The 70,841-nt window shown below is 43.1% G+C and overlaps 5 protein-coding genes across 12 annotated transcripts in view; 2 read left to right on the forward strand and 3 right to left on the reverse strand.

Annotated features, from left to right (window-relative positions):
• LOC139368836 (monoacylglycerol lipase ABHD2-like) overlaps positions 1 to 4,301 on the forward strand; it is a 22,402-nt gene extending 18,101 nt beyond the window's left edge. For 5 of the 7 annotated variants that reach the window (XM_071108245.1, XM_071108253.1, XM_071108271.1 and 2 more), the window contains 3 exons: positions 1 to 24; positions 2,287 to 2,484; positions 2,736 to 4,301. The exon at positions 1 to 24 is cut by the window's left edge and continues 61 nt beyond it. In XM_071108245.1, the coding sequence (XP_070964346.1) occupies positions 1 to 24; positions 2,287 to 2,484; positions 2,736 to 2,752 (239 nt within the window). In that variant the 3' untranslated portion in view covers positions 2,753 to 4,301. The remainder of the gene's footprint in view (positions 25 to 2,286; positions 2,485 to 2,735) is intronic. The other 2 variants (XM_071108291.1, XM_071108301.1) reach the window with 1 other exon arrangement.
• Positions 4,302 to 5,553: 1,252 nt separating this feature from the next.
• LOC139368868 (retinaldehyde-binding protein 1-like) lies at positions 5,554 to 10,972 on the reverse strand. Of its 2 annotated transcripts, none has more exons than XM_071108313.1 (8): positions 10,940 to 10,972; positions 10,050 to 10,093; positions 9,237 to 9,365; positions 8,763 to 8,967; positions 8,217 to 8,395; positions 7,247 to 7,405; positions 6,870 to 6,980; positions 5,554 to 5,768 (listed from the first exon to the last, which is right to left on the reverse strand). In XM_071108313.1, exons 2-8 carry the CDS (start codon positions 10,059 to 10,061, stop codon positions 5,640 to 5,642), a joined length of 924 nt encoding a protein of 307 aa, XP_070964414.1. In that variant the 5' UTR covers positions 10,062 to 10,093; positions 10,940 to 10,972; the 3' UTR covers positions 5,554 to 5,639. The 2 variants fall into 2 exon arrangements, with proteins under 2 accessions (XP_070964414.1, XP_070964423.1); XM_071108322.1 differs by lacking the exon at positions 10,940 to 10,972 and adding an exon at positions 10,174 to 10,232.
• Positions 10,973 to 30,286: 19,314 nt separating this feature from the next.
• On the reverse strand, positions 30,287 to 36,046 carry LOC139368878 (apoptosis-enhancing nuclease-like). The gene is made up of 4 exons (XM_071108336.1): positions 35,975 to 36,046; positions 34,881 to 35,627; positions 34,406 to 34,606; positions 30,287 to 33,254 (listed from the first exon to the last, which is right to left on the reverse strand). Exons 2-4 carry the CDS (start codon positions 35,613 to 35,615, stop codon positions 33,054 to 33,056), a joined length of 1,137 nt encoding a protein of 378 aa, XP_070964437.1. The 5' UTR covers positions 35,616 to 35,627; positions 35,975 to 36,046; the 3' UTR covers positions 30,287 to 33,053.
• A 1,937-nt stretch (positions 36,047 to 37,983) lies between these two features.
• On the reverse strand, positions 37,984 to 47,773 carry LOC139368883 (protein disulfide-isomerase A3-like). Its single transcript, XM_071108350.1, has 13 exons — positions 47,437 to 47,773; positions 46,329 to 46,407; positions 46,020 to 46,137; positions 45,794 to 45,901; positions 45,528 to 45,657; positions 42,744 to 42,860; positions 42,306 to 42,431; positions 41,854 to 42,036; positions 39,329 to 39,437; positions 38,947 to 39,075; positions 38,777 to 38,856; positions 38,595 to 38,652; positions 37,984 to 38,450 (listed from the first exon to the last, which is right to left on the reverse strand). Exons 1-13 carry the CDS (start codon positions 47,568 to 47,570, stop codon positions 38,346 to 38,348), a joined length of 1,476 nt encoding a protein of 491 aa, XP_070964451.1. The 5' UTR covers positions 47,571 to 47,773; the 3' UTR covers positions 37,984 to 38,345.
• A 3,498-nt stretch (positions 47,774 to 51,271) lies between these two features.
• On the forward strand, positions 51,272 to 67,870 carry LOC139381341 (cation channel sperm-associated protein 2-like). Its single transcript, XM_071124799.1, has 12 exons — positions 51,272 to 51,470; positions 51,843 to 52,016; positions 52,356 to 52,424; positions 54,360 to 54,532; positions 57,827 to 57,988; positions 62,798 to 62,922; positions 63,235 to 63,413; positions 63,724 to 63,823; positions 64,073 to 64,099; positions 64,250 to 64,335; positions 66,210 to 66,368; positions 67,785 to 67,870. The coding sequence occupies exons 1-12, from the start codon at positions 51,272 to 51,274 to the stop codon at positions 67,814 to 67,816; spliced, it is 1,485 nt and encodes a 494-aa protein (XP_070980900.1). The 3' UTR covers positions 67,817 to 67,870.
• The last annotated feature ends 2,971 nt before the right edge of the window (positions 67,871 to 70,841 follow it).

Here is a 70,841-nt window from a genome sequence, read left to right on the forward strand (position 1 = left end):
TGACCATCCCACGCACACTCGCAGGTATTCGCTCTATTCAGTAAGCGTTGTAACTAATTGAGTACTCACCACATTTTGTTGATTAATTATTTATTCATAGTGAGTGATAGCAGTTTTAGTAGCCAGGACAGGATATCTTCCAAAACAAATCGATGGGCGTAAATGGGCCGCGCTCACCAAGTTCACAATTTATGGCCAAATCACCTCAAAGAAATGTGTACTGAGCATTCTTGTTTGATTACATTTAGCTTCATACAAAATCCTTTTAAACTGGTCAACTTCTTCCTTTCTCTGCTGGACACACTCTTTAAGTTTTGACCGCTAAGTGTTGATAAATCCTTCTCGCTATCTTTCTGCAGCGTCTCCCTGCCCAGACAGTCTTTTTGAATTTTTCATGGCCATGCGATCCCCTGTGCTGTGGTATTATTTACAGGGTGTGTTTGTTTTCCGCACGTGCGCCATGTGTCGCCCGCATTTAAGCATTTGTCTGCCTCAGTGGCCGGGAGTCACTGGCCCGACCCCCATTTTAGTGTGTAAATCAACAGCCACAAGGCTTGTAGGAGAAAGGTGCTGGCATCTACTTCCCCCTGAGACCAGGGTGCTCTAACCATGTGGCTGAAGGGCTACGGTCCTGTAGGTTTTCACTCCAACCCTAATCTAGCACACCTGATTCTAATAATTAAATAACCTGAATCAGGCTGTTTACAACTGGGGTTGAATTGAAAACCTACAGGAGGGCAGCACTCCAGGAACGGGGTTGGCGAGCCCTGCCTTAGACCCTGTAACTCACGCCTGGCCTGCATGTTCCATAGGGGACTGTGTTGTGGCAGTGTCCCATAAAGGGTATACAGGCTATTCTCATCACCAAAGGCTACTAGAGTGCAAACAAACCTATTGTATTGGACAACTGCATACACGCGGATATGGAAGTAGCCTCATGTACCATACGTAGTCGCACACAACCCGATTTTTAAGGGCGAGTCATGCTCTCTAATAAAGGTAGATGGGTTCAGTCAGTGTTACTCCAGTCCCATTAGCGCTGTCTGTCTGTATCTGGAGGTCAGTCAGGAAGCCAGCAAGCCACCCTCAGTCTGCCTGGGCCCTTTCAGCAGCCAGCACTGGGCTGCACGGCCGGCACCAGCTGTCTCTGCTGTGTGCCTCTCTGCTCCCTCTCAGGCGCTGATGAGCTGCCTTTTTAAAAAAAACTGGCCTGTGTGTTTTGTGTGCGTACGCTTCCTCCATATGGAGAGCTAATCGCAGGTCAGCTGCTACCACCTCACCACTAACCTTATGTACTTTACATGGAGACAGACACTGACCTTGGATCATTTCATAATGAAGTCATAATGAATAAGATGATATGGACGGGCCATAGATCAGCACTCCTACTCTGAGATGCTTTGTGAATACAGGCCCATGCCTGGTCAGGGCAGGCCTGTGGCAGTGTTATTTACTGACGGTTGTTATATTATTTACTCTGGTCACTAGTGTTTCTGTAACGATGTCACCTGGGCCAGAGTGAAAGACGGGTTGCGGCTTGACTAGAAAAGCAGTGTGCTGCCCGTTTTTATAATCTATACTTCTGTACCGTACACGTTTTTTGATTTGTATCTGAGCGCCTCTCGCGTTCAGTTTGCAGTGACTAAAAGTTACGAGAGGGAAATAAAGACGGAGCGAGTCAGGGCTGAGAGTGTTGGGTGGCAGAAATGGAAAGGAAATTTGGCCTAGGAGTCACATATCTGTGAGGAAACTCGAGGCTCTGCCAGAAAGGGCTACCTGTGAGCTTGCACAAAACTAAACCAATGAATCGTCAGTACATTGGCAATATCTAATTCATTACCTCATCGAGTTGCACTGTTACATCTACCATTTGAGATGTTTTGCATTGTGTTTACTGTGTTCGAGTAAGAGTGCAATGACCTAATCTATACTGAACACAACATGCAACAATTTCATTGTTCTTTTTACTGAGTTAGTTCATTTAAGGAAATCAGTCACTTGAAATTCATTAGGCCCTAATCTATGGATTTGACATGACAGGGCAGGGGCGCAGCCACGGGTGGTTCTAGGTTCACCCACTGGAGAGCCAGGCCCAGCCAATCAGAATGAGTTTTTCCCCACAAAGGGGCTTTATTACAGACAGAAATACTCCTCTGCACCCAATACCACTTTGGTGGCATCTTACCTAGTAATAGGGCAGTAGTATCAGCATCCACCATTGTTTACGCAACGACACCACCACATGCTAACTGTTAGCATCACCGTATCTTTCTCCACACCCGTCAGAAAAGAAGCCGAATGTGATCTTCGCCCTGACGCTCCACGGGGGTCACCTGGGCTTCTTCGAGGGGGCTGTGCTGTTTCCCCAGCCCCTCACCTGGATGGACAAGGTTATCGTGGGCTATGCCAACGCAATATGCCAGTGGGAAAGACACAGACCGCCCTGCCTGAGGACACGTCGTGGACTCTGTCCACAGGCCGACGGTAAAGCTTACCGCACACATGCTCATGTATTTTGTATGGACACACACTGCCAGGGATAAAACGGGGATGCCATGAGACGAAAGGAAAGGTTTCACACTCTACCTACATTTACAGGCGTACACACACACACACACGTTATTGTTATTATTAATATACGCACATCCAGTATTCCTCTGTCCTAGTCCCTTAACATCCTGTCAATCAAGAGTCACTATCTGCCACTCACACTTTTTTTAAATTTTTTTTTAAAGGGACTCCTAGTTTATAAGGACACAAATACGCCCACCGGAGAAGGCCGAAACCTGTATTCTTCTCTTCAAAAGGGGGACGGGGATGATCTATGGGCACAGTAGCTCGCCTGACTTTGTTCTGACTATAGCTTTGCTTAGAGAAACACAGCATTCAGCTGCGAATGACATTCATTGAAAGCCTTTACCTGTGGACTCCAGTCAGTCGAATGTATGGCACTTGCTCCTCTAAACGTGGATACACAGTGTATCCTGCACCTGCTGGTGAACAGCTACCAGACTCCACACTGGCTTATTTATTGCTCCGTTCTGTCCATGGAAAAGACTGGAGAAGAGATTTAGCTTCTGTGTGCAACGTCCCAGCCAGCACCCCTTGGTTCTCACTTGGGTTGCTACTTGGTCCCGACTCTCCTAGCTGTTTGTTCCGAGTGTGTGTACTGTTGTCGTGATGTTGTCAAATGGGAGCTCTGGGAGGTTGAAACTCTGAAGGCTTTTGTTAAGCAGAGAAATAGAATTCATAGAACAGACATTTTATTGTTATGTTAAGCTTCTTTAGCTCTTTTTAATAATTGGGGCCAGGGTCAAAATCTGGTCTGGCCTCTAGTTCTAGGCTATTAGGCAATACTTTCCTGGTCAGGTCATCCATCGTCTGAGGAAAAACTCCAATCTGGCCCTAGTGATAATATATTTTGTCTTCACATTGTGCCTCAAACATAAACATAGCAAATCAAAATATTTCAAACCAAGAAAGGATGGTAATGGTTTAAAGTACTTCATTACTATTTTCAATACGCAGACATAGTGTTCAAGGACCACACTCTGTAAATATCTGACATTCTGAGGAAGCACCCAATCCTACCCAGAACACATTAATAACAAGTTCCCATTGTCCTGTACTGTATTTTTAGTGGAACAGCCTCTGATATTCTCACTGGTTGGCTTGCACTACACAGCACTCCACTTCTGAGACTCAAATACATAGATTTTTTTATATATTGTAACTTGAGTTGTGAGTATAGGAATGTTTCTGACCTTTTCTAAGTAGTTGATTCTTACAAGCCGAGTGCACTGACTAAAGTCCTTAATCACAGCCACTGTGAGGCAAGGGTCCACTGTGCTATTTCAGTCATTCAGTTGGTTTGCCTGAGTAGCCAATGTTCAATGGTACAATGTATTCTGGCATGTACGTTTTGGAGATTTCACTGTAGGACCAATGGAATGGTCTAAAATGAGCAAACTCCACCCACCTGGGGCAACGGGCGACACAAAACAAGCGCACTCACCATTGAGCATTGGTTATTTGAGTTGATTGATTTAACCAAGTAGGGAACTGATTGTCAAGGTTTGCCATGAACATTGTGTGTCTACCTGAATCATTAAACTCACCCAACAGCAAAGATGAAAATTTAAGCCACGTTTAGGTTTGTTGCTGTTGTGAAATAATATATAGGTATGCGCTACAGATGTAGACCCCAGTTGTCCTCAATTGAAATACCAAAACACCATGTGACTTGGTTATACTTCCTTATATGGGCAAAGCCCCATGCTTTATTTAAAAAAAAAAATAAACACAGAAGGTTGAGGTTACCTTGTGTAAGTTTAGTCTGACAGCGTCTTTGTTCTCGTTTTCCCTTTTTCCATTTAATATTTTTGCTGTTCTTTTTAAGAGATATTTGTTGGAAACTGTTTAAAAAAATAATAAAAAATGGTGTGGTTCCTGAGATGTAGAGCACAGACTAAGTTGGCTTAAATACTCTGGTCGAGATTCAGTCCAAGGCGCATTGTAGACAAACGTACTTCCCTTTTTGAAGGTAATTTGCACTTGACCTGACTTCTGAATGTGATCTCTACACGTGTCAGGGAATTTTGGGGTTATGTTGATCAGTGCAGTGCGTTTGTCGACGATGCGCCTTTGATTGAATCCCGGGCTCTTGTCTTTTTATTTGCGCTTGTCTGTATTCTATTCCATGTGTAAAAAAATGGACCAAGTTACTGTGATATCATTGGGTAGATGAGAGAAGAGTTGCTGAACGAGGAGCCTTGCAGAGAGAACTAAGGTCATTTCATACCTTCCACTATTTATCCCTATGGAATTCATCCTTTGTTTGCCTTTTTTGTTTACAACCCCTATAGATGTACAATGCTGTTCAGTCATTATAATGTAGAATCACAACTTGGCGTGCTGTATAAAGTAATCGTGTGTATTTTGGTTCCGATAGATAAGGGTGTGCAAAACGCAATACATTTATGGGGGGGGACATTGAACTTGTATCCTTGAAATACACTATTTTGTTGTGGATTTCTCTGCATTTGGGTATTCCTTTCTGTCCTATGTTTTGTTTTCCAAAGATTCTACAAGCCAAGGTGAACAGATTGTCATCTTTCTTTTATATACAGTTTATTGTACACATAGTGGTGACGTGCTCATGCCTCTGCAGCAATTCAGAGGATTAAACCGCTCGTTCTTCTCCAAGCACAAACAAATGGAGACGGGGACTTGTTGGATTCCTGGCCTTCTATCACCGTGAGGCGGATAGCGCAAACTGGATCCTGCCAGGTTTAACTAGTACTAGCTGTCTGGGTCAGAGATGGGGTTAACACAAAGCACGTCCCCACAGCACAGCGAAAAACTCGATGGTTAGGGCTGTTAAGTAACCCAACATAAGGCCTGAGCCAAGGATGTATAGTCTCTGCTGTTGGGAGTGCTTTTGTAAGGTGTATTACTACTTAATAACCGCTGGAAAACAAAATCAGTGCAATACCACACTCCTTTTTTCACACAGTTTTCTGAAGCCACACTTGTGTTTTTATTTCATTTTTTTTCTCCAAAGTCTGTTTGGCTGTGTGTGTGTGTGTGTGTGTGTGTCTAGATGGAGATGTTGCGGATGGGGAAGGGGGGGGGGGGGTTCAGTCGAACAGCTTGGCTGCTATGGCTTTGCCATCATACTTGGAGTTCTTGCCGTCGAACTCGGAGGGCAGGATGTCCGCGTCAAACTCCTTGTAGTAGTTGTCCAGCTCGTCTCCGTGGACAAACACCTGATTTGGTAGACAGACCAACCTATTAACTAAAATATTCTCACCATATACACTCAGTGGCTAGCTTATTAGGTACTCCCATCTAGTACCGGGTCAGACCCCCCCCCCCCCCCCTTTCCTCCAGAACAACTCGAATTCTTAGTGGCACGGAAACGTTGTTCAACACACACAATTGGTATCATGGGACCGAACTTGTGCCAGGAAAACATTCCCCACACCATTACACCACCGCCACCAACCTGTACCATTTGACACCAGGCAGGATGGGTCCATGGACTCATGCTGCCTACGCCAAATCCGGACTCTGCCTGACTCAACAGGAAGCAGGATTAGTCTGACCAGGAAATGTTTTCCCACTCCCCAATTGTCCAGTGTTGGTGATTGGATGCCCCCTGGAACCGCTTCTTGTTTGTAGCTGATAGGGGTGGAGCCCGGCGTGGTCTTCTGCTGCAATAGCCCATCCATGACGAGGACCAACGTTCCGTGACGCCGGTCTGCACCACTGTTGTACTGCGCTGTTATTTGACCTGTTTGTGGTCCACCTGTTAGTTTCTACGATTCTTGCCATTCTCCTTCGACCTTTCATCAACGAGCTGTTTTCGCCCCCGGGACTGCCGCTGGCTGGATGTTTTTTGTTTGTCGCACCATTCTCAGTCAACCCTAGACACTGTCTTGCGTTAAACGCCCACGAGGCCGCCCGTTTCTGAGATACTGGAACCGGCGCACCTGCCACTGATTATCGTATGCTCAAAGTCGCGTAGGTCGCTCGTTTTGCCCAACATTCAATCGAACGGTAACTGAATGACTGCTTTATATAGCGAACTACGTCCACGTGACTCAGTCTGGAGGAGCTAACAATTTTTGTGAACTGGGTGGTGTACCTAATAAACTGGCCACTGAGTTTTTCATTATTGTATTTACTGTTACCAGTATATTACATGTTGATTTAAGAACCCATTCACCTTCCTTACTTGTTGATTTTTATCATGTTACTTCAGATATTGTCCCCATTACTTTCCCACCAACCTCTCACTATAAAAAGGCTCCATTTTTCTTTTAATTCATTCTTTCATGTTCTAACACAGGGCCTGTTTCACTCACTCTCTCCAGCAGCTTGCCCTTCATGAGGGGCTTGACCACGTTGTAGGTGGTGGTGAAGTACCAGGGTTGGTGGATGAAGTGGACAGCCTTGAAACGGGCAGGGAAGGAGTCCTGATACTCACACACACACACACACACAAGAGGAACAGAGGTTCAATTCGTTACAGATCTCACCACCATTATGACCATAAATAATCATCCTCGTTGTACGAGTAACGGAAAGGGAAACTATAATTGTTGCGCAACAACAAAGTTCAGCGCATTAGATTAGAGCCGGGACGATAATCCGAAAATATATATATTTTTTTTTATCCATTATTTTGTATCATAAGGTAATGTGCTGTTTACTATTCCTTTGGAATGTGTGTGAAAGTGACCTGCAACATGTCCACCATCTTCTTGAGCTCAGTGGGTTTGATGCCAGAGGCCTGCTGCATGGTGAAGCCCTTGAAGTTCTCAATGATGCAGAAACCGTTGATCTGAGTCTCCTCGTTCTCCAGCAGGCTCTCCAGGATTACACAGTAGGCACGCAGGATCTGATGAGCGCACATATACACGCATAGTTACATGTGCACAGACACACACACACGTTTGAAGCACACACCCGTTGACACTTCTGTTAACATGACAAGAGGAATGGAAAAAAGGGCCAGCACTCCCTTGATTATGATTTGCAATAGTAGGAGCTTTGTTTTTAATTCACTTTCATAGCAACATGACTCCATAGACCATACGTTACGGCCAGTGTGTGAACTATTAGGTAATATTGCTATGAAAGAGAATTAAAACTAAGCCTCTATTATTGCAAATCGTAATCAAGTGAGTGTTGGCCCTTTTTTGGGGTATTTTTACGTGATTTATTTTTGGTTCCAAGCAACCTTTTTACCTGTCTACACAGATTTGTAGTGTATTTATTTTTTCATATTTTGAGCACGTTCTCTTCCAATGTTGAGTGTGACAGAAGCCCTTGATGACCACAGATCTCATGAGCCAATTCAAATGATTATCATGGGATGATTTCAATGATCAATAACTCCCATTTGACAACCATTACTGTATATCTATGAAAATGTTGGTCCTGTCATGTTTTTAGTGCCGTGCGGGGACCACCAATGTTTATATATATTTTTTTTAACTAGGCAAGTCAGTTAAGAACAAATTCTTATTTACAATGACGGCCTACCGGCGAACAGTGGGCAGAACGATGGATTTTTACCTTGTCAGCTCGGGGATTCGATCCAGCAACCTTTCGGATACTGGCCCAACGCTCTAACCACTAGGCTCCCTGCCGCCCCCAATGTATCTCAAATGTGTGCATTGTTGGGGATCCAGGTCCCTGGTAGTCACCTCATCGAAGGTGATCTCTTCGTAATCCCAGTTCTCGATGTTGAAGAGCAGAACGATGCGGCCGTACTTGTCTCTGCTGGACAGGATGCCTGGGTAGCCGGCCTCGATGGTGCTGCGGACAGCCTCCGGGGTCAGGTTCTCAAACAACTCCGGGTAATCCCTCCTGAAGCGCACGTAACCTGAACGCAGACACAGGATCATCAAGATCAGATATAGTCTGGCCAAGTTAGGAGTTAAGCATAAAGGAACTTCGTTGTTTGGTTAGGTTTAACCAAACTACATTTCGTTCTAATGCCTCTGTTCAGAATGATCATGTGCACAATAGCATGGCTTCCTTAGCCTGGTCCCAAATGTATTTGTGCTCTCTTGCCAACTCCAACAGTACTTGGCTATACAGCAACATATTTGGGACCAGGCTATATCTGCCTGTCATTTTAAGATATAGCATTTATAACACATGACATCAGCTTCAAAGAAATAGACAGAAAACATGCTCACTAAGCTTCACTGACATAGTTAGTAGTTTGGTAGTTTGTGGGGACCCACCCTTCATTAGGTCGAAGGCTCTTGGCACGTCGTATTTCCTGGCGCGGATGAAGCGGACCAGCATGCCGTCGGGCTTCTCGCCAAAGGTTTCCAGCACCCCTTTGGCGAGGTCGTCCTCAGCCTCTGCCTTCTCCTTGATGATTCCCCTCAGCTCCTTGACTGCCAACGCCCGCTTTTCGTCGGTCTCGTTCAGCTCGTCCTTGGCCTGTAGGGATCCATCAAAGCGTCAGTCAGTCAACCTCAGATGAGGTCTACAACCTCAGAACTGAAGAGCAGCTATATATATTTTTGTTTTTCAGATTGTGCTATATGTGGCATTGATACGTCATGCTTGTTCTTGAAATTAGCCTTTGCAAAGAAATAGCTATTTTGGGGGAAATTTTAAGATACAATTAAGTGCACTTGAGTTTGTGGCAGGGCTTATGATGGGAAATGACTTGACAGTGTAAGGTTTGTGAGCGAGTGACCCCAGACCTTCTGCACGGTGTGGTCAGGCAGCTGGGCGCAGGGACCGAACACGGGACCATGGTCCTTGACCGTGAGGCGCTCCAGCTTGGCCCTGAGAGCCTGCTCTTCTTCCGACACCATACGGAACGTTCCACTCTGGGGGGAGAGAGAGAGGGGTGGAAGATCTCACAAGCATGACTTGCCAACAAGCACCATTCGCTCGCAAGACTACCAAATACCTACCTTACGAATGAGGTTTAAAACCAGGGCGTACGCCAATATACAATCCAAAAGGAGGCCTCTATCAATGGGCTTAAGTATTAGCATTGGTTAATCTCCCTCGCATGAGCACAGTAACGCCTGGTTAACCTGGGCTGAGATCTGCTTAGGGGTTAATGCTAGCAATTGACAGCATCCAGCGCTAATGTGCCTGAGAAATGTTGAGCTGCCATTGTCCATGGCACAGGACGTTTGAGTCAACGTTCCCTGATGGGTGGACTGTCTGGCAACCAAATTGAGTGCCATTCTATTTCTGCTGTTTGAGTAACCCTACTGTGGGAAGTGACGGAAGAACACGATGACACAATAAGCGTATCTATTGTGGATTGCATCCTCCGAAGGAACATGAGGATGCACTCTTGTTTTCTGCTCGTCACTGTATGAAAAACAACATTCCTCAGAACGTGACTCTCAGGATCAATGTCTCTACATTCGTCATTCCACAGACCTTGTTAAGTTTGACCATTGATCTGCGATACAAACACCACTGAATGGTTTGAATAATTCCAGTGCGGCATCTAAGCCTGTTGCATACAAAGAGAGGAGCTTAGAGGTACTTACGACAACAGCCATTTCTTCAGTTGTTTAGAGCAGCTTTGTACCCACTGGAAAATAAGAGGGATTTAATTATTCACAATTGGAGAATAGATTGGATTCCAGGAAAACATCAAAATAAACAATTCACCTATTGTGCTCCAGGTTTAAACTCCCCCATCTTAACCCGCCAGCATTTGTAACACTTCAGATTTGTGAGCCTTATTTGTCCGTTATCTGAATTACACAGAATCAGACATTTTGTTATTTTATATAGCAGGATGATTCAAGTAAAAACACCAGACTCAATCACGATATCAGACACAATAGCACAGTTGTATGGACAGGGTCAGGCGTGGGTCAGCCACTCAATTCGGAGAAACTGTGCAACGGATCCCATAGTGCATTCAGATCATCGGCGCGACCATCAAAGCTTTCCCTCAAATTTCTGTCGGAGTCAGCTAGAGAGCTCTGCGGAAGCACTGGACTCCATTGATGGCCAGAGCTACAGGCAGTGAGTTCCCAAGTCCTCTGCTAGGCACAAGAAGGAAGCTGAAACATTCCGCGCCTGTCCACATCTGAGATATGGTCTATAAACCACAAAGTATTCAAATCTCTCGTGTTTAGCAAATTTAACACCCCAGCGTTCAACAACCAAACCAGCATACAAGGCAATGCTCTGCCTTGTAAAACATGGGGAGTAATATGTCATGAAATACCAATCATTTTTCACTCCTTCCTCCTGAGCAAAGAAACTTCCTCATTTGGGCTCCAATCCAGCAACACTCCACTGGGTCCATCAGAACTGCCAAACCCCCAGCAGGATTTGGAATGCACCACCCCCTGGGTGTGACGGAGATGGGTCCCAGTGGGTTCCCCATATCGGAGGCTTCCGGATCGAGGAGATTGAGCCTTACCTGGGGAGGGAGGAAGCTGGGCGCTGTCGAGAGTCTGTGTGGAGCAGGACGGCCAGGCCCTACCATTTGTAGCGTCAGGATTGGTGTCGTCACACTGGATTACGCCCATCAGATTTCTCTGATAATCAGCATAAAGTGGAATAGGGGGGGGGGAAGAAAAGAGGGAAGGACAGAAGAGGGCAATGATGAGGTGGAGGTGGTTTAAGGGGGTGGGGGGTGAAAAGGGGGGGAAATTTAGTAGGGAAGAGTTGATTGCATTCCAATGTTTCTTGGAGCAAGTGAAAAGTAGTGGTTCGTGCTCTCTCTGTGGCCTGGAACATGAACAGAGCTCTGGAGAGGGGGAGGTTCAGACCCGGTATTGAAGGCACTCTAACCCTTCACGTGATTGACCATGCATATGAGTGGGAGCTCTGTCTTTGCTGTATAGGACCAGGTCCCCCCCCCCCCCCCCCCTGCCACCAATTGTGCAGCCAGGTAAAGTGTATAAAGCAAGAGGTTTTATAATATTGTATCACTGGCAATGAAGTGCAATGAGAGGACATGTCAATGGGGCTAGCCCAGATTGTCAAAACCTTTTTTTTATATATATATATATATATCATGACACCTTCTTCTCCACCACCCAATGACTACTGGACCCCACCCCCATGCATTAGAATGTGGAGTAAGGTCTATTCTTATCCGTAAACGCAGAGCCCAAATGAGCCACGAGTTCTATTATCCAGGTGTTCTCTCGGGTTCGCTTTCGAAATACATATGTTCTTGTGTACTATAGAATGGGGGTTAGAAAAAGTGAAAGAGTGATTGAACTAAGGAGTAAGGTGAATTGAGTGATTCAGCTATGCAGAGGGAGAAATATGCAAGTACTAGGTGTTAGGTGTGGTCTTTAGTTCGTGGCACGGGGAAAACATTTTGAGGAACAATGAAATGAGTAAGTGTGGGAAGTAGGTGAGGAATATAACCAGCGATGGTGAAATAATGAGTGACGTAGGAAGTAACCAAGAGTTACTTGTTGAGGTAGCCATGGGTGTTACAGTATAAAGCAGATGAAGGATATTTTGCAGTGAGCCCCTTTTCCCCCAAAAAAATGTCACTGATGCACGTTTCGCACTGATGCAATGGTGGAGCAGGAGTAATCTCTTAAACCAGGTCTGATCCGCTCAATGGGGGGGTCCGTGTGATTCGGGACAAGTGTCCCGAATGGCAGCACAATGCCAGGCTCTGTGTTCCCATAGTCAGCCCTGAGCCCAAAGGCTAAGTTAAAGCTTTAGAGAGTGTGTGTGTGTGTGTGTGTTAGAGAAAGAGTGTGTGAGAGAGTGAGTGAACCAGCAGCAGCACAGATAGTGGGACCATCCATATACAGTGCCTTGCGAAAGTATTCGGCCCCCTTGAACTTTGTGACCTTTTGCCACATTTCAGGCTTCAAACATAAAGATATAAAACTGTATTTTTTTGTGAAGAATCAACAACAAGTGGGACACAATCATGAAGTGGAACGACATTTATTGGATATTTCAAACTGTTGACCGAAATGACTAATGATGATAAATACAATCCACCTGTGTGTAATCAAGTCTCCGTATAAATGCACCTGCACTGTGATAGTCTCAGAGGTCCGTTAAAAGCGCAGAGAGCATCATGAAGAACAAGGAACGCACCAGGCAGGTCCGAGATACTGTTGTGAAGAAGTTTAAAGCCGGATTTGGATACAAAAAGATTTCCCAAGCTTTAAACATCCCAAGGAGCACTGTGCAAGCGATAATATTGAAATGGAAGGAGTATCAGACCACTGCAAATCTACCAAGACCTGGCCCTCCCTCCTAAACTTTCAGCTCATACAAGGAGAAGACTGATCAGAGATGCAGCCAAGAGGCCCATGATCACTCTGGATGAACTGCAGAGATCTACAGCTGAGGTGGGAGACTCTGTCCATAGAACAACAATCAGTCGTATATTGCACAAATCTGGCCTTTATGGAAGAGTGGCAAGAAGAAAGCCATTTCTTAAAGATATCCATAAAAAGTGTCGTTTAAAGTTTGCCACAAGCCACCTGGGAGACACACCAAACATGTGGAAGAAGGTGCTCTGGTCAGATTAAACCAAAATTGAACTTTTTGGCAACAATACAAAACGTTATGTTTGGTGTAAAAGCAACACAGCTCATCACCCTGAACACACCATCCCCACTGTCAAACATGGTGGTGGCAGCATCATGGTTTGGGCCTGCTTTTATTCAGCAGGGACAGGGAAGATGGTTAAAATTGATGGGAAGATGGATGGAGCCAAATACAGGACCATTCTGGAAGAACCTGATGGAGTCTGCAAAAGACCTGAGACTGGGACGGAGATTTGTCTTCCAACAAGAAAATGATCCAAAACATAAAGCAAAATCTACAATGGAATGGTTCAAAAATAAACATATCCAGGTGTTAGAATGGCCAAGTCAAAGTCCAGACCTGAATCCAATCGAGAATCTGTGGAAAGAACTGAAAACTGCTGTTCACAAATGCTCTCCATCCAACCTTACTGAGCTCGAGCTGTTTTGCAAGGAGGAATGGGAAAAAATGTCAGTTTCTCGATGTGCAAAACTGATAGAGACATACCCCAAGCGACTTACAGCTGTAATCACAGCAAAAGGTGGCGCTACAAAGTATTAACTTAAGGGGGCTGAATAATTTTGCACGCCCAATTTTTCAGTTTTTGATTTGTTAAAAAAGTTTGAAATATCAAATAAATGTCGTTCCACTTCATGATTGTGTCCCACTTGTTGTTGATTCTTCACAACAAAATACAGTTTTATATCTTTATGTTTGAAGCCTGAAATGTGGCAAAAGGTCGCAAAGTTCAAGGGGGCCGAATACTTTCGCAAGGCACTGTAGGCTGCGTTTAGACAGGCAGCCCAATTCTGATATGTATATATTTTTTTTACCAATCACAGATCTTTTCACAGCAGCTCTTTTTCAGAGCTGATCTGCCTTTCCGAACAAGACAGGTTTTTTGTTTCTGTTCATGCAAGTGTTGATCTAAGTGGTCAAAGAGAAATCCTCAATCATCAGCATGACCAAACAAAAAAAGGTGGAAGGAACTTTGATGAACTGTTAAGCTTTGCAAAAGGAAGCTCTGATGTAATGGCAACCATTTAAAGGTACATTCCCTAAGGCCAGGATTCATTCAACGACTTGTTTCAGCACCGCACTACTGCCAATGTGCCTTTTTTTTAAATAGCAATCTGAAATGGCCGATTTCCCCAACGTAGGCGTGGATCGCATTTGTGGTAAACACTGTGGACGTCGGCTGAAGCGTAAATGTACTTTTCAAAGTTAAGTGCAATGCGCTTGTCAACAATGCGCCTTTCATTGAATCCCGGCCTTGGTTTGCCAGGGAACCGTGTCACCCCAAGGCTTTTTTGAGGACGTAGCCTTGCGAAGACCCTCTGGCTATCTTTTTTGTTTGTAAGTTTTAAACGTTACACGATTATGTCTGTTCTTCCAACCCTAATCGTTAAAGTGGCAATATGTAACGTCTTGGGTGACCTGACCACATAGAAATGTGAGTTACAGATCTGCAAGTCTAAGAAGCGGTAGACCTGTTCTGTGTGCCATATTTCTATGCTTTCTGTTAAGTTTCATTTTAGCATTTTTTTTACTTTCGGTTTTGTACACCAGCTTCTAACAGCTGAATATGTTTGGTTATGTTTGGTTAACCAATATGTTTGGTTATGGAAAGTATATTTCATAGTGGTTTAGATGGTACAATGATTCTCTACACTATACTAGCTTAGTTTGTCACTTAAACTGAAATTAGGCAAACTATTAGAATTTTAGCAACCAGGAAATGGTAGAGAAATTTCTGCATAGTGCAACCACAGATAGAACAATGAGACATATTTCACCGGATGTATAAATGTGAAGCATCCGTTTGGCGTTTCCACTCACTACCAAATATGGTAGTGAGAGGAATCCCAGTTGCTGGCAGTGAGAGGAGATGGAGTTTGGCTGACATTCTGCAAATGTTCTCATCAATGTGAACCATTTGATCTCAAGACGACAGGTTTCTGTTTCCAAAACTAGAATCTGTTATGAACAGAGTGGACTAAGTTTAGTAGACTTTACCATTCCCAAAGTTTAAAAAATATATTTGTTTATTAGGAGTGCAAAGGCGAATTGAGTTATTGCACACGCACATGTCACAGGGTAGGTGTTCCCTAACGGAAATATGCAGAAGAAGACTAGAACTGACCAATAGGATCTCGCTAGCTCATGCTTGGCTCTTCCCACCTGTTCTGCCCACTATGACTAATTTGTTCACATTGGAAATGACTGGCTATGGTCTCTTGGTTTAGTTATAAAATTATCTTTGGTGCAACTTTTTTTTTTATCTGTAAAATATGGAAGTAGATCGCTGTTTAGTTTTAACAGGCTCTTCCTAAATGCACAGACAAGCTGGTCTTTAGAATAGGCAGTTAATTTTCTTAAGTGTGTGTGTTACCACGTTTTTCTCCCCAATTTCGATCTTGTCTCATCGCTGCAACTCCCAACGGTCTCTGGAGAGGCGAAGGTCGAGTCATGCGTCCTCCAAAACATGACCAGCCAAACTGCACTTCTTAACACCAGCCCGCTTAACCCGAAAGCCAGCCGCACCAATGTGTCGGAGGAAACACTGTCTCAAGGAGTCGCTAGAGCGCAATGAGCCAAGTAAAACCCCGCCGGACAAACCCTCCCCTAACCCGGATGATGTTGGGCCAATTGCGTGCCACCCTATGGGACTCCCGGTCACAGCCGGTTGTGACACATATTGGGATTGAACCCGGGTCTGTAGTGACGCATTGCAGTGCCTTAGACCGCTGCGCATCTTGGGAAGCCCTATTTGTATGTTTTTACCTCATTTAAGAACCACAGCAGACAGAAGTAGACTTGCGTAGAACCTCTGTATAGCTTTAGTAAACCATTTGAAAGACTCAGTATTGACCAACCACTTCAAGTTAAGTAGTGGCATTGCATAACATGCATGGATACCTGTAGGCTACTTCAGAAATGTATGAGGGCATTTGTGGGGGCAAACTAAAGGAGGAAAATAAACACAAAATACTATATTTGTGTGCAGCATCATGAGCATAAAAAAGCTATAAGCTCACACCTGTAACTGCCAGAGCAGGCTTCTCTGAGCCTCTTTTGATATAGTATACAGTCATGACCAAAACGTATTGGCACCGTTGATAAAGGTTAGCAACAAAAAATAGTGTAAAATAAATACTCTGCTATATTGTATGCTCCAAAAATGGGAAAACTATATTGTTATACTAATGCAATTGCTCAGAGAAAGATATTTTGTTTAAACAAGTAACAGGTTTTCAGTGGTGTTCAAGTCCATAACATCGAAGATCCACCACCATATTACATACCGACTGTAAAACATGGCCTATTTTGCTTCCACTGGTCCTGGGGCCCTTCTTAAGGTCAACAGCATCATGAACTTTACCCAGTACTAAGACACTTTAGCCAACATGGTTGCCTCTGCCAGGAGGCTGAAACTTGGCCGCAAGTGGATGTTCCAGCAGGACAATTACCCCAAGCACACCAAACGTCACAAAGAAATGGTTAATTCGCCACAAAATCTAAATTTTGCAATGGCCATCTGTCTCTGGACATGAACCCCATTGAAAATCTGTGGTTTGAATTGAAGAGGGCAGTCTATAAGCGCAGACCAAGGATGTCAAGGATCTGGAAATATTTATGTATGGAGGAATGATCTAAGATCCCTCCCAGCGTGTTCTCCAATCTAATAAAACATTTTAGAAAAAGGCTCAGTGCTATTATCCTTGCAAGGGGAAGGTGCTGGAGTATTGAAAACAGGGGTCAAAATGATTGGCACACCTATCTTGATTACTTGTTAATCAAAACACAATTGCTCAGAGAAATGGATTAGTATTAAATCGTTTTCCAATTTTCTTTATCACACAATATAGCTCATTATTTTTTTTAAACAGTATTTTTGCTCATCTTCGTCAAGGGTGCCAATAATTTCGGTCATGACTGTAGGTCTGAAGAAGCACGCTGCAGCATACAGCCAGAATGGTTACACTGTAGAACCTGCCTGAGACCAGTCTGCTCGTCAGTTTAAAATTGGCAGACGTTTGATTTCCCAGTGGCTACAGCCGCAACATTTACACACACAAGTTTAAGGAGCTCTCTGGAGTGATTTTAAGGAGTTCTCTGGGGTGATGAATCATGCTTCCCCTACTTGCAGTCCGACAGACAAAATTTGAGTTTGGCAGATACCAGGAGAACGCTCCCTGCCCATATATATATATCTATTAGTGCCAACTGTAAAGTTTGGTGGAGGAGGAATAATTGTCTGAGGCTGTCTTTCATGGTTTGGGCGAGGCTTCTTATTTCCAGTGAAATCTTAAAGCTACAGCATAAAATTACATTCAGGGGATTCTGTGCTTCCAACTTTGTGGCAACAGTTTGGGGAAGGCCCTTTCCTGTTTCAGCATGACAATGCCCCCGTGCACAAAGAGAACGGTGTGGAAGAACTTGACTGGCCTGCAAAGAGCCCTGACCGCATCCCCCATCTGGGTGATACAATGGAAATGGTGGCTTTCCTGTCCCTCGCCTTAACCAGGGAAAAACACCCCAAAAATCTGATAATGACACAACATATGTTTATGTTGTAATTGAAGTGTTTAATTGTTAATAAACATGTAACACAAATAATATTGTAAGTTATATTTTTTTCACATTATCGTAGAACATGGTCAGCACCTTGAGCCAGGAGACATGGTTTAGTGACATATTTTGAGTCAGAATATTTAAATGTCATAATACAAAGTAAAGTATTATAGCTGTTTAGGGAATGACAAACATATCAACTAAATATTATAAATAATTTATAATACTTACTAATACTCAATTTCATGTCACTGATGTTACCCTTCATTTTTCTTTTAAACACCACTTTGAAGAAATTCAACATCCTGCCATCTTCTTCCTGGGTCAAAGGTTAATTGAAGGGCAAGGCTGTTTTGAAACGCGCTTGGTGAGTCTGCACTCTCTTCATATGTTAGTTAATTTGATGATTCATTTGGTAATTTAATGCAGAGCTTTTAAACCCGTCATTGGTGTTATACAGTTTATAATATGGGGAAAGGACATATGATTTAAATAATTGATCCAATCACATTATTAAGTGATTTATTTACTATTTAAAAAGTGTGGTTTGCGCTACTGTGGCCCCCATTTTAGATATGCCATCTTGTCAGCAGATTATTCACTGGTGTTATGTCACTTGTGTTACTGTTCCTGCTGATAACGCCCGTGACATTCCAGTAACACCAGTGACAATAACACTGCTAACTTTTTATATCAACGTAAGGTTTCACAACGTTTCAATAGTGTAATTTGTAACATAATATGGCTTTCCTTTTGATAGATATGGCTAACAAAAAAAGTAAGTACTGCTGAAAAGCTAAGACTCTACAGACAGTGCAGGGATGCTGACCCGGACCGCAGAGAAGCCGATCTTGAAAAAAATGACTTACTTATTTAAAGGATTTAGAGAGTCAAAAAAGAGAGTGAACGATCTCACATAAAGAAGAAAAAGACAGTAGCGAAAGCAATGTCGGTTCAGACAGGAAAAAAACAGACAAATGTTGAGAGCAGGAGAGACAGTATTGACCCCTTCTTCTGCAGAGCGAGACCCTTTTGGGCGGTGACACCGCAGGAGAGAGACTGAGAAACGTGCCAGTGTAACTCATGAGAACGTGCAGTTTATGGTGGATGAAATGCACATACTTGGTCTTTCACAGTCCAGCAAACCTCGAGAAGATTGCAGATGGCACAGTTTTTTTTTAGAACAATTCAAAGGCATGCACCTATGGCGAATGCCAAGAAGGTGAAGATGCCACTGCGCCACCGGCTAGACAGCAATCCAACGAAGAGGTGTTGCTCCCCCAGTGGTGTCTGGAGAAGATGGAGCAACTGAAGAACGAGAGAAAAGTAGCTTAATCACCGTGAAGAAGAATACAGCCATAACCGAAGAAGAACTGGTGATTCAGTTCCAGGATAGGCTCTTTAAATTTAGGAGACGTCTGTTCAACATCCGATGGCAGGTACCACAGCTACCGGACCTTGAGAGAGAACCTGACCAATGACTGCTTGATCCATATAGATTTTTTTGTGTGAAAACTTCACATGCAGGTATGCTTCAGAGGTCCAGTCAGTTCACTTCGAAGGTTCACACAAGAAGGTGACGGTCCACACTGGTGTCTTCTTTGTGGCAGAGGAGCACCCCCATCTCTTCCTGCACCATCTCACCCAGCAGAAGGCATGACCAAGCAGCCAAATGGGCTCACCTGGACCCGATCCTGGACATGATAAACACTTTCACTTCCTCTGTGATGGCCCTGTTTTCAGTCAGGGCAACTTCTATATGGTTGGCACTGAACCTTTCAAGAAGGGTTTCCAGGGGAGTACGTGGAACTTTTTTGAGGCCAGTCATGGAAAGGGTGCTCCGGATGGAGTGCAGGGGTTCACTAAAGAGGTAAGCTGACCTCTTGATCCACCACGGGAAAGACATAATGGATACGATGTCTTTCTATGAGGAGGTAACGGACTCTGACACTCAAATACAGTTGTATTATGTCAGTGATGAAGCAATGGAAAGTAAGGCACAGAAGACTTATGGGGTACCTCTAGCAACCATAAAAGGAACCCAATGCGAATGCGCCAGGTTCAGAGTATCACGCCTGGCATCGTAAAGCACAGAGCGTGTGGGATTTCAAATGTTATGGACTCCAAGAAATCCCTCTCCCACCAGTGCCGGCTAATGGCCATGATCTCTCACCTCCATTTCAAACAGATGTCATCGGCCCGGATAACTCAGCTCCACTTCGTCCAGATGTCATAGAGGCTCACCACACTGGACAGTAGCGGTTTGTTCCAACAGGTCCACAGATGACGCCATCACACTGCACATTACCCTATCCCATCTGGACAAAAGGAATACCTATGTAAGAATGCTGTTCATTGACTACAGCTCAGTATTCAACACCATAGTACCCTCCAAGCTCATCATCAAGCTGGAGGCCGTGGGTCCCAACCCCGCCCTGTGCAATTGTGTCCTGGACTTTCTGACGGGCCGCCCCCAGGTGGTGAAGGTAGGAAACAACATCTCCACTTCGCTGACCTACAACACTGGGGCCCCACAAGGGTGCGTGCTCAGCCCCCTCCTGTACTCCCTCTTTACCCACGCCTCCAACTCAATCATCAAGTTTGCAGACGACACAACAGTAGTGGAAATTATTACCAACGACGACGAGACAGCCTACAGGGAGGAGGGGAGGGCACTCTGAGTGTGGACGTCATTTCCGGTCACAACTTGCAGACTTGTTTTCGAGTTGCTGTGCGTTTTGTTGCCAACCTGTTTTGCTACCTGACAAATTTACGGTTTTACTTTTTAATTACCGTTTATATTTTTGTTTTTTTTCCCTCAACTTTTTCACTCCGGACGCTTTATCTGGACACGATTCGTCAGGAACTCCAACAGCCGAAGCTAAGTAGTAACATTAACATGATGCCTTCTAATTGCAGTCGCTGTACTCGCCTTACGGCGAGGATAGCTGTGCTACAAGCCCAGCTTCAGACGCAATCGTTAGGCAAGGGTAATTTCAGTGTAGGAAAGGATGAAACAGCGTCTGTGCCACCAGTAAGTACAGATAGTAGTATAAATCCCCTGGCACAGTCCCCGCAGCCGGACAACTTTCTCACAGTTTCTGGAAGGAAATGCTGTAGAAACGCTCAACCGGTGTCGCTCATTCAGCCGACAGAAACTTTCAACCGGTTTTCCCCATTAAGCAGCGGGTCGGAGTCAGAGGCCGAGTCTTCTCTGGTCTCTACTCCTCCCGTTACGGGGTCTGAGACACCGAAGCTTCCCACCATTAGCTCTGACAAATTGAAAACTCTAGTCATTGGCGACTCCATTACCCGCAGTATTAGACTTAAAACGAATCATCCAGCGATCATACACTGTTTACCGGGGGGCAGGGCTACCGACGTTAAAGGCTAATCTGAAGATGGTGATGGCTAAAGCTAAAACTGGCGAGTGTAAAGAGTATAGAGATATTGTTATCCACGTCGGCACCAACGATGTTAGGATGAAACAGTCAGAGATCACCAAGCGCAACATAGCTTCTGCGTGTAAATCAGCTAGAAAGATGTGTCGGCATCGAGTAATTGTCTCTGGCCCCCTCCCAGTTAGGGGGAGTGATGAGCTCTACAGCAGTCTCACAACTCAATCGCTGGTTAAAAACTGTTTTCTGCCCCTCCCAAAAGATAGAATTTGTAGATAATTGGCCCTCTTTCTGGGACTCACCCACAAACAGGACCAAGCCTGACCTGCTGAGGAGTGACGGACTCCATCCTAGCTGGAGGGGTGCTCTCATTTTATCTACCAACATAGACAGGGCTCTAACTCCTCTAGCTCCACAATGAAATAGGGTGCAGGCCAGGCAGCAGGCTGTTAGCCAGCCTGCCAGCATAGTGGAGTCTGCCACTAGCACAGTCAGTGTAGTCAGCTCAGCTATCACCATTGAGACCGTGTCTGTGCCTCGACCTAGGTTGGGCAAAACTAAACATGGCGGTGTTCGCCTTAGCAATCTCACTAGGATAAAGACCACCTCCATTCCTGTCATTATTGAAAGAGATCATGATACCTCACATCTCAAAATAGGGCTACTTAATGTTAGATCCCTTACTTCAAAGGCAATTATAGTCAATGAACTAATCACTGATCATAATCTTGATGTGATTGGCCTGACTGAAACATGGCTTAAGCCTGATGAATTTACTGTGTTAAATGAGGCCTCACCTCCTGGCTACACTAGTGACCATATCCCCCGTGCATCCCGCAAAGGCGGAGGTGTTGCTAACATTTACGATAGCAAATTTCAATTTACAAAAAAAAAAAGACGTTTTCGTCTTTTGAGCTTCTAGTCATGAAATCTATGCAGCCTACTCAATCACTTTTTATAGCTACTGTTTACAGGCCTCCTGGGCCATATACAGCGTTCCTCACTGAGTTCCCTGAATTCCTATCGGACCTTGTAGTCATAGCAGATAATATTCTAATCTTTGGTGACTTTAATATTCACATGGAAAAGTCCACAGACCCACTCCAAAAGGCTTTCGGAGCCATCATCGACTCCGTGGGTTTTGTCCAACATGTCTCTGGACCCACCCACTGTCACAGTCATACGCTGGACCTAGTTTTGTCCCATGGAATAAATGTTGTGGATCTTAATGTTTTTCCTCATAATCCTGGACTATCGGAACACCATTTTATTACGTTTGCAACCAAGGAACATCAAAAGTCGTGCTATAAATTCACAGACAACACAAAGATTCCTTGATGTCCTTCCAGATTCCCTCTGTCTACCCAAGGACGCCAGAGGACAAAAATCAGTTAACCACCTAACTGAGGAACTCAATTTAACCTTGTGCAATACCCTAGATGCAGTTGCACCCCTAAAAACGAAAAACATTTCTCATAAGAAACTAGCTCCCTGGTACACAGAAAATACCCGAGCTCTGAAGCAAGCTTCCAGAAAATTGGAACGGAAATGGCGCCACACCAAACTGGAAGTCTTCCAACTAGCTTGGAAAGACAGTACTGTGCAGTACCGAAGAGCCCTTACTGCTGCTCGATCATCCTATTTTTCTAACTTAATTGAGGAAAATAAGAACAATCCGAAATTCCTTTTTGATACTGTCGCAAAGCTAACTAAAAAGCAGCATTCCCCAAGAGAGGATGACTTTCACTTTAGCAGTGATAAATTCATGAACTTCTTTGAGGAAAAGATTATGATTATTAGAAAGCAAATTACGGACTCCTCTTTAAATCTGCGTATTCCTTCAAAGCTCAGTTGTCCTGAGTCTGCACAACTCTGCCAGGACCTAGGATCAAGAGAGACGCTCAAGTGTTTTAGTACTATATCTCTTGACACAATGATGAAAATAATCATGGCCTCTAAACCTTCAAGCTGCATACTGGACCCTATTCCAACTAAACTACTGAAAGAGCTGCTTCCTGTGCTTGGCCCTCCTATGTTGAACATAATAAACGGCTCTCTATCCACCGGATGTGTACCAAACTCACTAAAAGTGGCAGTAATAAAGCCTCTCTTGAAAAAGCCAAACCTTGACCCAGAAAATATAAAAAACTATCGGCCTATATCGAATCTTCCATTCCTCTCAAAATGTTTAGAAAAGGCTGTTGCGCAGCAACTCACTGCCTTCCTGAAGACAAACAATGTATACGAAATGCTTCAGTCTGGTTTTAGACCCCATCATAGCACTGAGACGGCACTTGTGAAGGTGGTAAATGACATTTTAATGGCATCGGACCGAGGCTCTGCATCTGTCCTCGTACTCCTAGACCTTAGTGCTGCTTTTGATACCATCGATCACCACATTCTTTTGGAGAGATTGGAAACCCAAATTGGTCTACACGGACAAGTTCTGGCCTGGTTTAGATCTTATCTGTCGGAAAGATATCAGTTTGTCTCTGTGAATGGTTTGTCCTCTGACAAATCAACTGTAAATTTCAGTGTTCCTCAAGGTTCCGTTTTAGGACCACTATTGTTTTCACTATATATTTTACCTCTTGGGGATGTTATTCGAAAACATAATGTTAACTTTCACTGCTATGCGGATGACACACAGCTGTACATTTCAATGAAACATGGTGAAGCCCCAAAATTGCCCTTGCTAGAAGCATGTGTTTCAGACATAAGGAAGTGGATGGCTGCAAACGTTCTACTTTTAAACTCGGACAAAACAGAGATGCTTGTTCTAGGTCCCAAGAAACAAAGAGATCTTCTGTTGGATCTGACAATTAATCTTAATGGTTGTACAGTCGTCTCAAATAAAACTGTGAAGGACCTCGGCATTACTCTGGACCCTGATCTCTCTTTTGAAGAACATATCAAGACCATTTCAAGGACAGCTTTTTTCCATCTACGTAACATTGCAAAAATCAGAAGCTTTCTGTCCAAAAATGATGCAGAAAAATTAATCCATGCTTTTGTCACTTCTAGGTTAGACTACTGCAATGCTCTACTTTCCGGCTACCCGGATAAAGCACTAAATAAACTTCAGTTAGTGCTAAATACGGCTGCTAGAATCCTGACTAGAACCAAAATATGTGATCATATTACTCCAGTGCTAGCCTCTCTACACTGGCTTCCTGTCAAAGCAAGGGCTGATTTCAAGGTTTTACTGCTAACCTACAAAGCATTACATGGGCTTGCTCCTACCTATCTCTCTGATTTGGTCCTGCCGTACATACCTACACGTACGCTACGGTCACAAGACTCAGGCCTCCTAATTGTCCCTAGAATATCTAAGCAAACAGCTGGAGGCAGGGCTTTCTCCTATAGAGCTCCATTTTTATGGAACGGTCTGCCTACCCATGTCAGAGACGCAAACTCGGTCTCAACCTTTAAGTCTTTACTGAAGACTCATCTCTTCAGTGGGTCATATGATTGAGTGTAGTCTGGCCCAGGAGTGGGAAGGTGAACGGAAAGGCTCTGGAGCAACGAACCGCCCTTGCTGTCTCTGCCTGGCCGGTTCCCCTCTTTCCACTGGGATTCTCTGCCTCTAACCCTATTACAGGGGCTGAGTCACTGGCTTACTGGGGCTCTCTCATGCCGTCCCTGGAGGGGGTGCGTCACCTGAGTGGGTTGATTCACTGATGTGGTCATCCTGTCTGAAGAGGACTGGCCACCCCACATAGCCTGGTTCCTCTCTAGGTTTCTTCCTAGGTTTTGGCCTTTCTAGGGAGTTTTTCCTAGCCACTGTGCTTCTACACCTGCATTGCTTGCTGTTTGGGGTTTTAGGCTGGGTTTCTGTACAGCACTTTGAGATATCAGCTGATGTACGAAGGGCTATATAAATACATTTGATTTTGATTTGGTGTCAGGAAAACAACCTCTTACCCAATGTCAATAAAACAAAGGAGATGATTGTGGACTTCAGGAAACAGCAGAGGGAGCACTCCCCTTTCCACATCGACGAGACAGTAGTGGAGAGGGTAGTAAGTTTTAAGTTCATCGGCGTACACATCACAGACAAACTGAAATGGTCCACCCACACAGACAGTGTGGTGAAGAAGGCGCAACAGCGCCTCTTCAACCTCAGGAGGCTGAAGAAATTTGTCTTGTCACCCAAAACCCTGACAAACTTTTACAGATGCACAATCAAGAGCATCCTGTCGGGCTGTATCACAGCCTGTAACGGCAACTGCACCGCCCTCAACCGCAAGGCTCTCCAGAGGGTGGTGCGGTCTGCACAACGCATTACCGGGGGCAAACTACCTGCCCTCAAGGACAACAACCACTCGAGCCACTGCCTGTTCACACCACTACCATCCAGAAGGCGAGGTCAGTACAGATGCATCAAAGCTGGGACCGAGACTGAAAAACAGCAATCACAAACTCAGAGAGGCTGCTACCTACATTGAGATCCAATCACTGGCCACTTTAATAAATGGATCACTAGTCACTTTAAACAATGCCACTCTAATAATGTTTACATATCTTATACTACTCATATCACATGTATATACTGTATTTTATGCCATCTATTGCACCTTGCCTATGCCGCTCGGCCATCGCTCATCCATATACTTATATATACATATTCTCATTCACCCCTTTAGATTTATGTATTAGGTAGTTGTTGCCGGGATTGTTAGATTACTTGTTAGATATTACTGCACTGTCGGAACTAGAAGCACACGCATTTCGCTACACTCGCATTAACATCTGCTAACCATGTGTATGTGACCAATAAGATTTGATTTGATTTAGTGCATTGTGAACTACGATGAACAACCATACTGGGGGTCGAAGAACAAAACGTCATAAGTTAAGTGCATCCACAGGAATGGAGTCAACAAGTTCTTCTGGCCAAGCCCAAGAGATATCAACTGGTATGGGGATGACCAGAGTGTGTGTGTGTGTGTGATGCCAAAGTCGCTGCCAAAAGATCAGCTCAGATTGACCACGGTATCTGGAAGTACTTGGAGGAATGTTTCGAAAGTGGCAGATGTGAACTGATTGCCAGAGAAGAAGCCATCAGTGGCTAGAAAGAAATGGAGAATGGCTCGGCGATGATAACAGATGGATGTGACACAATAACATGTCAAAGACAAACAATTCTCAAGTAAAAGTTAGAATGGGAAATAATTAGTACAGGAAAATGTAGAGGAAATAGGCCTATTCCATGAACATGTTTTACTGCATACAAAATGTTCCTCAGTGCGCTTGGGAAAACTTAGTCTTCGTTTACATTCATTGTTGTGTTTTCAATTGTTCTATACCTCTAATAGACATGTTATATGTTTGTATGACAATGTTGTGTTAGGAAAGACATTTTAGTCAATAGGCTTCATCTTTTGGTCTTAATCTTTGACCAATAACCTTCCTTTTAATGTTCATATGAAATCAACACATGGTATAAAATGATTTGTAATAAAAACTATTACTAAATTGATCAAAATTGGATGAAATAATCGTAAGTTATGTCATTGGTTTCACATTCCGTCACTGGTGTTACTGCATGGCATATTGGTGTTCTAGCATCAGCGTTGCCAATTTTCATATATGTTTATGTGTATCTAGCCAAATGTTGCTGCATTCATTAGTAAGCATTTTAAGAATATGATAATCCAATTTTGATGACTCAACCTCAATTATTTCTGTTACAACACAAAACACGTGGTAGAAATATTAAAATGTTGCACAATAGAACTTTACACATACCGGTTCAAAGTAAATTATTACTAATCAAAACAATGTCTTAATATTAGCATTAACCTTTTACATTCAGGAAAGCCTAGTTCACAATGCACCAAATCAAATTCCTCCGATGGCATTGAGGAGCAGACCACATCAGTCATTGGCTTCATCAATAAGTGCATCGATGATGTCGTCGCCACAGTGACCGTACGTACATACCCCAACCAGAAGCCATGGATTACAGGCAATATCCGCACTGAGCTAAAGGCTAGAGCTGCCACTTTCAAGGAGCGGGACTCTAACCCGGAAGCTTCTAAGAAATCCCGCTATGCCCTCCGACGAACCACCAAAGAGGCAAAGCGTCAATACAGGACTAAGATCGAATCGTGCAACACCGGCTCTGACGCTCGTCGGATGTGGCAGGGCTTGCAAACCATTACAGACTACAAAGGGAAGAACAGCCGAGAGCTGTCCAGTGACAAGAGCCTACCAGACGAGCTAAACTACTTCTATGCTCACTTCGAGGCAAATAACACTGAAACATGCATGAGAGCACCAGCTGTTCCGGAAGACTGATCACACTCTCTGCAGCTGATGTGAGTAAGACCTTTGAACAAGTTAACATTCACAAGGCCGCAGGGCAAGACGGATTACCAGGACGTGTACTGTGAGCATGCGCTGACCAACTGGCAAGTGTCTTCACTGACATTTTCAACCTCTCCCTGTCCGAGTCTGTAATACCAACATGTTTCAAGCAGACCACCATAGTGCCTGTGCCCAAGAACACTAAGGTAACCTGTCTAAATGACTGCCAACCAGTAGCACTCACGTCTGTATCCATGAAGTGCTTTGAAAGGCTGGTCATGGCTCACATCAACACCAATTTGCATACCGCCCCAACAGATCCACAGATGATGCAATCTCTATTGCACTCTACACTGCTCTTTCTCACCTGGACAAAAGGAACACCTATGTGAGAATGCTAATCATTGACTACAGCTCAGCGTTTAACACCATAGTGCCCTCAAAGCTCATCACTAAGCTAAGGACCCTGGGACTAAACACCTCCCTCTGCAACTGGATCCTGGACTTCCTGACGGGCCGCCCCCAGGTGGTAAGGGTAGGTAACAACACATCCGCCACGCTGATCCTCAACACAGGGGCCCCCCGGCGATGCGTGCTCAGTCCCCTCTAGTCCCCTCTTGTACTCCCTGTTCACTCATGACTGCACGGCCAGGCACGACTCCAACACCATCATTAAGTTTGCCGATGACACAACAGTGGTAGGCCTCTCCCTCAACATGATCAAGACAAAGGAGATGATTGTGGACTTCAGGAAAAAGAGGACTGAGCATGCCCCCATTCTCATCGACGGGGCTGCAGTGGTGCAGGTTGAGAGCTTCAAGTACCTTGGTGTCCACATCACCACCAGACTAAAATGGTCCAAGCACACCAGGACAGTCGTGAAGAGGGCATGCCAAAACCTATTCCCCCTCAGGAGACTGAAAAGATTTGGCATGGGTCCTCAGATCCTAAAAAGGTTCTAAAGCTGCACCATTGAGAGCATCCTGACTGGTTGCATCACTGCCTCGTATGGCAACTGCTCGGCCTCCGACCGCAAGGCACTACAGAGGGTAGTGCAAACGGGCCAGTACATCACTGGGGCCAAGTTTCCTGCCATCCAGGACCTCAATACCAAGCGGTGTCAGAGGAAGGCTCTAAAAATTGTCAAAGACTCCAGCCACCCTAGTCATTGACTGTTCTCTCTGCTACCGCACGGCAAGCGGTACCGGAGCGCCAAGTCTAGGTCCATGAGGCTTCTAAACAGCTTCTACCCCCAAGCCATGAGACTGCTGAACACCTAATCAAATGGCTACCCAGACTATTTGCATTGCCCCCCCCCCTCCCACACCGCTGCTACTCTCTATTGTTATCATCTATACATAGTCACTTTAATAACTCTACCTACATGTACATGTCAGCAAAAAAAATTAACTTTTTCAGGACCGTCTTTCAAAGATAATTCGTAAAAATCAAAATAACTTCACAGATCTTCATCATAAAGGGTTTAAACACTGTTTCCCATGCTTGTTCAATGAACCATAAACAAATAATGAACATGCACCTCTGGAACGGTCGTTAAGACACTAACAGCTTACAGACGGTAGGCAATTAAGGTCAGTTATGAAAACTTTCTGCTGACTCTGAAAAACACCAAAAGAAAGATGCCCAGGATCCCTGCTCATCTGTGTGAATGTGCCTTAGGCATGCTGCAAGGAGGCATGAGTACTGCAGATGTGGCCACGGCAATAAATTGCAATGTCTGTACTGTGAGACGCCGAAGACAGCACTACAGGGAGGCAGGATGGACAGCTGATCGTCCTCGCAGTGGCAGACCACATGTACCAACACCTACACAGAATCGGAACATCCGAACATCACACCAGCGGGACAGGCACAGGATGGAAACAACAACTGCCTGAGTTATACCAGGAAAGCACAATCCCTCCATCAGTGCTCAGACTGTCCGCAATAGGCTGAGAGAGGCTGGACTAAGGGCTTGTAGGCCTGTTGTAAGGCAGGTCCTCACCAGACATCACCGGCAACAACGTCGCCTATGGGCACAAACCCACTGTCGCTGGACCAGACAGGACTGGCAAAAAGTGCTCTTCTCTGACGAGTCGCGGTTTTGTCTCACCAAGGGTGATGGTCGGATTCACATTTATCGTCGAAGGAATGTGCATTACACCGAGGATGGTACTCTGGAGCGGGATCGATTTGGAGGTGGAGGGTCCGTCATGGTCTGGGGAGGTGTGTCACAGCATCATTGGCCTGAGCTTGTTGTCGTGGCAGACAATCTCAATGATGTGTGTTACAGGGAAGACATCCTCCTCCCTCGTGTGGTACCCTTCCTGCAGGCTCATCCTGACATGACCCTCCAGAATGACAATGCCACCAGTCATGCTGCTCGTTCTGTGCGTGATTTCCTGCAAGAGGAATGTCAGTGTTCTGCCCTGGCCAGCGAAGAGCTCAGATCTCAATCCCATTGAGCACGTCTGGGACCTGTTGGATCGGAGGGTGGGGGCCATTCCCCCCCAGAAATGTCCGGGAACTTGCAGGTGCCTTGGTGGAAGAGTGGGGTAACATCTCACAGCAAGAACTGTCAAATCTGGTGCAGCCCATGAGGAGGAGATGCACTGCAGTACTTAATGAAGCTGGTGGCCACACCAGATACTGACTGTTACTTTTGATTTTGACCCCCTTTTGTTCAGGGACAGATTATTCCATTTCTGTTAGTCACATGTCTGTGGAACTTGTTCAGTTTATGTCTCAGTTGTTGAATCTTATGTTCATACAAATATTTACACGTTAAGTTTGCTGAAAATAAACGCAGTTGACAGTGAGAGGACGTTTCCTTTTTTGATTTATGACCTCAACTAACCGGTGCCCCTGCACATTGACTGTGTACCGTTAACCCCCTGTATATAGTCTCGCTGTTGTTATTTTACTGCTGCTCTTTAATTATTTGTTACTTTAATTTCTTATCCATATTTTTTGAACTGCATTGTTGGTTAAGGGCTCACGTGTAAGCATTTAACTGTAAGGCTGTAATACCTGTTGTATTCGGCGCATGTGACTAATAAAATTAAATTTGTCATCCAAAATATAGTTAACACCAGTGACAAAAAGGTAGCACTTGTACTTTATGTAATTTATTAATCTTAAAATGAAGGTGGCACGTTGATTTATAATGGTTAAGGGTTAACTATTATCTGACTAAGTTTTGGGTAAAAAAAAATATTTGAATTGTTGGCTCTTCAGAATCCACCACTTCCGTAGAATCACCCATTTAACACATTTGGGATGAATTGGAACGCCGACTTGCGAGCCAGGCCTAATCGGCCAACATCAGTGCCCGGCCTCACTAATGCTCTGGCGGCTGAATGGAAGCAAGTCTCCGCAGCCATGTTCCAACATCTACTGGAATGCTTTCCCAGTAGAGTTGAGGCTGTTATAGCAGCAAAGAAGGGACCACATCCACATTAATGCCCATGATTTTGAAATGAGATGTTTGACTAGCCGGTGTCCACATACACTACATGACCCAAAGTATCTTGCAGTATAAATCATGTATAGAGGTTCCAGAGAAAAGCTGATTATATGGAAGACTAGAGGACTTGCTGTACATTTGACATCACAGACGACTCTGAAACGAGATCGAAAGCTAAACTTGAGTTTGTTCCAAGTTTGCACTCCCACCTAGTGGAGAAAACGAACAAGTTGCTCATATTCAAGGCAAAAAAAAAGATGGATTCAGATCATATTAACACAGCGTTTGATCTGAAACATTTAGAGAAAAAAAGTGAAATTCCATGTTCGTGCAATGCTTTGGCACATCTATTTTGAAGTCCAGTTAAGAGTGGAGGTCGACCGATTAATTAGGGCCAATTTCAAGTTTTCATAACAATCGGCATTTTTGGACACTGATTGTGGACCATTTTTTTTACACCTAGGCAAGTCAGTTAAGAACACATTCTTATTTTCAGTGACGGACTAGGAACGGTGGGTTAACTGCCTTGTTCATGGGCAGAACGACAGATTTTTACCTTGTCAGGTCGGGGATTCGATCTTGCAACCTTCCGGTTACTAGTCCAACGCTCTAACCCCGTTTTACATTGCACTCCACAAGGAGACTGTGTGGCAGGCTGACTACCTGTTACGCGAGTGCAGCAAGAAGCCAAGGTTAAGTGCTAGCTCGCATTAAACTTATCTTTAAAAAAACGTAACATAATCACTAGTGAACAACACATGGTTGATGATATTACTAGTTTATCTAGCGTGTCATGCGTTGCATATAATCGATGCGGTGCCTGTTATTTTCTCATCGAATCAAACCCTACTTCGCCAAACGGGTGATGATTTAACAAGCGCATTCGCGAAAAAAAGCACTGTCGTTGCACGAATGTACATAACCATCAATGCCTTTCTTTAAAATCAATACACAAGTATATATTTTCAAACCTGCATATTTAGTTAATATTGCCTGCTAACATTAATTTATTTTAACTAGGGAAATTGTGTCACTTCTCTTGCGGAACGTGCAAGCAGTCAGGGTATGTGCAGCAGTTTGGGCCGCCTGGCTCGTTGCAAACTGTGAAGACCATTTATTCCTAACAAAGATCTAAATTAATTTGCCAGATTTGTACATAATTATGACATAACATTGAAGGAACCACCAGCTTTCATATGTTCTCATGTTCTGAGCAAGGAATTTAAACGTTAGCTTTTTTACATGGCACATATTGCACTTTTACTTTCTTCTCCAACACTTTGTTTTTGCATTATTTAAACCAAATTGAACATGTTTCATTATTTGATGTATTATATTAAGTCAAAATAAGTGTTCATTGTTCATTCAGTATTGTTGTAATTGTCATTACAAATAAATAAAATCGGCTGATTAATCGGTATCGGCTTTTTTTGGCCCTCCAATAATCAGTATTAAAAAGTAAAAATAATCGGCCGACCTCTAGTTAAGACAGTAAACATTTTCGTAAATTATTTTATTCCAATATATTGGTATCCAATTAGGGCACAGGCACAGCAGGGTCTTCATAGAACAGCAGCATAAAACATCAAGTTGGCAGTATGGTTCACTATTAGGTGACTGAAGGGGCAAAGGACCACTCACCGGGAGATACTGGTGTAATTTCATGCAAGAAAGCTTTAAATGGTGAGTTAAAGGAATACTTCAGGATTTTGCCGCAGAGGCCCATTATCTACTTCCAGAGTTCGATGAACCCATGGATAATAAAATTGTGTGTCCAGTATGAAGGAAGTTAACATTGGTTTGCAAAACTACCTTTTAACTGGTGTTATAACAAGGGCTGCTAGCAGATACCCATAGACTTCCAGGCATTGTTGTAATTATCCAAGTAGTAAGTTAAGCATGTGTTTCGTATCCGATTACCACTTTATCTACATGTTAAGTCAAACATGCTCAACATACACAAAAGACATATGGATGCAATGCATTCAAATAAATCCCATGTCATTGCATTTGTTCCAAGATTGACATTGAGCGACTGGATGTGTTGCCATGACCTTATCCCCTGTGGAAACTGTGGCTCCCACCATGAATGTGTACAACATCAGCTAATCAGATTCATTTAATATCACCTCTTTATCCACAAACTTCAGTTAATAGCCAGTCAGAAGAGCAGCTTGATATTGACTAAACCATACTGCCATGCTTGCCAAACTTGGATCATTTGACTTAAAACCCCTACCCCATGAACCCTCCTATACAGGCTTCTCTCAATGGCCATCATCGGTCAAGTCCTCTGGCCAGTACTGGTCCTGCATGTAGTGGTTTAAGGTAGCGGGGTCTGGGAGAATGCCTGTGCCTCGGTCCGTCATTCTCTCTCGCATGTCCTGTTCCCACTCCCCCTCCACGAGTTTATACAGGTCCAAGGAAGCCAGAGCATCCTCCACTGAACTGTGGCCCCTCCTTCCAACCTGTCAGGGACAAGACAAAGACCACGTGACATCAGATTCAAAATGACAAACGTTAAACGCCAATGACCAACCCAACACAGTCAAGACTCTTAACTTATCTAGGGTAGAGGGCAGCTTTTGGAATTTTGGATGAAAAGCATGCCCAAATTAAACTGCCTTGTACTCGGGCCCAGAAGATATATGCATATAATTAGTCGATTTGGATAGAAAACACGAAAGTTTCCAAAACTGTTAAAATAATGTCTGTGAGTATAACAGAACTGATTTGGCAGGCGAAAACCTGAGAAAAATCCATTCCGGAAGTAGGAATTTTTGTGTGTGTAGTTTTCTATTCAATGCCATTACAGTATCCATTGACTTAGGACTCAAATTGCAGTTCCTATGCCTTCCACTAGAAGTCACGTCTTTAGAAATTGTTTCAGGCTTGTATTCTGAACAATGAGGGAATAAGAGCAGTCTGAATGAGTGGACCCTGCCGTGTCACAGAGAGAGTGCCTTTCTTGTATACCTTTTAAATATGGACGATGTTATTGTCCGGTTGAAATATTATAGATCATTTAGGCTAAAAACAACCTGAGGATTGAATATAAACATTGTTTGACATGTTTCTATGAACTTTACGGATACAATTTGGATTTGTCGTCTGCCTGTTGTGACTGTGTTTGAGCCTGTGGATTACTGAATAAAAACTGAGGTTTTCAGATACAAAGAGACTTTATCGAACAAAAGGAACATTTATTGAATAAATGAATGTCTTCTGAGTGCAAACATGAAGATCAAAGGTACGGGATTAATTTTATCTCTATTTCTGGCTTGTTTAACTCTTCTACTTGGCTGGTTACTGTTTGTAATGATTTGTCTGATGGGCTATGTTCTCAAATAATTGTACGGTATGCTTTCGCCATAAAGCATTTTTTAAATTTGACACCATGGTTGGATTCACGAGAAGTTAATCTTTAAACCTATATTTTCTGAATTTTTATAATGAGTATTTCTGTATTTGAATTTGGCGCTCTGCAATCTCACTGGATGTTGGCCAGGTGGGACCCACATACCCTAGAGAGGTTAAGATATCCATCGATCTTTTCAGATCCCTAACCTCAGACGCTTTTAAAAACATGGTCACCAAACACACCGAGAGGAACGCTCACCTGTATTTTCCTGTTTAGGAGGCTGTTGGCCAGGATCTTGAGTGAGACGCAGCGCTTTGTGGGGAAGCCAGCCAGTCGCCTGAGCAGACGCATACCACTTGTGTCCCTGATCATGTGACCCGGGTGGTTGAAATCCAAGGCCCGGAAGTCGTTGTACAGAGCATGGCCGATCACCACTTTCCCATCCAGTATTCCTAGTATCTGGACCACAAAAGCAGACATAGTATTGGTGGCCATTATCAACAGGAACACACATAGAAGACAAATAGGAATAATCAAAGTATTAAACTAACCATAAACGGCTTCAAATTGCACATCTACTTTCCTTTGAGACCCTGGCTAGGTCCAGTTGGGATTTTTAGCATATAGACTACTGTAATCTTTGGTCCAGAAGTCACAAAGGAAATAATACTATTAAAAAGGCCAAATAGAACCAGACAATCTTGTGATGATTAGGGGTTAGTTCTCTTCTTACCTCTGTCCTAGCCTTGGGGAAGGGCAGAGCGTTCTGTAAATGGTGCCTCTGGATGCCACTCCAACGGGTCCTGTAGTCGGTCACAGCCTGGCACGGACGGATGTACTTATCGTAGAGGACATTGCCATGGTAATCTACCAAGCTGCAGCGTGCCAATTCACTAGTGCGCCCAGCCAGCCCTGTACCAACCATCTCGCAGTCCATTGCCACCACCGTGGTCGGGCACATGGTGAGGTAGGGAGAAGTGCGTCCACTAGCAGGAGGGCTGGCCTCAGACGAGAATCCACTGTCCACCTCCCATAGTTCACTCAGAGCGGCCCCAACCAGCTTTTTGCCTTCTGAAGTCTGCTGGTTGGCTACACGGTTGTCCCCAGAAGCAGCTATCGGTAAACCCTCTACTGTGGGGGGCAATGGCAGTCCAAATTTAGCAACATGAGTCCATGAGTCTATGGTTTTTAGAGTGCTATCAACTTCTAGACACGTGTGTCTCGCAGGTAATTTTATATGTTTTACTCTTTGGATAGTGTCCGGCGTTTTATTGTTTTCCTCTATCCTTTTTCTCTTATTGGAGATGTTATTCTTCTTTTGATGCTTCTTCCGTGCTCTGGCGTTCTCCACTGCACTGAGGAACATGGCTTTCCGGGATAAATATCTGTAGTTGTTGATAAGTCCCCAAGATTTGCGATGGGTTTTACTTCCAGTTGAAGTGCATGCTTCAAACATCGCTCTTTCCATGTAGTATCACATCTGCAACACACCTTTTAATTTATTTCATTGGCAAAAAACGAACAAAATGACTAAATTAGACTATAAGTTTAAGTTATGGCACAATAGCCAGAACTACCTACCACAATTGAGAAAACTAACAAATTCATGACTAAAGAGTAGAAATGATGCCAAAGATAGTGTCTAAATGTCACATCAGTCCGTGCTCCGGACCGCGTGTTACCAACGTGGCAAAATCCAATGAATAATCAAAATGTCGAAAAATAACATAATAAGGTAATTGCTTAGCTGTATGACATTGACTAACCAAAACATTATGCTAACGAATTAATACATAAATGACCTAAAGCATGGATAGCATACAGTACCTCTGCTGACACGTCCACCCGTCCCGAACACTCGACTGAACAAGCCCAGGCAAGGTTTACTGACTTGGCACTGATTGGCTCGTAGGCAAGTAAGCCCCGCCTTTGGCCTTTGTTCTCAACTTTGATTGGACCATAGTTAAACCAATCCTACCAATCAGAGAAAAATACCAACTCGTGGCCTGATGTGAGTCATTTCACAGAATAACTTCCAGGTTAACAAAAATGTGCTGAAAAAGCCCAAAAGATGCTGCCCCCTACTGGAGAGGAAAATCAGTTAATTCCAGCGTTCAAGTCTGATTCACACAGATTGGAACTCGGAGACATAGCAGCAGGAAGTAGGGGTACTGCAGCACCCCCCCCCAAAAGAAAATAAATTAATACAAAATATATTTTAGGGCAAAAATATTGTTTCACAATAGTAGTGCACTGGGCCTTTACAAGTCCTGTATTTTTATTTTCCAGGCAAGTAATTTAAGAACAAATTCTCATCTACAAAATTGCTTCCAACACTCAGCAAACTGGATGCAGTTTATCACAGTGCCATCCGTTTTGTCACTAAAGCGCCTTATACCACCCACCACTGCGACCTGTATGCTCTAGTCGGCTGGCCCTCGCTACATATTCGTCGCTAGACCCACTGGCTCCAGGTCATCTACAAGTCCATGCTAGGTAAAGCTCCGCCTTATCTCAGTTCACTGGTCACGATGGCAACACCCACCCGTAGCACGCGCTCCAGCAGGTGTATCTCACTGATCATCCCTAAAGCCAACACCTCATTTGGCCGCCTTTCGTTCCAGTTCTCTGCTGCCTGTGACTGAAACGAATTGCAAAAATCGCTGAAGTTGGGAGACTTTTATCTCCCTCACCAACTTCAAACATCTGCTATCTGAGCAGCTAACCGATCGCTGCAGCTGTACATAGTCTATCGGTACATAGCCCACCCATTTTTACCTACCTCATCCCCATACTGCACACCAATATCTCTACCTGTACATGACCATCTGATCATTTATCACTCGTGTTAATCTGCAAAATTGTAATTATTCGCCTACCTCCTCATGCCTTTTGCACACAATGTATATACTCTCCTTTTTTTCTGTGTTATTGACTTGTTAATTGTTTACTCCATGTGTTGTCTGTTCACACTGCTATGCTTTATCTTGGCCAGGTCGCAGTTGCAAATGAGAACTTGTTCTCAACTAGCCTACCTGGTTAAATAAAGGTGAAATAAAAATAAATAAAAAACAATGACGGGCTAGTTTGAGCAAGTGGGTTAACTGCCTTGTTCAGGTACAGAACGACAGATTTTTACCTTGTCAGCTCGGGGATTCAATTTAGCAACCATTTGGTTACTGGCCCAACGCTCTAACCTCTAGGCCACCTGCCACCCCAAACTGTATTAGCAGTTCGATATAGCAGTCTGTAGGCAGACCTTTGCCACCTAGGAAATGTGACAAGACCTTCTCATATAGTACTCAAATATAGTATAGTACTCTTACCCCTGCTCTTAACCATTCAGGTGCTTAATCTATGAATCAGTGGTCACAGAAGAATTTCACACCTCTGCTCAAAGATCAATGACATTATACAGCAACATCTGCAAAGCACAAACTGTTTTCACAAGAGGAAAATAAACCATTACACTCGACTTTGTTACAAAAGATAGTGCACACTGGTGTCTTTGGAAATGGCCTCTCATAATCAAGGCCGGTTTCCTGGAAACAGAATAAGCCTATTCCTGGACTAAAACAGCCTTTCAATGGAGTATCTCCATGGAGCATGTTTTTAGGTCAAGGAGTAAGCTATAAAAACATTAAAAGTGCAACATTCTATAGAATGGTCCTCTGTGGTTTTGAAGAATATGTTTTAGATCCTAATTACCATAAAATTCCTCAAGGAATTATATATTTTTTCTATTCTACTACTAGGGTCATACACAGCTTAATAATGTTCTATACACCCGACTGAAAACAGATACATTTCTCCATAAATTCAAATAAAAACATGAATTTTGTTTTGTGGGCCTTTTATTCCCAATCCTTCCAAAATGTACAAAAACGTGGTTAAAAATAAAATTACCATAACCACCCCGCTTTCAGAAAAAACTAAACAATAGATGACTGGAAATTGGTCTCAAACCAAAGTGCATCAGAGGTACAGACCAGGGGAAATAATCTCAATTTCAAAACTGTCCCTCTTTCCATACATTTTAAAATCAGGCAGGCCCTGGCCACCACCACCACCTTCCAGTGTTCCCAGAGCAGCAGGACCCAAGGGAGGGTTCAGAGCATTCTGTAGTTCACTAAAAATTGGAATATAATTTAGTTCCATCAGTGTTTCCCGCCTCTGAATGTTGGCTCCAGTTGAGCTTCTATAGCTCGGTCTGCTTCTTCTTGGACTTCTCTTCTTGAGCCACCAGAGGGTTGGTGGCCTCCCTCTTCAGGTAGGAGATAAAATCACTGACCTCGCGAGCACCCTGAAAAAAACAACATCAAACCCAGGTAAGCTGCTGCATCAACGTGAGACAATGAGGTCTAAATGGGAATATCCTTTCAGTCTTACATGAGCCAGATACTTTAACCCAAGGCGTATGTATATGTTATGTATACTCGGGACGAACCTCATATTTCTTTGGGCTCATTTTCTGTCCAGCTGGAGCAAAGAAGATGGTGGGAAATCTGAAACAGTGTTGGGGGGGCATGAAGATCAAGGTGTAACACAGACAGGACTTGTTTGACATGTAGGTCCTGTGTGTGTCAAGCACTTTCCAAATAGTTCTGACTTGGAAGACTTATCACTCACCCTCTGACTTCGTATTGAGATGGGACGTCATTGGCTGTGGCGTCCATCTTTGCGATGACAATGTTGGGATCACTGGACAGCTGTGAGGTAGGGGAGGGAAAGGGTTAGTCTCACGTGCCAATGTAGAATGGCCATGACATAGTCAAGATTTAAAAATCAGTAGCCCTTACCTTCTCTCCCAGCTCTTTCCACTTGGGCTCCAGGCTCTTGCAGTGGCCGCACCACGGGGCGTAGAACTCAATCAGCACGTCCTTTTCCTCGTTGTTCACAATGGCGTCAAAGTTCTCAGCCACCACAGTCTGGAGAACGGAGAAAAAAAAATTAAGTTAGCCTTGGTGAGAATGGTTTACACAGACAAACCTTGAGAAAACACGTGCTTTATTAAAAATGGCGTAAACTAGGGGAATCTCTCAAACAGCACAACATAAACCTAGGCCCTCCCCCCCAACACACTGCTCTCATTGGAAATCATTGAGTTGCTGTGTTTCTCCCCCAGGTTTGGGAGCACCCACCCTTAACCACTTGCAATTTCAGTCTCAAGTGCTGACTCACCTTGACGGGGCCGTCATTGTTCTCAGGGCTGGGCTCAGACTTGAGGTAACGCTTCAGCTTGCCGTCAAAGTAGTCCTGCAGGAAACGCTCCAGGGCCTTGCCGTCACGTCTGTGGAAGACCAAGACATTGGACTGAATCAGTAGGGAATAGCATGTGGGGAAATAAAACCCAGACACAGGACGTTTCTACTTCCACCGAGGTCATCAAGACCCATTAGTGCTTCTATATTGGGTGGAAAGTGTACATGATATCCTTTGCCACAGAGTTTAAATGTCACAAATTTGGCTCCAAAAGCCCCAAGTGCTTTTTAGCATTCTTCAAGGGTCGCTTGAAATATTAATGGAATTCAATGGCAGGTTGTACTCACTGTTACGTGAAGGTGATGAGTGTGTGTGAATTCCCTAGGTAAATTACAGGTAGATCAATAAACTCATAACCACTAAATCATTAACCAGTCTGTCACCCTAGAGCTGGAACGATACAACGAAAAATTAGACATACACATTGTCTTCCTCTTGCCAAAGCATTTTGGCTTACATTGGTCATTTTGATCCACAACGTTCCTGTAGATTGTTCTAAAAACCATTATTTGGTCAACAGTAATAGCCTATGCATTATGTTGATTCCTGCTACGAAAGTATCTGTTAAGTTCATGTTTTAAGTATCCCTATATTTCTGTTATTACGGGGCTATCACTGTCAAGAGTGCGCCTGCACGGGAAGTTTGGTTGTTGATGACCTAGCCTTGAGTGGAATGGCTACCTTGTAGTGTGTTCATACGGTATAGTAAACTTTGTTAAACTGGAACCTTGTTGTGTCATTTCGAGTTAACAGTATCTACCTGTCCCTGTCGGCTGCTGACGCTCACTCCCTCGCCCCACTGTGCACAAAGACGAGGGAGCGATGCATTTTGAGAACCCCAAGCATACAGTGCCTTCAGAAGATATTCACAACCCTGGACTTTTTCCACATGTTGGTGTGTTACAAAGTGAGATTAAAAATGGATTTAGTCGTTTGTCAACGATCAACACAAAATACTCATGGGGGGAAAAAAATCAAATTGATGTTACATTTTTTTTTGATTACATAAATATTCAACCCCCTGAATCAATCATGTTAAAATCACCTTTGGCAGCATTAAGTCTTTCTGGGTAAGTCTCTAAGAGCTTTCCACACCTGGATTGTGCAACATTTGCCCATTATTCTTTTCAAAAATCTTCAAGCCCTGTCAAATTGGTTGTTGATCATTGCTAGACAACCATTTTTCAGGTTTTGCTATAGTTGACGAAAATCTAACTCAGCCACTCAGGAACATTCATGGTCCTCTTGGTAAGCAACTCCAGTGTAGATTTGGCCGTGTGTTTTATGTTATTATCCTACTGAAAGGTGAATTCATCTCCCAGTGTCTGGTGGAAAGCAGACTGAACCAGGTTTTCCTCTAGGATTTTGCCTGTGCTTAGCTCTATTTCGTTTATTTTTTTATCCTGAAAAACTCCCCCTTAACGATTACAGGCACACAAACACGATGCAGCCACCACTATGCCGGGAAATATGGAGAGGTACTCAGTAATGTGCTGTAGCAGATGTTCCCCAAACATAACACTGTATTCAGGACAAAATTCAGGCTGCAACAACAAAACGTGGAAAAAGTCAAGGTGGTGTGAATACTTTGAAGGCATTGTATGACCGTTGCTCAAAATGCTATTGCGGGAAAAAGACAGAAAAACGACTGTCGTTCTAGTTACAGAGGGGAGTGTAACAGCTTTCCTGAGAGTACATCATACATGCCTCACCTCATAATACTAATTTCATGGCGCCACTTTACAGCCGGAGTAGGCTGTAGTGTGGTATGGTGTTGATGTGCCGCGGAGCACATCGCTCACAGTGAATAGCCCTGCATCAAGTAGCCTAGCCCTGGACAATGTTTTTGTAGGACATTAGCCTACATTTACTGAGAGAGTCAGAAATTAAGCAGCAATACCATATTTTAGATTTAGCAATCTAGCTAAGTGTTTTGAGTTCCCACTTCCTCGGGTGGTCAATAATATGTCCCTTAGGCCAATGTGCACAAAGACGTCAGCAAATTCTCTGAGGAGTCGAAAAATACATAGATTATTCTGGATCAATTTTGACAGGTTGCACATAATATCAATGATGCATTTCCTAGATCAAAGAGTTTACTTTTTTTTTAATCATAGGCCACCATCTCAGTTGTCTTGTCACTGGGAAGAAAATGTAAAAAAAAAAAAAAAAATTAAATTAAAAAAATAATAATAAAACTCTAGAGCCCTGCTGCTTGTAATGTAAAGCAACTGTCAGTTAAATGTTATGGTATTTGTTGTTATCGAGCAAAAGTTACATTTATCGCGATATGGACAAAGTTAAGCTCTAGCACCCCCCCCCCCCCCCAAAAAACATTGGAATTTATCGCATTTGTGTCTATATCGCCCAGTTCTACGTCACCCTAACCTAAGAGATACCATGTCCGAAGTGCCATTTTGAGTTGCATGGTGAGTGACACTTACGAGAACTCCTCAGCCATGACGTATTTGTCTCCCTTGGCAGTGCGGATGCCGACCACGGGCAGCTCTCCGGAGCTGGCATCCAGGCCCATCTCAGAGATGTCGTGGCTGAAGCTGTTCTTGCTGGCCACGGCAAAGTTCAGCGTTTTCCCCTGGTCCAGGAAGCTCTTGGCCACCTTCATTACCCTATAGACAGCAAGAGAGAGGGAGCTGGGTTCATACAACAATGCTTTGGAACATTTTGTCATGGATCCCAAAGAGTCCACTTGTATGCAAATCTGTTGCAAATCTCCATTGAACATGCTTTTCCCCATCAGTGTCCAGGAAACCAGAATTCAGAGTAAACTTGTACCTCATTTTGTGTAGTCTTGGGAACTGACAGCTAGAGAAAATACACTAAGGCACACAAAGGAGGTTCCCTCCTGGGAGTAAGTGTTATTTATTAGGGACCCTACCGGTTCCTCCAGTAGTTGGAGCCTTTGGGGTTCTTCTCATAGTCCACATCATAGTAGGCCACCAGCAGGTCCTTGTCCTTCATTTGGTCCTTATTGTCATCAGTCATGTGGGGGCACATTCCAAAGCTGATGGAGAAAAAAAATAATTATATCAGTGTAAGAGGTAAAACTCGTTTCATTAATGTCAGCATCCAAAATGCAGTGTAAAAGATGTACAACTTGTTAAAAATATGTCACCATCTCAACCATCTCGACTGTGGGATTGAAAAAAAATAAAAAAAAATAAGGGCTGCTCTTCACAGAGAAATTGGACTTAACTGGCCCATGAATCTCAGAAGAATTCATTAAATACACCAACAACAAAAATCAATTCAAACTGCCTATGCTTTTTTACTGCTGGCAACACGAGGGAGAACGTTTTGAGGTGGTAAAACTCACATGTTGTCCTGGACAAACTTCTTGATCATGGCATTGGTGAACTTGTCCTCACTGAACTTGATACTGCTCTCTTCAAATTTGTTGCTGAGGCGTGCTGGACGGAACAGAATGATTCCCCTGCAATAAAACAGAACACAAGCAGTCAGATCGAGAGACAAGGACACTCAAACATAATCTATGAACTGATACACAAAAACACCGGATTCAACATGTTTGAGTTTTTCTATATAAAGTATACAAAATTCTCGCAACCAATGGAATTATATATATATATATATATATATATACAGTGCCTTGCGAAAGTATTCGGCCCCCTTGAACTTTGCGACCTTTTGCCACATTTCAGGCTTCAAACAGGCTTTTTTTGTGAAGAATCAACAACAAGTAGGACACAATCATGAAGTGGAACGACATTTATTGGATATTTCAAACTTTTTTAACAAATCAAAAACTGAAAAATTGGGCGTGCAAAATTATTCAGCCCCTTTACTTTCAGTGCAGCAAACTCTCTCCAGAAGTTCAGTGAGGATCTCTGAATGATCCAATGTTGACCTAAATGACTAATGATGATAAATACAATCCACCTGTGTGTAATCAAGTCTCCGTATAAATGCACCTGCACTGTGATAGTCTCAGAGGTCCGTTAAAAGCGCAGAGAGCATCATGAAGAACAAGGAACACACCAGGCAGGTCCGAGATACTGTTGTGAAGAAGTTTAAAGCCGGATTTGGATACAAAAAGATTTCCCAAGCTTTAAACATCCCAAGGAGCACTGTGCAAGTGATAATATTGAAATGGAAGGAGTATCAGACCACTGCAAATCTACCAAGACCTGGCCGTCCCTCTAAACTTTCAGCTCATACAAGGAGAAGACTGATCAGAGATGCAGCCAAGAGGCCCATGATCACTCTGGATGAACTGCAGAGATCTACAGATGAGGTGGGAGACTCTGTCCATAGGACAACAATCAGTCGTAAATTGCACAAATCTGGCCTTTATGGAAGAGTGGCAAGAAGAAAGCCATTTCTTAAAGATATCCATAAAAAGTGTCGTTTAAAGTTTGCCACAAGCCACCTGGGAGACACACCAAACATGTGGAAGAAGGTGCTCTGGTCAGATGAAACCAAAATTGAACTTTTTGGCAACAATGCAAAACGTTATGTTTGGCGTAAAAGCAACACAGCTGAACACACCATCCCCACTGTCAAACATGGTGGTGGCAGCATCATGGTTTGGGCCTGCTTTTCTTCAGCAGGGACAGGGAAGATGGTTAAAATTGATGGGAAGATGGATGGAGCCAAATACAGGACCATTCTGGAAGAAAACCTGATGGAGTCTGCAAAAGACCTGAGACTGGGACGGAGATTTGTCTTCCAACAAGGCAATGATCCAAAACATAAAGCAAAATCTACAATGAAATGGTTCAAAAATAAACATATCCAGGTGTTAGAATGGCCAAGTCAAAGTCCAGACCTGAATCCAATCGAGAATCTGTGGAAAGAACTGAAAACTGCTGTTCACAAATGCTCTCCATCCAACCTCACTGAGCTCGAGCTGTTTTGCAAGGAGGAATGGGAAAAAATTTCAGTCTCTCGATGTGCAAAACTGATAGAAACATACCCCAAGCGACTTACAGCTGCAATCGCAGCAAAAGGTGGCGCTACAAAGTATTAATTTAAGAGGGCTGAATAATTTTGCACGCCCAATTTTTCAGTTTTTGATTTGTTAAAAAAGTGTGAAATATCTAATAAATGTCGTTCCACTTCATGATTGTGTCCCACTTGTTGTTGATTCTTCACAAAAAAATACAGTTTTATATCTTTATGTTTGAAGCCTGAAATGTGGCAAAAGGTCGCAAAGTTCAAGGGGGCCGAATACTTTCGCAAGGCACTGTATGTATATATATATATATATGAATCATTAGATCATTTGTTTTGTCCATATGTAGCTTGTTTTTGGTCACAGGTTCAGGAATGGCTGAAGAATTGCAACAATTACCTGGAGCCAACTCTGTAAAGAGCACCGCTGGGTGATTTGAAAAGTCATAGTCACACATGCTCTGAGCAAAAATTGTTCCATTTCATTTACAATCTGTAGAAACTATGCGCCTAGAAAGGTTCAGAACTTTAGTGAATCACAGCTGATTAATATATAGCAAATAATCTGGATGGTATTCAGAGATAGGAGGGGTTGAGGGTAACTGAAGGATGAGACTGAAGGATGAAACAAAATAACTAATGTTGTCAGGGTCTGAGAATATGAAATATACTTATTCATGTCACTGAGGGAGAGAGGGTCACGTTAAGGGAGAAATAAAAAGTGAATGGCCCGTACCACTTAGTGTGCTGCCTAGCAGTAAAGACAATGTTTTTACAGATGTGTAAGTGGACACTCAGCCTAGGAGGAAGGGTTAAATATCAGTGCTTGTGTGAAAAGGTTTGTGTCTAATGCAGCTGTATCGATCCTCTGGGAAGAATAAACTTGGTTGAGCTTTCATAGCGTCCATTGAGTTTTTTACTCTGAGAATTAGAACCTAACAATGTAAAATATGGTGTTTGTAAAATGTATATAGTATGTATGAGCTGGAAGTAGAAGCCTAAGTGTTGTTGTGCATTAGTTTACTCCAACTAGGGGAGGGGTTAGGGAAATATAATAACACACAAATATATGGGGAATTGGAAATGATACAGACAATTATATTGGTAGAAGCCACAATCTGCAATATTAAAGCTGGTCTACCCTCGGGGTAAGTGGAGAAAACACAATGTTAAGAGCAGCACTCACTCTCCCTCCACGCCATGCTTCTGGAGAAGCTCCCCAGAGTTGGTGTGTGCAAAGCGGAAGGACTCTCGGAGGGCACTGGCCGACTTAAGGAACTCTGCTTGGGCTGGGCTTCCACCGTCAGCAAAGAAACCTGGACAGGACAAACACAGGAAATATGCCATACAGTCAAATATGATTGACAACAAAGGAAAAAGTTGAAAAACTTTACTCTGTCATTTAGTTTTGTTTATTTATTGAAGAGGTCAACTTCCAAAGGCTTAACCTACCCACAACACTTGCGTCACGGTCTCCGACATACTTCGTAAAATCTGCCTCGGTCTTGAGCTCTACGGAAGATGGGCCAGCCTGCTTCTTTAGATGGCTCACAATCCCATCTGACAGAGAGAGAGACCATTGAAATACCTGGTCAAAACATGCAATAGGTGACAGGCATGTATTATGCTTTTGTATCTAAGCGTATCAGACTTAACACGGCATGTTAAGTCCAAATACCTGCCGTTCTGGGCCCATCGTAGGCACCGGCATCCTCTCCGTCTTTGAAGATCTTCAGTGTTGGGTAACCGCTAACTCCGTACTTCTGGCACACATTGTTTTGGACCGTGCAGTCGACCTAAAGCACAATGACAGGTGGCCATTACTTAGTGAATGTGACAAAGAGCACAAACTAGGTGACTAACTCAGTTTATAAACCTTGTAGACATGGCTGTCTTTACAGGAGTATGGAGATTTCACACAACCGGTTGTAATCCAAAGGTAACATTTTAATGTACAAAAGGTAGGTGCATTAAGTGACTAAAGTACCTTGGCCAATGCGACAATGCCTTTCAGACGCGTTGCTGCCACCTCAAACTCCGGAGCTAGCCGTTTACAATGGCCACACCTAAGGGACACACAAGTGAGGTAAACTGAGATCAGTAAAACAAAAGCTTGACCCTTATGTTGCTGTTAATAATCCATTCAGAACTTAGTTTGAAATCTAGAGGATGGGTGGGCTTTAAAAGCAGGTGGAATTTGATACCACCGTGATGGATTAAATGGATGGGTGTAAATTAACGTTTTAATAAACGCAGCCGCAATGTTGAGGAAAAAAGAAATCCACATTATTGCTGGAAAATACAAATCTGTGAATGAAGTTATCAAATATTAACTATCTTGAAAAGGATAGATGGTTCTGATCACCCGATGAAGTCTTGTTCAAGTTTGACAGCATTGAACTACCTGCTAACTGTTCTGGGGACCAATCAGGAGTAGCCACCCAAACTTCACTGGCCAATCATAAGGTTACAAAAGTGGTATGCCAAGCTCCCACGTTAGGTGTTTTTAAACCCATTTTAGCTCGCTTATAGCCTCCAAGTTAAACTTGAGAGGTAGACAAGTTACATTTGAGGAAACTCATGCTCAACCTGAAACTCTACGAAATAAAATTATATTTTCTATTATATGAAACATTGTGGCTTGCCAGGCCACATCCAAAGTAGCCAACTTAGTTACATACTAACTGTGTCCATTCTGAGACACCCAGCTAGCTAGTATAACATATGATATTTGATAACGAGCAACGCTATGTAGCCAGCAAAGTGCATGTAAGAAATAATTTGACATTCACTTCCTAGCAAATGTTATGAGTTAACCATTAAGTAGGTAACGTTAACGTTAGAAAAGTGTTTGTTTCCTCAACCAGCTAACGTTAATACATATAGTTAGCTAGCAGCTAGCTAACAGTTAGTTGACACCCAGAGTCAACTATTTAATTCTATAGAGCGTTAACTATTCTTTTTTTGTGTGTATGTATTCCTCTTGCGCGAGTTACTGGACAATAGAGCTAGCTAACAGTGTATATTCACTGGAGACAAAATTGTAACAATTTAGCCTCAACATGTAGTTAACTATGCGTTTCTGTAGACCTTACCATGGCGCAAAGAATTCCACTAGAATCATCCCGTGATCTCCAATTTTACTGTCGAAATCATCATCAGAGAACTCTATCACATCACTCGCCCGGGCAGCCCCGGCGAGAACAATGAAAAAAAACAATTTCAACATTGCAAAACTTGCCAAAATAGGAGCAAATTCAAATTTAAACGCCGTTTTTTTTTTGGAAACCCTCCTAATGTGATAATGTGCTAGGCCCAATGTTGGAGGCACTTGTGGAAAGAGAAAGAGAAAGGGCTATTAGTGGAGATGGTAAGGATGTGAATGACTGCGCTGCTAAACAAAGTGTGGCATCTCACCATTGGATTTTGAACAGCGTCATACTGTCTGAATCAGCCAATAAGAGTCAGGCACATATGATTTCCTTGTTCACTACCAATCCCCATTCATCCCCTTTATTTAATTTAAATCGCAAAAATGATACTGATAATATTGATTACAGACTTCAATTAATCTAAATACAGTACAACGAACGTTATTTGTTGTGGGAAAAATATAAATCACAGATATTAAAATAGTATGCATTATAATGTTCATTGCTTATTCATTACTATTGATACATTGTGTCTTTCTTTCCAAACAAAAATGTTCTGTGTCAGATGATACAATACTTTTTACATGTATTAATCACTACAGTATTTTGAATTAAGAGCCTGACAGAGTTGATTGATTTATGGAGTTACAGACAACGTAATAACAGGTGAGAGATTACGTTGTAGAACGATTATACTGTTGTGACATCACACATAGTAAAATACCATTTCGATTTATGACACATTTGTGTCCTGTTGAAGAGAACATTTCAGTCATGTCAAACTGCTTTGGTGAAATCATGTCAAACTGCTTTGGTGAAATCATGTCAAACTTCTTTCGTTTTGCTTAGCTGAACGATATTCATATAGACAAATGGGGACACAGGTAAGTAATAATTTAACAATCCTTTTTTTTTTCACCTTTATTTAACCAGGTAGGCTAGTTGAGAACAAATTCTCATTTGCAACTGCGACCTGGCCAAGATAAAGCATAGCAGTGTGAACAGACAACACAGAGTTACACATGGAGTAAACAATTAACAAGTCAAAAACACAGTAGAAAAAAGAGAGTCTATATACATTGTGTGCAAAAGGCATGAGGAGGTAGGCGAATAATTACAATTTTGCAGATTAACACTGGAGTGATAAATTATCAGATGGTCATGTACAGGTAGAGATATTGGTGTGCAAAAGAGCAGAAAAGTAAATAAATATAAACAGTATGGGGATGAGGTAGGTAAAATTGGGTGGGCTATTTATCGATAGACTATGTACAGCTACAGCAATCGGTTAGCTGCTCAGATAGCAGATGTTTGAAGTTGGTGAGGGCGATTTTTCAGCGATTTTTGCAATTCGTTCCAGTCACAGGCAGCAGAGAACTGGAACGAAAGGCGACCAAATGAGGTGTTGGCTTTAGGAATGATCAGTGAGATACACCTGCTGGAGTGCGTGCTACGGGTGGGTGTTGCCATCGTGACCAGTGAACTGAGATAAGGCGGAGCTTTACCTAGCATGGACTTGTAGATGACTTGGAGCTAGTGGGTCTGGCGACGAATATGTAGCGAGGGCCAGCCGACTAGAGCATACAGGTCGCAGTGGTGGGTGGTATAAGGTGCTTTAGTAACAAAACGGATGGCACTGTGATAAACTGCATCCAGTTTGCTGAGTAGAGTATTGGAAGCTATTTTGTAGATGACATCGCCAAAGTCGAGGATCGGTAGGATAGTCAGTTTTACTAGGGTAAGTTTGGCGGAGTGAGTGAAGGAGGCTTTGTTGTGGAATAGAAAGCCGACTCTAGATTTGATTTTAGATTGGAGATGTTTGATATGAGTCTGGAAGGAGAGTTTACAGTCTAGCCAGACACCTAGGTACTTATAGATGTCCACATATTCTAGGTCAGAACCATCCAGGGTGGTGATGCTAGTCGGGCGTGCGGGTGCAGGCAGCAAACGGTTGAAAAGCATGCATTTGGTTTTACTAGCGTTTAAGAGCAGTTGGAGGCCACGGAAGGAGTGTTGCATGGCATTGAAGTTCATTTGGAGGTTAGATAGCACAGTGTCCAAGGACGGGCCGGAAGTATACAGAATGGTGTCGTCTGCGTAGAGGTGGATCAGGGAATTGCCCGCAGCAAGAGCAACATCATTGATATATACAGAGAAAAGAGTCGGCCCGAGAATTGAACCCTGTGGCACCCCCATAGAGACTGCCAGAGGACCGGACAGCATGCCCTCCGATTTGACACACTGAACACTGTCTGCACAGTAGTTGGTGAACCAGGCAAGGCAGTCATTAGAAAAACCGAGGCTACTGAGTCTGCCGATAAGAATATGGTGATTGACAGTCGAAAGCCTTGGCCAGGTCGATGAAGACGGCTGCACAGTACTGTCTTTTATCGATGGCGGTTATGATATCGTTTAGTACCTTGAGCGTGGCTGAGGTGCACCCGTGACCGGCTCGGAAACCAGATTGCACAGCGGAGAAGGTACGGTGGGATTCGAGATGGTCAGTGACCTGTTTGTTGACTTGGCTTTCGAAGACCTTAGATAGGCAGGGCAGGATGGATATAGGTCTGTAACAGTTTGGGTCCAGGGTGTCTCCCCCTTTGAAGAGGGGGATGACTGCGGCAGCTTTCCAATCCTTGGGGATCTCAGACGATATGAAAGAGAGGTTGAACAGGCTGGTAATAGGGGTTGCGACAATGGCGGTGGATAGTTTCAGAAATAGAGGGTCCAGATTGTCAAGCCCAGCTGATTTGTACGGGTCCAGGTTTTGCAGCTCTTTCAGAACATCTGCTATCTGGATTTGGTTAAAGGAGAACCTGGAGAGGCTTGAGCGAGTAGCTGCGGGGGGGGGGGGGGGGGGGGGGGAGCTGTTGGCCGAGGATGGAGTAGCCAGGAGGAAGGCATGGCCAGCCATTGAGAAATGCTTGTTGAAGTTTTCGATAATCATGGATTTATCGGTGGTGACCGTGTTACCTAGCCTCAGTGCAGTGGGCAGCTGGGAGGAGGTTCTCTTGTTCTCCATGGACTTTACAGTGTCCCAGAACTTTTTGGAGTTAGAGCTACAGGATGCAAATTTCTGCCTGAAGAAGCTGGCCTTTGCTTTCCTGACTGACTGCGTGTATTGGTTTCTGACTTCCCTGAACAGTTGCATATCGCGGGGACTATTCGATGCTATTGCAGTCCGCCACAGGATGTTTTTGTGCTGGTCGGGGGCAATCAGTTCTGGAGTGAACCAAGGGCTATATCTGTTCTTAGTTCTGCATTTTTTGAACGGAGCATGCTTATCTAAAATGGTGAGGAAGTTACTTTTAAAGAATGACCGGGCATCCTCAACTGACGGGATGAAGTCAATATCCTTCCAGGATACCCGGGCCAGGTTGATTAGAAAGGCCTGCTCACAGAAGTGTTTTAGGGAGCGTTTGACAGTGATGAGGGGTGGTCGTTTGACTGCGGATCCGTAGCGGAAACAGGCAATGAGGCACTGATCGCTGAGATCCTGGTTGAAGACAGCGGAGGTGTATTTGGAGGGCCAGTTGGTCAGGATGACGTCTATGAGGGTGCCCTTGTTTACAGATTTAGGGTTGTACCTGGTGGGTTCCTTGATGATTTGTGTGAGATTGAGGGCATCTAGCTTAGATTGTAGGACTGCCGGGGTGTGAAGCATATCTGTTTCATGTTGTAAATTTATGGCTATCCAAATTGTCATATGAATGGCATTCTTTAAAAACTTTAGTGTAAATTCAGGGTCTAATCACTGACAACAATTGCCGTAATTTGCATGGTCATTTTCCAGGAGCCCCCCTCCATGGATCTTCCCTCCTACAACAGCCACAATGAGATGGGCAAGTCAACCAATGAGAAGTTCCTTCCCAGAGCAGAGGTGGTCAGGTCCAAACTCATCCAGAGCTTCTACCTGCTGGACCAGTTACAGGAGGAGCAGAGAGGAAGCCCCAAATACTGCACCAATGATGTTTTAGGTAGCCCACAGTAATGACATAGCTTCCTATTTGGTCTGAATGAAACCGGCCTGAGTTGTTTTGAGAATAGAGGTGTTTGTCTGTGAAGAGATTTGTAGAAGTATGTTTACTTCAGATGATTACACACTTTGGTCCTGCTTGGCCTACACTTTACAATACAGGAATACTGTGATTCCATCGTGTGTATTTGTTTTTATGAAGGCATTGGTAAAAAACAAGGATGCTTATCTCGCCCGTCCGTCCGTCCGTCCGTCTGTCCGTCTGTCCGTCTGTCCGTCTGTCTGTCTGTCTGTCTGTCTGTTTGTCTGTCTGTCTGTCTGTCTGTCTGTCTGTCTGTCTGTCTGTCTGTGTGTGTGTGTGTGTGTTTGACAGACGAGGGGAACTACACCAGTCTGATGGGGAAGGACACACACCAGCTGGTGCGTTTCGAGATCTCCCCCCAGAGGGGCAGCACCATCACCATGGACCTCCGTCGCCAGGGACGACTGGAGAACCTCCATGCCAACTATCCGCCCTTGAACATGTTTGCCCACTGGATTCTAGAGAGTATCCTTGCACCCAGTCCTGAATGGAAAACCAAAGCCTTGGGTTTTAGTTGTACCTGTAACTGCAATGACGTAAAGTGCGTAACCATATAGATGCAAGCCATTTCAAAACAAACCCTAAACAAACTACCTATATATATATTTTTTTTTTGGGGGGGGGGTGTTCTACTACAGTGATGTACAGACTCATGTATGTCTTTTTAGTTGTTTGGGCTCAAGAGTTTTTCAATGTTTTTCATGATTATTCATAGGAACATTACAAGTGTACAAGTGTTGTCTCAGGAAATAGCTTTGTACATATTCCTTTCAAGTGTACTGTTTACTTGACAGAATTCTCCAGGTAAAATATTTATGAATATCATTGTCATCCTCATCATTCTGAACACCATTGTCTTGGAGATACAAGCAGGTAAAAAATATCAAAGTCTCTCATCATATCAAGTCAATGTCAAATAAATCATTAACACTTGTAATGCATTTCATCCCCACATTTCCACAGCCGGGGTCTATGAGCATTGACAGGAATTGTCAATATGACATAAGATGTTTCACTACATAGATTGAATGCCTACTATATTGTGAAGTGCACGGTCCGGTTCTGTTAGTGCTCCAGTCCCCCCTGTCATAGTTAGCAACAGAGGACATGGAAAGCATGTTATTTCCCGTAGTAATGTCAGTAACCTAATTTATGTTCCTCTAACTCCCCTGTCTAACCACTGTCATTCCAGCGATAACTCTGTCTGCAGAGAGCCGTTAGCTCGACCAGTGCTATTAGTTCCTATGTGAATTCAACAAATGGATACTCCCCTCGGTTTTCAAATCAATTAGAGGGCTTGGGCTGTTGCACATTATAACGTCACGTCAAAGATGGACCTTCTTGATTTCTGGGTGCATGACACATACCCTGATATTCTGTTTCTCACAAAGACCTGGCTCAGGGGTTCGATTATGAATAAGGACATTGGAATTGGGGATTACAACATCTTCAGGTGTGATATCCTGAAAAAAAAGAGTGAGGGGTGGCTATACATGTGAAATCAATGCATGTTCTCTAAGTGTCACTATCCACAAAAAAGTGTTTGCTTATAGATGTGGCTTTATGCCAAAATACTAACTTGTTTGTAGCAGGGATTTAATGCCCTCCTGCTGCATTGGCGAATGCTGTTGGTACTATTTCTGAGTATTTATAACATTTTATGTAAACTAAATTAGTTATGTTAGAAGATTTGAACCTGGATTGGCTTAACATGGCCTATGATCCTTTGAATAATATTTGTCTGGGCTATAACCAGACTCAACTAATCTCCCCAAACCCACAGTGATTCATGTAAGAAACCCAGCAAAGTCCTCGCTGATGAACCTAACTTTGACAAATAGCTCCCACAAGTACTTATCAAGTAATGTTTTGCTAATGACATCAGTGATCATTGCACGTATTAGAGATACGAAACACAACACTTTGATCTTGATATAATTATGAAGATGAATTTTAAAAAGTCCCCAAGTATCTCTTCAAGATACTACTGTATGTTTTGCTCCAAGCTTTCCTCTATCGGCTGCATGCCTGACCCTAAACTGGCTCTATAACTTTTTTATCCATTTTTATACTGTGTCTCTGGCAGACAAACTGACTCGGTAGCTGATTGGCAGTGTTTCAGGCAATTGAGAAATTGATACACTTCCTTAATTAAGAAAGCTAAATCAAGCTACTTTCTATCTCAGACTCTGCTGGTGAGCTGTAAAATTTGGGGGAAACAGTTAATGCACTGAAACGTGGAACTTCCTCTCCTTCCCTGCCTAAGCAAATCGTGTCAGACTGGCATCATTACTGAGAAGAATGAGTTAAGCGATGCTTTTAATCATCATTTTATCTCTGCAGGTTTTTTATTTGAAAGAAAATGTGGTTTAACTGACCCTGGTCAGTTAGTCGACTGCTCTTCCCTCTCCCAACCTCCAGTTGGAGCAATGAAAGATCAGTCAACTTCTAGTGAATCTTTGTTCTAATTTCAACAACTTTCCACTGAGATGTGCTTGATGTGTACATTTTTTTTTGTTTTTTTTAAATCCACTGGAGCTGATTTGCTTAATCCTGTCTTGCTGCATCTTTCTGCTACCCTGATTGCAGAATCATTGAAATATTTTGTTATCTGGGTGCTATTCCTAGGGTTTTGAAGGCTGCCCATGCGCAAAACAAAATGTAATCAACACTCATCTCATATCTTTCTTAGCTTCAAAATGTATTCTAAGGTTTGCAGATGATTAATATTTGCTTTAGCCAACTCATTGACTGTTGTTGGCTGGACAACAAGCAGACCTGGCAACCTGACTATTCTTTCTGCCCAAGAGGTGTTTGACAACATGGACCCTAAGCTGGAGATTGTGAAACTGGTTCTGGAAATGTTGGACTGGAGCATCCTGGCCATCTTCTTCCTGGAGATCGTATTGAAGTGGTTGGACAACTTCTGGAATTTCTGGAAAAGCACCTGGAACATCTTTGATTTTGCTGTCACCATGCTGGTAAGAGCCAAACCAGCAAATAATTGAATAATGACTTGTCTCCATGTGAATGTACTGTAGATGTGATGTAGATAGATGCACATAAATAAATGCATATAGAGGCCTATGCATTATGTAGATATACACATACAGTGCCTTCAGAAAGAATTCAAACCCCTTGACATTTTCCACATTTTGTTGTGTTACAGCCTGAATTTAAAATAGATTAAATTGAGATTTTGTGCCTACGCACAATACCCCATCATGTCAAAGTGGAATTATGTTTGTAGACATTTTTACAAATGCATAAACAATGAAAGGCTGAAATGTCTTGGGTCAATAAGTATTAAAATCCCTTTGCCTTGCAAGCCTAAATAAGTTAAGGAGTAAAAATGTGCTTAACAAGTCACATAATCAATCAAATGTATTTATTAATCCCTTTTTACATCAGCCAATGTTAATAAGTGCTATACAGATACACAGCCTAAAACCCCAAACAGCAAGCAATGCAGATGTAGAAGCACGGTGGCTTGGAAAAACTCCCTAGAAAGGCAGGAACCTAGGAAGAAACCTAGAGAGGAACCATGCTCTGAGGGGTGGCCAGTCCTCTTATGGCTGTGCCGGGTGGAGATAACAGTACATGACCAAGATGTTCAAACATTCATAGATGACCAGCATTGCTCACAGTGGTTGTAGAGGGTGCAACAGGTCAGCATATCATGAGTAAATACCAGTTGGCTTTTCATAGCTGATCATTCAGAGTTAGAGAGAGCAGGTGTACTAGAGAGAAAGTCGAAAACAGCAGGTCCGGAACAAGGTAGCATGTCCGGTGAACAGGTCAGGGTTCCATAGCCGCAGGCAGAATAGTTGAGACTGAGGCAGCAGCACGACCAAGTGGACTGGGGACAGCAAGGAGTCATCAGGCCAGGTAGTCCTGAGGCATGGTCCTAGGGCTCAGGTCCTCAGAGAGAAGAGAAAGAGAGAGAGAGAATTAGAGAGAGCATACTTAAATTCACACACGACACCGGATAAGACAGGAGAAATACTCCAGATATAACAGACTGACCCTAGCCCCCAGACACAAACTATTGCAGCATAATTACTGGAGGCTGAGACAGGAGGGGTCAGGAGACACTGTGGCCCCGTCCAACGATACCCCTGGACAGGGCCAACCAGGCAGGATATAATCCCACCCACTTTGCCAAACCACAGCCCCCACACCACTAGAGGAATATCTTCACCAACTTCACCAACCACCAACTTACTACCCTGAGACAATACCAAGTATAGCCCACGAAGATCTCCCTCACGACACGACCCCGAGGGGGGGGGGGTAACCCAGACAGGAAGATCACGTCAGAGACTCAACCCACTCAAGTGACACACTCCTCATAGGGACGGAATTGCACCAGTAAGCCAGTGACAGCAAGGGTGGTTCTTCGCTCCAGTGCCTTTCCGTTCACCTTCACACCCCTGGGCCAGACTACACTCAATCATAGGACCTACTGAAGAGATTAGTTTTCAATAAAGACTTAAAGGTCGAGACAGAGTCTGCCTGGCCTGCACCCTATCCTGCTGCCTGGCCTGCACCCTATCCTGCACCCTGGCCTGCACCCTATCCTGCACCCTGGCCTGCACCCTATCCTGCACCCTGGCCTGCACCCTATCCTGCACCCTATCTCATTGTGGAGCTAGAGGAGTTAGAAACCATACTAAGTTGCATGGACTCACTGTGTGTAATAGTGTTTAACATGATGTTGGAATGAACACCTCATCTCTGTACCCCACACATATAACGATCTGTAATGTCCCTCAGTCGAGCAGTGAATTCTAAACACAGATTCAACCACAAACATCAGGAAGGTTTTCCAATGATGAATCAATGATCAGGGAGGTTTTCCATTGACAAATCAAAGATTAGGAAGGTTTTAAATGCTTCGCAAAGAAGGGGACATATTGGTTAAAATAAAGAAAGCAGACGTTGTATATCGTTTTGAGCATGTTGAAGTTATGGTTTATCAATACACCCAGTAAGTACAAAGATACAGGCGTCCTTCCTAACTCAGTTGCCAGAGATGAAGGAAACCGCTCTGGGATTTCACCATGAGACCAATGGTGACTTTAAAACAGTAACAGAGTTTAATGACTGTGATAGTAGAAAACTGAGGATGGATCAACAACATTGTGGTTAATCCACAATACTAACTTAATTGACAGAGTGAAAAGAAGGAAGCCTGTACAGAATACAAATATTCAGAAACACCCTTTTGCAACAAGGCACTAAAGTAATACTGCCAAAATTGTGGCAAAGTAATTAACTTTTTGTCCTGAATACAAAGCATTATGTTTGGGGCAAATCCAATATAACACATTACTGTGTACCACTCTCCATATTTTCAAGCATAGTGGTGGCTGAATCATGTTATGGGTATGGTTGTAATCGTTAAGGACTGGGGAGTTTTTCAGAATAAAAAATAAAGCTGAATGGAGCTAAGCACAGGCAAAATCCTAGAGGAACACCTGGTTCAGTCTGCTTTCCACCAGACACGGGGAGATTAATTAATCTTTCAACAAGACAATAACCTAAAACACAAGGCCAAATCTACACTGGAGTTGCAGTGAAAGTTCCTGCGTGGCCAAGTTTCAGTTTTGACTTAAAATTGTCTTGAAAATCTATGGCAAGACTTGAAAATGGCTGTCTAGCAATGATCAACAACCAACTTGATTTAGCTTATATAATTTTATATTGTACAATCCAGGCTTGCAAAGCTCTTAGAGACTTACCCAGAAAGACTAATTGCTGCTAAAGGTGATTCTATGTATTGACTCAGGGGTGTGGATACTTATGTAAATGATACATTTCTGTATTTCATTCTAGATAAATGTGCAACAATTTCTAAAAACGTGTTTTCACTTTGTCATGATGGGGTATTTTGTGTAGATAGGTGAGAGAAAAAAATTAGATATTTAATCAATTTTGAATTCACAACAATTTTTTTTTATTTTTTTTTTTTTATTTTTTTTTATTTTTTACCTTTATTTAGCCAGGCAAGTCAGTTAAGAACAAATTCTTATTTTCAATGACGGCCTGGGAACAGTGGGTTAACTGCCTGTTCAGGGGCAGAACGACAGATTTGTACCTTGTCAGCTCGGGGGTTTGAACTCGCAACCTTCCGGTTACTAGTCCAATGCTCTAACCACTAGGCTACCCTGCCGGATGGTATCCGTGAATGGATGTGAATACTTTCTGAAGGCACTGTACATACACGTCCAAATCCCAGTTACAGTACTCAGGTTACCTCTCTCCTCCCCCAGTCTGTTATACCAGAGATCGTGAAGGTCTTCAAAGGGGTGGACACTGACGACCTGGAGATTGTGGCACTCCTAAAGAAGTTCCGTATCCTCCGCTCCCTGAAAATTATCTCCAAATTCAGGCAGATCCGCCTTATTGTGTTGGCCATCTCCAAAGCTTTCAAGGTAGGGAACCAACCATAGAAATACAGTATAATTGTTTATTCTATGTCTATGGATCCAACAGTTTTACACTCCCACTGCATTGGTGTCCGCATTTATTATGCAGTTAGAGACTGAGGGATACGGACTTTGGGAGTAGGACAAACATGAATGACACATTTTGCAAAGGTGCGTGTGCACGAAAAGGACTCAACCTTGCGCGCCAGTTTTCTCGCAAAGGTTGGCATTGATCAATTGGAACGTGACAGGAAAGTGTGAGTATCTCCACGAACAGCTCAGCTCATGCATACGCTCAACTTCTAGTGGTTGATCAATTGTATTGCAAGCAAATATTGTTATTTTGTGGGAAATGTGAGGTATAGGAAATATAAAAATAGTAGACTAATAAAAACATTAAAAGGTAGGCTTAATGATAAAACATGCATTTGCTGTAAGTATATCGCATAGCAGCAATTAGCCTAATATGTTTATTTTACTTGTATTATATAGGCCCTAAATCATAATCGTATTGCAGGGCATCTCTCCTTTCTGACATGACTGGTTTATTTACTCTACACAACAAATGACGCTAACATTTATCCATCTCTCAATCAATAGCCTGAGTATGCTCGAAAGTAATTAGTAGCCTACTTAAAATAATTGTGTGATAAGAGAGCGACATCATGGCCTGTAATCTCAGAGTTTATCCCAAGGCTGGATATTATACCAAGGCTGTATAATTTATTTTTAAATGGTTCAAAATGGCAATCACACTTCCAGAATGCGCGGCCAGTATTTGACACTCGCTATAGATGGCATGCATTTTTGGTTTGAAAAAGTCACTGCAAAGGATTTAAACACTCTGCTCATGGCCCAGTTCCAGCATGTCCAAATTGTACAGCAAATGAGAGCGTTTTTGTCAACACAAAAGGTGAATGGATGACGTTTTTCAGGCGGGTATGTGTCTGATTTATCAATGAAATAATATGTTGTGTGTGACAGTTTGATGAATCCCAATAATTTGTTGTGCACTTAAATCCTAGAATCTCCACGTACACCAGATTTAGTGAGACATTTACACTGGTTTGTAAATGAGGCCCCAGCCAGGTAACATGGTCAACTTCTAGCCATACTATTATCACATATGACTGCCAAGCACTTCTGGATATCAGATTGACAGTTACTTACCTCGATTTCAACTTCAAATACGACTTCAACTCAGACTCAGCTGTTCCACTGCTCATACTGGACCATATTTCTTTGTTCCATGGGCTACCAAAACGCCGCGGGCGTAAACGCGGGAGACGAGGTGGAGTCCGGGTGAAAATGAGGCAAAGAGAAAACTGAAAGGCGTTCCGGTCTGTTCTATTGGCAAATTTCTAGTCACTCGAGAATAAGATGGATGAGCTTCGTTCCAGAGTCTCCTATTATAGAGACTTGAAGAAGCTGCAATATTATATGTCTTACTGAAATATCACATTTACATAAGTATTCAGACCCTTTATTCAGTACTTTGTTCAAGCATCTTTTGGCAGTGATTACAATCTTCTTGGGTATGACGCTACAAGTGTGGCACGGTATTTGGGGAGTTTCTCCCATTCTTCTCTGCAGATCCTCTCAAGCTCTGTCAGGTTGGATGGGGAGCGTCACTGCTCAGCTATTTTCAGGGATGTTCGATCTGGTTCAAGTCCGGGCTCTGGCTGGGACACTCAATGACTTTCAGAGAATTGTCCCTAAAGCCACTCCTGCGTTGTCTTGGCTGTGTGCTTAGGGTCGTTGTCCTGTTGGAAGGTGAACCTTCGCCCCAGTCCAAGGTCCTGAGTGCTCTGTAGCAGGTTTTCATCAAGGATATCTCTGTACTTTGCTCCATTCAACTTTCCCTCGATCCTGACTAGTCTCCCAGTCCCTGCCACTAAAAAACATCCCCCACTGTAGGGATGGTACCAGGTTTCCTCCAGATGTGACACTAGGCATTCAGGCCAAAGAGTTGAATCTTGGTTTCACCAGACCAGATAATCTTGTTTCTCATGGTCTGAGAGTTCTTCAAGCACCTTTTGGAAAACTCCAAGCGGGCTGTCATGTCCCTTTTACTGAGGAATGGCTTCTGTCTGGCCACTCTGCCATAAATGCCTCATTGGTGGAATGCTGCAGAGATGGTTGTCCCTCTGAAAGGTTCTCCCATCTCCACAGAGGAACTCTAGAGCTCTGTTTGAGTGACCATTGGGTTCTTGGTCACCTCCCTGACCAAGGCCCTTCTCCCCCGATTGCTCAGTTTGACCAGCCGGCCAACTCTAAGAAGAGTCTTTCTTGGTGGTTCCAAACTTCTTTCATTGAAGAATGATGGAGGCCACTGTGCCCTTGGGGATCTTCAATGCTACAGAAATGTATTGGTACCCTTCCCCAGAGATGTGTCTCGACACAATCCCATGTCATGGAGCTCTACGTACAATTCCTTCGACCTCGTGGCTTGGTTTTTGCTCTGACATTCACTGTCAACTGTGGGACCTTGTATAGACAGATGTGTGCCTTTCCAAATTAATTGATGACAGGTGGACTCCAATCAAGTTGTAGTAACATCTCAAGGATGATCAATGGAAACAGGATGCACCTGAGCTCAATTGAGTCTCGTAGCAAAGGGTCTGAATACTTATTTAAATAAGGTATCTGTTTTTTATTTGTAATACATTTGCAAAAAAAAATCTAAAAACCAATTTTTGCTTTGTCATTATGGGGTATTGTGTGTAGATTGATGAGCAATAAAATGAATTTAATCAATTTTAGAATAAGGATGTAACATAACAAAATGTGGAAAAAGTCAAGGGGTTTGAATACTTTCCGAATGCACTGCACATACCATATACACACTCTATAACTAGTGCACTGAGAGTCGGGAAGCAAGTTCATGGAGTGAGTGTTTCAATAAATAAACGCAACTAAATACAAAACAAGAAACACACACAAGGCACCGACATGACACGGGAACAGAAACAATAATGCCCGGGGAAGGAACCAAACGGAGTGACATATGTAGGGAAGGTAATCAGGGAAGTGATGGAGTCCAGGTGAGTCTGATGACGCGCAGGTGCACGTAATGATGGTGACAGGTGTGCGCCATAATGAGCAGCCTGGTGACCTAAAGGCTGGAGAGGGAGCACACACTACACTGTCTCTCCCACACATTCACATACACTACACACGGATACCGACACAACACAAACATGCACGCATACTCACACAGTCTTTATTTTACTCATATTATTATCTATCCGGATGCCTAGCCTCTTTACCCTGCCTTTATGTACATACACTATATATACAAAATGTGGACACCCCTTGAAATTAGTGAATTTGGCTATTTCATTCACACTCGTTGCTAACAGGAGTACAAAATCGAGCACACAACCATGCAATTTCCATAGACAATCATTGGCAGTAGAATGGCCTCACTGAAAAGCTCAGTGACTTTACACGTGGCACCATCATAGGATGCCACCTTTCCAACAAGTCAGTTCGTCAAATTTCTTCCCTGCCAGAGCTGTCCCGGTCAACTGTAAGTGCTGTTATTGTGAAGTGGAAACGTCTAGGAGCAACAACGGCTCAGCAGCAAAGTGGTAGGCCACACAAGCTCACAGAACAGAACCCCCGGGTGCTGAAACACGTAACGCGTAAAACTTGTCTGTCCTCGGTTGCAGCAGATCCAAACTGCTTCTGGAAGCAATGTCAGCACAAGAACTGTTCGTCGGGAGCTTCATGAAATGGGTTTCCATGGCCGAGTAGCTCAATGCCAAGCGTCGGCTGGAGTGGCATAAAGCTTGCCGCCATTGGACTCTGGAGCAGTGGAAATGCGTTCTGTGGAGTGATTAATCACGCTTCACCATCTGGCAGTCCGACAGACACATCTGTGTTTGGCAGATGCCAGGAGAACGCTACCTGCCTCAATGCATAGTGCCAACTATACAGTTTGGTGGTGGTGGAGTAATAATCTGGGGCTGTTTTTCATGGTTCGGGCCAGGCCCCTTAGTTCCACTGAAGGGAATCTTAACACTACAGTATACAATGACGTTCTAGACAATTCTGTACTCCCAACTTTGTGGCAACAGTTTGGGGAAAGCCCTTTCCTGTTTCAGCGTGACAATGCCCTGTACACGAAGCAAGGTCCATACAGAAATGGTTTGTCGAGATCGGTGGGGAAGAATTTGACTGGCCTGCACAAAGCCCTGACCTCAACCCCATCGAACACCTTTGGGATGAATTAGAACACCGACTGCGAGCCAGGCCTAATCGCCCAACATCAGTGCCCAACCTCACTAATGCTCTTGTGGCTGAATGGAAGCAAGTCCCTGCAGCAATGTTCCAACATCTAGTGGAAAGCCTTCCCAGAATAGTGGAGGCTGTTATAGCATCAAAGGGGGGACCAACTACATATTAATGCCCATGATTTTGGAATGAGATTTTTGACGAGCAGATGTCCACATACTTTTGGTCATGCAGTGTATTTACCTCAAATACATCATACCTCTGCACATTAATCTGGTGCTGGTACTCCCTGTATATAGCGCCATTCTTGTGTATTTTATTTTATTCCTCGTGTTAGTTACTATTTTATTTGATATTATTATTTTTAAAGGTTCGTAAGCAAGCATTTCACTGTAAAGTCTATTCCAGTTGTATTCGGCGAATGTAATACAAATGATTTGATTAGTCCTACCTGTATACATGTGTAGTCCTTTTGTGACCTCATGGAACATAGAAATGGTCCCACTGTTATGAAGAGCCTCTTCTATTCTATTCCATTCTACTGAAGGATGACAAAAAATCTCTGTGTGTTTACAGGCTATGACCTTCATATTCTTACTGCTGCTGGTGTTTGCTTATATCTTCGCTGTGGTTGGAGTCATCCTGTTCGAGAGTTACACTCGCTCCAACATCGAGGGCCTGGTCTACAATATGAACTTTAAGTGTGTGACATTTGCTCTTACTATGAAAGCTTGGTTTCTTTGGAAGTATTTAACAGTAGTATTTCTCTCATTCTCAGTTATGATAAGACAATATTAATGTGAACAGTGGTCATTGAGAAACATCACATTTTCCTAAATCTCACACATTTTAAGAGGGCTTCAAGAGTAGAATGCAAACACTTGATATTACACTACAGATAAGGTTAAAGTCCAACCAGTCAGAATCCATTTCCGTTCAGGAACTAAACCTACAGCCATGTTACATCTTTTAAGATTTTTGACACGTTTTCACGAACCTTCATCACCTCCCAGAGATATCTACAACTCCTTCATCACCCTCTTCATCCTCTTCACCATGGATCACTGGTACGCTCTGCTCGCCGACACCCGCAAAGTTCCAGAACTGGACAAAGCCATATGTGGCCTATACATCATCCTCTGGCTCCTCATAGGCTCCTTCGTATTCCGCAATATCTTTGTGGGTATAATGGGTAGGTACTTCCCCGTAATGCTTTGATAAAGCGCATCCATTTAGCTATTTCATTTTCTTTTTTCCGTATTCTCAGACTTGACTGTTTGTGGGTCTTTTATCTTTTATCTAGATATTTCACATTAAAATGGAAATTTAAAAAGTTCTCTAACTTTGAAGGCCAGCTGGATATAAAACGGTTTTATATCATACTGTTCCAATGTCCATACTACTTGCATAAGTACTACTGGGCATGCAGTCTAAGTGGGTTGCTAATGTGATAATGCTCAGATTTTTTTACCTAATTGTCTGCTTCCTTTTTGTCCGTCCAGTGAATAACTTCCAGGCCATCCGGAGTGACCTCTCTAAAGAGGTACAGCAGATTGAGATCCAGGCCAAAGCTGATCTCTTTAAAGCTGAGATCATACACAGGTGAGTGTGGAGATGTTCTATTGGATTCTTCAGACCAGTGTGATTGGCTAATAAGACGTAGCGTTACAGTAAAGAAGTGAAACCGTATTATCTTTTTCAAGATAGAATGTCTTTGATGTTCACCATTACTTTCTGGGCTAATATGTGAAACTAACCAATATATTATCTTTGTTTAGATAAAATATGTTGTCATTGAAATGTCTTTTGACAAATACCGTGAAAAATGTATGTTTTCTTTTCTTTTTGTAGGAGGATAAGTCATTCGAAATTTGCCGGGTAAGGCAGTTTCTTATAACCTTTAATGTACGTTCTCGTCCCTGTCGTAAAATGTATAAAACAATTTGATGTCAACACAAATTAATTTCATTTAAATTCACAATTGAAAAAAGTTCAGGTTAGGTCTAATATATTCAAATATACATTTAGGCTGAGCAAAGTGGCAGAGGATGGTGAAGAGTCATTTTCCACTGAGGATCTACTACAGTTTACAAGATCTAATATTCCAGAAAAAGGTGGGTGTCACGGCTGTTGAAAGATGCGGAACAAGGTGCAGCGTACTTTATTAAAGAATGACGCCAACAAAAAAATATACCATACAAAACAAACCGTGCCGCTAAAGGCAATAGTGCCCGCAAACAAAGACAACTTGCCACAAACACAGGTGGGGAAAAGGGCTACCTAAGTATGGTTCCCAATCAGAGACAACGACAGACAGCTGTCCCTGATTGAGAACCATACCCGGCCAAAACATAGAAATAGAAAATCATAGAAACACAAAACATAGAGTGCCCACCCCAACTCACGCCCTGACCAAACCAAAATAGAGACATAAAAAGGATCTCTAAGGTCAGGGCGTGACAGTGGGTTCTTTTCAAACCACCATTGGGACACCGTAATAAACTCATCATACTTTGAATAGGGACCATTTCTTTGCGATCCTACAATGAGACAAAAGAGCAATTTATTTTGTCACAGAACAAAGAACATTCTAAGAACCCTACGTTTCTTAGAGCTGAGAGGTTAGAGGTTGTCCTATGGTTATTTTGCATACAACCTCCCCACAGTGTTTTGTGAATGGTGCAGGATAGTTGCTTGGCTTTGGAACATCTTCAGCACATTTAAGGAACTTGACAAAAAAAACTTTATTTCATTACTTTAACAGAACGATTCCTAAAAGTTAACACATGGTTACATTTAATTACATTTTGATAATATTTGAAGAACGTTCTCTAAATGGTTTGACATTGGGAATGTTCTCAAATTGTTCAGACAATGTTAAGAAACAACGGTCTTCTGTGGGAATTTCAGTACTTCAGCATACCGTTTCATACAGGTTTCCTCGTGGTTTTATTTAAAGTCATGTTCTTAAATTGTTCAGAGAACTTTAAGAAACAACTATCTTTTGTGGGAATTTCAGTACAGAACATTCTGCACAAGTTCCCACTACATTCTGGGAACATTCTCAAAAACGGTGTAACTTAAGCAATTTTCTCAGAACTTTCAGAGAATGTATGGTTCTCTTTTATGTCCGTTCTTAGTAATATTCTGGGAATGTTGTAAAAAAAATGGAATTCTAAATGTTACGAAAAACATTACCATCAATAAGCTCTAAATTCTGTTCTCAGAACATGAAGAAAACTTTCCAGAAAAAACACAGAAACTTAAGTAACTTTCAGAGAACGCTTTAAGAAGGTTATTTACATATACATTACATTCTCAGCATCAACAAAACTCTCTAATCCTCCAGCTTGTTAAGTGTGTGCAAGATCACACCTACTGTGATTGTTGGCAAACTTTCACTAATAACTTAACAAAACTTTCATAACATTTAGAGAATGTTCTCAGAATGTTATTTAATTACCTTCAAATAAACTATAATTTCCATTCTCAGAGAGTTAATAAAACCTTCCAGAAACTCGAGTGACATGTTCTCAGAATCTCCCTGCAACCAAAAAAATAAATGTTCCCATAACAGTCATCAGTTTTACCCGTCAGGAATCTTAGGGCTCTGTTCCTGGAAACCAATCTGAAACCAAAAACACATTCCCACAACTTCCAAGGAACCAAATTTGTGTCAAAATGTTGGTGATACCCAATAAATCATAGGGACTACATTTGGAGTGTGTGATGATATTTGGTACAGTACATCAATTCTGTTAAGAATAACAGTGAACATACCAACATGCCCTGGACACTGAGATCTCATTACTATGATGCGCTCTAAAAGAGTAGTCTGGGCCATCTGGGCCATCATAAAGGCACCAAACTTCAAACAAACTGAAACAGAGAGGGTATCCCTGGACTCGTTTTCTGCAAACAGTTTTACAGCATTTTTCTGTTTCCTGCCCTAATGAACTGGTTTCCTCGTATTACCCCTCTCTGTTAGACTGGGAGTCGTACGTGGAGGAGAATATGAAGGTGATGCAGGAGCAGGAGGAGGACGAGAAGGTCACCTGGCCCCGGGATTCCCTTTTCAGGTACTTTGAGCTGCTGGAGGTTCTCCAGCACAACCTGGACGAGAGGAAGAGGCTGCAGAACTTAGCAGGTAAGGAATCACACGGAGGAGGAGCAGGAGGAGTAGTAGTAGTAGTAGTAGTAGTAGTCGTCGTCCCCTCCAGGACTGTATTTAGATGGCGAAGAGACTAAAAGGTTTTGCAAGGGGGAGGGGGCCCAATCAACCAAATCTCTCATAGGGCCCCCAAAAGGCTAGAGGTGGCACTGAGTGCTGATGAAGGTGGATTGTGGTGGATTAATTTCTGATTTACCAAATAAGGAGAAAGAGACAAACTTCACACACCAGTCAGAGTTATACTTAAACTACATCTTTAATAATAATTAAGCTTTGCAATGGCATTTGACTTTCAACAATTCACTATTTCTAATGAACCGTTGAGAGTGACTACAGAAAATTACAAAGATCTTTTATAGCCAAGATACACCCCTCTCAACCTACATGACGGACCACAGATCTTAGGAACTCTTCACAAAGTGACTTTATAATTGACAAAGGAGTATCCCTTAGCCAGATAACATTCACTATAAATTATCGCTTAGTTTGGTCCATACGACAAGGTTCTAATCTCATTCCTGGTACTTCATAGTACAAAAACACCAACTCATCCAATGGCATATATCAATTGTCAACTCTAGGTACTCCCATCTCTAGTAAACCCCCTCTTGACCCCACTCCTGGACAAGCTCACTGAGGGGAGTGAGCCTCTAGGTCATACACTATCCCAGGATAGATCAGAGAGGACATACAATGTTTCCAGATGCTGCCATACATCTGCCCCCAATGGGAAAAGGAGGGAGTGACTGGTGCACAGACATTGTGGAGACAAGTCATTGGTTCCCCATTAATCATGCCATCCCTTCACATGGTTTAAGAATAGGTAAAGACACATTCACATATGAAGACAATGTTCCATTCTGTCCTCTTCCCTTTCTGATATTCTGCATAGCACCAGGGACATGTGAAAGACAAGCCTGACCTCTCCCCTCTCTGGGCCCCAAGTGACTAAGACCCAGCTGAGGGAAAAGTGCAACTGCCAACACTATTGTCCAAAGGGATACATTCTAATGACAAGTATCTCACATGAGCATATTAGGCAAATAAAACATCTTAATTATCTATGTTACCCAACTAATTCTGATTCATCCGCCACAAGATGAGAAAGGGATAGGAAACCACTTGAGACTATGCACTTGGCAATAGTCTTGGTAGCCGAGACTAGTAGAAATGAGTCTGAACTATTGAAACAACAACAACACTTCTGAATAGGTTTCATGTGTTTTTGCCAGATGCCTTAATCATGTAATAAGTATGCCTCGCTTTAGAACCTCATTGTGAAGTACATAAGACACAGTAGACCTACAGTATGTTTGAGTCAAAAATGTTTTCTCTCTCTCTGTCTGTCTCGCTCTGTCCCTCTCCCTACTCTCTCTGTCTCCTCTGACACAGTTCAGGCGTTGCTAAACCTGCACGACTCATAGGACCCCACATCGACATCTATTCAGAAGAGCCACCATATTTTGAAGAAAATAAAACATGTTTTTTTTTCTTCCCAGTATTGTCAGTGTCCATGTTCAATTAGTCATCTAGTTCACCCTTGAGAACTAAAGCTGATGTGGAGGGCAGAGAGAGCCAACGATAGCCTGGTTAAACCATACTGAATGCTGCGCACACCGCTGCTTTACTTCACCTCAGTTTGGATGCCAGGCTAAGGCAATGAGGTCAAATATATTTATTCCTAGTAGTAGTCAACTTGAATGGTCTCACAGTTCCACCCAATATGTAATAGGGGGCACTCTTACACAGTGTCACTGAGCCCCCTGGGAGGTCATGGACCGTGTCCACCACATTTCTCCTTAAGATTATTCCCTGCCATCTTAGATTGACATGTGACATCCTAGACAGATCAAGGTTACATTGGTACTGTCCTATGCAATAGCTGGTGGACAATAACAATGGGGTTTTATTTAAATAAAAGAAGGCTACATTAAGTTCTCAGTGCAGAGGCTACTCTCAAAGTAGTCAAGAAATGGCTGCCAGACCTTAGAAAACTTTTGAGATTAGCCACAGGTGGAATATTTTACCTTCTCAAGTTTGAGATGGGCCATAACATCACTAACCCAGTTTAAGATGGGCCATAACGTCCCTAACTCAGTGAGCATGCGATGGCGGGGTATCGGGTTTCCACTTAAAAAGGAATAAGTGGGCGGGCCAGATGGGACGAGAAGGCTATGGCCTCTGCTTGGGTAATGCAGAAAGTAATCCCTTCGGTAGCGCCTCAATAATAGGGACAAATGGGAGTTTGTCTTATTGCATATATATGAGAAAGTCTCAAAGATAGAGGACCAGAATGGACCTGGTGTCGGGCATGACCAGTACATGTGATACAGAGTGGCGGTTGGCTGATGGCGTCTAGAGTAGGTTGGGTCTATTTCTGTTTACAATCTGGCAGGTCTACTCCTGCAAAAGTGTAGGCAATGAAATACTTGAAAACTTTAGTAACTCATGTCTAATGCAGATAGAGGATGAGTGTATCCTGTCAATTGCAGAATGCCAGGTGATAACGGAGATCTCGATTCCAAACGCTTCCTCCCATGAACGATTTACGTGGTCTGGCAGCCATTTCTCGACTACATTGAGAGTAACCTCTGCTCTGAGAACTTAATGTAGCCTTGTTTTATAAAAACGTTCTATTGTCCACCAGCTATTGCATAGGATAGTGCCAATGGAACCTTGATTGATGCACATGTCTATCTAAGATTGGGGCACGCAATATTCTGAATAATGTCATGCAGCATAGAAATGTGTCCCTTTTTTTTTTAGGGATCCAGGTTCAAACCAGCTGGTGGGTGGGAGAGATGGGAGGGGGGAATCAGACTAAAGAGATTGGGATGATGTTTGACATGAGTGCTGTTCCATAAGTGGCCACACCAGTTGGTCCTTCCCCCTCTAAGAATGTAGAGACCCAAATGTTTATATTGTGAATATTGACAGTTCGGTAGTAATGGAGGAAACTGGGTAGAGCAAGACCCCCCTCTCCTTTATATCTTTCCAAAAACGCTTTACGCAACCATGGGATCGTTTTATTCCAAATGAAAGTACATATACACAGTGTTCAAAACATCAAGGACACCTGCTCTTTCCATGACATCGACTGACCAGGTGAAAGCTATGATCCCTTATTGATGTCACTTGTTAAATCCACTTCAATCAGTGTAGATGAAGGGGAGGAGACAGGTTAAAGGAGGATTTTTAAGCCTTGAGACATGGATTGTGTATGCATGTCACTCAAAGGGTGAATGTGCAAGACAAAAGATTGAATGAGGTATGTAGTAGGTACCAGGCACACTGGTTTGAGTGTGTCAAAAACTGCAATGCTTCTAGGTTTTTCACGCTCAACAGTTTCCCGTGTGTATCAAGAATGGTCCATCATCCAAAGGACATCCAGCCAACTTGACACAACTGTGGGAAGCATTGGAGTCCACGCGGGCCAGCATCCCTGTGGAACGCTTTCGACACCTTGTGGAGTTCATGCCCCGACGCTTGGCGGTATTGAATGTCAGTCTGTCCATGTGTCACTGTCTGTCACATCAAATGTGTCTCTTGACCTGTGTGCACCTACGTTGCAAACTTTCAATCATAGGCTAGGTTGTAGCAACCTCATGATGTGTATAGGGAAATTTTAAAGTATCATGTAGTAGCCTAAACCTATTGATGTTACATTGAACTGGGTGAATGGAATATGAATGACAGTCTTTCAATACGCTGTAATAGAAATATGGCCATGCTCACCAAAAAAGTGTCCTCCTTCATCTGAAACGGCACTGCAGTTGCGATATGTGATATGAGTGTCGACCAGCAATTGAGGTCCTGCTTAGATTTCTCCAAGGCTGACTTGAAATTAAAATTGAACAGGTCCTTGAATTTCCGAGTCACACAGACCCCTACATAGGTGAAAGTATTGGGGGCTACCGTGAAAGGAAATTAATAAAAAGATAGAGTATACGAAACAAAAACACCTGTGTACACCTGACTTCAGCCTTATTCAGACAGGATTTTTTTTTTACTGGGGGAGCTCGGGTAATGTAAATGTGTAAGAGCACAAATCACCACATCCGTCATTTTAGTCCCGTCCGATTCAGTAGGTTAAATGATTTACTTGTCAGGAAGGTCATTATACCATCCCTAAAAGCCTACTATTTTTCGGCAAACGCTTTCGACAAGTTGTAGTGTCCATGCCCCGACGAATTGTGGCTGATCATTCGGTAACCTACGGCGCTTATTCAATATTCTTTACTCCCCAAATTATTCCCCCACTCCAGAAGCCCTAAAGCCCGTCTGAAAGGCGGGGTATTTCTTGTCGGATAGCCAGAGCCTTGGTAAGTATATCTTCCCGAGGTAAAGGCAGTTTCAGGTTGGATATTCGCCTGTAGTTTTCCTCACGTCCACCAACAACAGTTAGGGACCGTCAACATAGTGACAAATAAATAAAAACATTTCAATAGC

The sequence above is a fragment of the Oncorhynchus clarkii genome, chromosome 2, assembly GCF_045791955.1.
Source record: "Oncorhynchus clarkii lewisi isolate Uvic-CL-2024 chromosome 2, UVic_Ocla_1.0, whole genome shotgun sequence".
Classification (NCBI taxonomy): domain Eukaryota; kingdom Metazoa; phylum Chordata; class Actinopteri; order Salmoniformes; family Salmonidae; genus Oncorhynchus; species Oncorhynchus clarkii.

Excerpts from the sequence above, each read along its gene's own strand:
- LOC139368868 (XM_071108313.1), bottom strand. Across the intron at positions 8,968-9,236 it reads CTGACCACACCGTGCAGAAG|GCCAAGGACGAGCTGAACGA; the intron begins GTCTGGGGTCAC and ends GGATCCCTACAG. Across the intron at positions 8,396-8,762 it reads AGCCTTCGACCTAATGAAGG|GTTACGTGCGCTTCAGGAGG; the intron begins GTGGGTCCCCAC and ends GTCTGCGTTCAG.
- LOC139368878 (XM_071108336.1), bottom strand. The coding sequence starts at position 35,615 with ATGGAAAGAGCGATGTTTGAAGCATGCACTTCAACTGGAAGTAAAACC. Across the intron at positions 34,607-34,880 it reads TCCCCAAGGCTAGGACAGAG|ATACTAGGAATACTGGATGG; the intron begins GTAAGAAGAGAA and ends TTTGTGGTCCAG. Across the intron at positions 33,255-34,405 it reads TCCTAAACAGGAAAATACAG|GTTGGAAGGAGGGGCCACAG; the intron begins GTGAGCGTTCCT and ends TGTCCCTGACAG.
- LOC139368883 (XM_071108350.1), bottom strand. The coding sequence starts at position 47,570 with ATGTTGAAATTGTTTTTTTTCATTGTTCTCGCCGGGGCTGCCCGGGCG. Across the intron at positions 46,138-46,328 it reads GCATTGTCGCATTGGCCAAG|GTCGACTGCACGGTCCAAAA; the intron begins GTACTTTAGTCA and ends ATTGTGCTTTAG. Across the intron at positions 42,037-42,305 it reads TCCAACTACTGGAGGAACCG|GGTAATGAAGGTGGCCAAGA; the intron begins GTAGGGTCCCTA and ends TGCTGTCTATAG.
- LOC139381341 (XM_071124799.1), top strand. The coding sequence starts at position 51,272 with ATGGTCATTTTCCAGGAGCCCCCCTCCATGGATCTTCCCTCCTACAAC. Across the intron at positions 52,017-52,355 it reads TGCCCACTGGATTCTAGAGA|GTAAAATATTTATGAATATC; the intron begins GTATCCTTGCAC and ends AGAATTCTCCAG. Across the intron at positions 64,100-64,249 it reads AGTCATTCGAAATTTGCCGG|GCTGAGCAAAGTGGCAGAGG; the intron begins GTAAGGCAGTTT and ends ATATACATTTAG.